We start from the raw sequence: 60,948 nt of genomic DNA on the forward strand, positions 1-60,948 counted from the left end.
TCACATGACACTGCCATTGCCCAGAATGCTCATCCCTGCACGGTCCCCGAACTCCCCTCATCTTTCACTTCTCTGCTTAAAGGTCACTTTCTCAGGGAAATCTTCCCCACACTCAGCCTAGCTCAGAACTCCCTGTCACGCATTCTCCTTGCTCCGGTGCTTCTCCTCTGAAGCATAGATATTGTAGTTAAATAACTAGGGAGGCCGGGCGCGGTGGCTCATGCCTGTAATCCCAGCACTTTGGTAGGCGGAGGCGGGTGGACCACTTGAAGTGAGGAGTTTGAGAACAGCCTGACCAACATGGCGAAACCCTGTCTCTACTAAAAATACAAAAATTAGCTGGGAGTCGTGGCGGGAGCCTGTAATCCCAGCTACTCGGGAGGCTGAGGCAGGAGAATCGCTTGAACCTGGGAGGCGGAGGTTACAGTGAGCCGAGATGGCGCCACTGCACTCCAGCCTGGGCGGCAGAGCGAGACTCCGTCTCAAAAAAAAAAAAAAAAAAGGGAATGAATTAATGTTTTTTTTTTTGTTGTTGTTCTACTGCTATACTATGCCTGGTACATTGTAGGGACTCAAATCAAGATTGTTTGTGGAATGAAGGGGCTTTAGGAGAAAGGTTGGGCTTCAGGAGTGGAAGCGGATGATGGAGGTGAGGAATGTGCGTGGAGTGATGCTGACTCCCTCCAGCCCAGCCTGGGGCTTCGGTCAAGCCTCAGGGAGTCCCTGATGAACATCCCATGAGCAGCACTAGGATGTGGTCCCTAGGACAAGGGCCCACGGCAGCATGACGTTCTTGCTGCCCAAGCCTCAGCTTCTGTGTTAGAATGTAGGTACCAGACTCCACAGAGACGTCCTGTGGCTTGTCTGGTGAGGCCTGAGGTTGTGGCCCCACCGAGCCACAGGAGCAGACTGCTTGAGCAACCGTAAGGAGCAGTGGAAATGAACACAACTCGGTCACAACAGGTCACAGGTGGTCATGCGCGTCAGCCGCAACAGGGAAGAGCCTGCCCTGCCTAGCTCCTGTGAGCGTCTGTCTGCAGGCAAGTTAGTTTAGTTATTATGACCTCTATAAATGACTAAGTTTACTTTGTGGCCTTATCAAGCCTCACCCTCGAGTTTGGACTAAGTCAAGTTTTGATGTTTACCTTGGAACACGGCCACAGCACAGTCATCCAATAAACATTTACTGATAGCCTCTGTGTCAGGTGCCTTTTGGGTGCAGAAGAGAGACTGGGTCCTCCCCCACAAGCTAACAGAATCATGGATAAGCACACTATACACTCCCTAAACACTACAGAGAAAACACACTCATGCTTAGTAAAAGATTTATTTTCTTATTTATGCTCAGAAACAAAGAAACGGCCTTGTCCCCGAAGGGTCTCCTCTTGAAGGAATGGGGACAGAGAGAGTGGTAATGGGAGGTGTTGGTGTGAGGTTGAGAGTGGGAGTTTTATCTCCCCCTTTCCCTCCTGTCACTCTTCTTTTCACTGTCCCCTTCCAGAAAATTTAGGTATGAACACAGCTTGCCACCCACTGCGGGGCTGGAGAAGCAGAGCTGCAGTCAAGAAATTAATGCCCACATTCAGCAAGAGAGGGTCCAGTGCGTATCTTGGGGGGTTGGGGGAGGGAGAGTGAAGGGATTGGATGAAGCAGCTTCCAGGTGAGGGGAAGGGAAGAGCGGCTGGGACAGTTCCCCAGTGACAGTGGGGATCTCGATCCTGCCCTCACCTCTCCCAACCCCATCCCCTCCCTTCTTCCTGCCCCGCTTCCTAGCAGAGTTGATCATCATAGTCATCATCCTTCATCCCCTTCAGCCGAAGCCGGGCAAAGTCCTCAAACACAATGTCATCATCTGTGGCATAGCTTGGTGGTGGGAAAGAGGGCTGTGAGGTGAGGGCTTCCGACTCTTTTCCCAGCCTCCCACTCCCTGCCCTCCCCGAAGCTAGGCCTCTGGGACAGAGGCATTCGAACAGCAGTGGGACCAGAGGTGTTTACAGGAAAGGACAAAGAAAACGCAGCAAGAGGCAGCCTCACAAGGCTAAGGCATCTTGATTTGATGCTACAATCCCCTTCTCCCCCCAGAAAGCAAGGAAGAGGTATGAGGGCAGATTTGAATGTTACAGGAATCTTTGTCCCAAGGGGGTCAAGTAGGGGAATGAGTTTCTTACTTGGTATCAAATTCAATGAGGTTGGTGTCCACAGGGACGTCTGTCTCTGGAGCGGCTGGGGGGACGGGAAGAGGGGGTGTGGGGGTGGGTGCTTGAAGGGCCAGTTTTCCTCCACTGGCCCTGCTTCAGGTCCTCCCTCTGAGGGCTGGGGTGGGTAGTGTGCTCACCTGACTGGGGTCTGGGGAGGGGGATGTGGTCGTGGGGCTTGGGGTGCATAAGAACAAAAGGCAGCTCCACAGAGACATCCCTGGGGAAGGGGAGAGGCACCGTGAAGAGGACGACGACACGGGACTAGGGAGAGCCAGTGTGACCCCCACCAGGGCTCCCCCATGGCACTCACCCGCCTCGAGACACCACCAGCTTCACCTTGACCCTGTAGGACACCAGGATTCCCAGCACCTCCTTGTTGGCACCCTCCTTCACGCTGCAATTGAGGGTGGTGGAGTCAGACCAGGGCCTATCACCCTGTCACCTGGCCCACCGTGGGGTTCCCACGGGGACTCTGGGCAGGACCACAAACTCACACAGGCCCCCGGGGCCCCAGCAGCCCAGGCTGTGTGGTTATGGTACGGTGCGCACTGCAGTCCCTGCTCAGAGCCTCCTGTGGCTGCGCTCCAGTAACGGCTGATGCCCTTCTCCGCTAACAGCCCTGCACCGTCCGGCTCTCCATTAGCCCCTGACTTCACCTCCTCCTCCTCTCCTGGTACTTTGTTCTCGCTAAGTTGCCCTCCGGGCCTGCTGTGTGTGGCTGTGCAGTGAGAACCCTGAACAAAGGCACAGGGAGAGATGAAATCCAGCCCTTTGTGAAGCTGAGGACCTTCAGGGCTGCTGCTGCCCGAGGGCACGATGGCACCTCCCCATTCCTCCAACACCCCAGGCTGCCCCACCTCTGGGTCTTTGTTTTCTCTCTGCCCAGAACCCTCCTCTCCTGCTCGCCCACGTTGCTTACTTCCGCTGGGTCCTTACTCCGAATTCACCTTCGCACCTCACTGTCCCCCATCTCTCCTTCTCTGCCTGGCTTTTTCTCCTTCGTACTCGTCACTAAACCTGCTATACAGTGACCACTGATTGGATTTGTCTCTCTTCCCTCCCCTAGAATGTAAGAGTTCTTTTTGTCTCTTCTGTTCACTGATACATCCCTGGCACCTAGGATAGAGCCTGGCACATAGTTAGCACTGAACCGACGTCTGGCCCCTGGCCTGCAGGGGACCCGCCCCAGCCCCACCCTCACATGGTGCTGGAAGCCAGGTTGGTGTCCTCGTGCTTGAGTTTCCCATCCAGGGCGAGACCCCGCTTCTCCCGGTTGTCGCTGAGCAGCGGGGTTATGGTGTACACCTTACAGAACGTGGAGCTGGGAGATACCTGGTCACTGGGGGTGGGGACAAGAGAACAAGACGCTTGGGGACACTGGGCTGGGCAAGGGGTGGCCTATCACCTCCAAGCAGCATCTCCCCCTCACTGGTCCCTTGTTTCTTTGGGCACAGGTCACAAGGGAGTAGGTTTTGGCTCAAAGTGCTCAAGAAAATTAACAGCCCAGAGCCTGGCTGTGGAGGGAATACCCTTTTAAGTGAAGATGGTGGCCAGTCACGGCGGCTCACGCCTGTAATCCCAGCACTTTGAGAGGCAGCGGCAGGTGGGTCATTTGAGGTCAGGGGTTCGCAACTAGCCTGGCCAACATGGTGAAACCTCGTCTCTATTAAAAATAAGCCAGGTATGGTGGTGCATGCCTGTAGTCCCAGCTACTTGGGAGGCTGAGGCAGGAGAATCGCTTGAACCCAGGAGGTGGAGGTTGCAGTGAGCAGAGGCGGCCCCACTGCACTCCAGGCTGGGCAACAAGAGCAAAAACTCCATCTCAAAAAAAAAAAAAAAAGTGGAGATGGTTCAGGAAGAATTCTTCCTCCACCCTCACATTCTCCTGATCCTGCTCTTCTCCCCTAGATTGGGACCTGGGTCTCTCCCGATACTCACTCTTGTTCAAGTTGCGCCACAGGACACTTGTACTGGGCGGTGCTGAAGAGGCAGATGTCGGCGTACTGTCTCACTGTGGGGTGGGACGGGGTCAGGCAGCTCTGGATGGAGCACAAGCCACCACCACACCACAACTCCAGACCCCGTGGCGTGGCCCCCCATGCTGCCCCCTGAAGCAGTAAACACCGAGGTTCCCTGTATCATTCTGGAACAACCTAAGTTTTTTGAGCCCTGGTGGGTCTCCCGCACTGGGAAATGGCCTGGGCTGAGGTCACACCAGGGGCCACCTGTGCAGTAACGCCCTCCCCAAAGATGCCCTTCCAAACCCCACCTCCTACCAGAGACTTTGATCTTCTTGACGGTCTTGGTGGAGTTGTTGGTGACGTGGACATTTACATTGAGGGGCTCCCCATGGTAGTACAGCTTTAGGGGGAGGGGGTCATGTGAATTGGATCTGGTTTTCACTGTTCCCATCATCAGTGTGTCCCCAAACACAGACACATTGTTCTGGCCCCCTCCCCTCAAACCCAAGCCCACGGCAACTCTCCACACCCAGCCAAGGCAACCTCCTTTACAAATGTCATCTTGACGTGTGGCTTCGCCCCTCCCCCAGGGCCTAAACTGCACCGTGGCATCCGCATCACCCTCTCACACCCCACCTCCTTGTCCAGGGAAGCCTCGAGGTGCAGGGACCGGTCAGACATGAGGAAGTGGCGTGTGGTTTCGGCTGAAGGCTGGGGGCCGGGTTTCTCTGGAGCGAACTGCACCTTTCGGATCACCAGCCGCACAGAGTTCCTGGGATGGGGATGAGGGCAGGATGGGTCGGTCCTCAGACACCCCAACCCCTACTCCTCCCCCGCATGGGGCCTGGGCTCCTGGAAGTGGGGAGGAAAGCCTCCTCTTACACCACAGAGGAGGTCGCTTCCCTTACCTTTTGTGGCTTTTCTCTTCTAGTGATTTAGCACAGAAGGCTCGAATCTCAAAGTCTACGCCGCAGGCCTCGGGAGGGGGAGAAAAGGCCACATCTTACCGAAGGCTCCCGCCACCATCACTCCCCTTTCTTCCTCCCCCTTCCCTCCTCTCGGGCAGGGACTCTTGCCCCATTGTGGTCTCACGACCCTGGGGACTAAGTCTTCTTCCTCTCCAAAGCCCAGAACCTGGCAGAGGCTTGGCCATGGTAGTGCAAGGGGAGCCCCCATCCCCAGATCCACGCGGGGCCGGAGAACAGGAGGCAGTGTCACGCATGCACAATGACCACCATATACATCCCACTTCCACGGGGGACACTGGCCTACCCTCGGCCCCACCCTGGCATCTCGACAGTTCACCCTGTGGCCCAGCTGTGCCTCCAGGCTCCTGCTGGCCCCTGTCCTGCCCTAGGAGCCCTCAGAGCTGTTCCTCCCATACCTTCCCTGTATCCTCTGGGCCTGGCTGCAGCGTGACAGAGCATGGAAGATTCTGGGGTATCTGTGGCGGAGGAAAGAGAAGACTTCAGTTCTTCCAGAAAGCCCCCAGATCTTCCTCCAGATCTCAACCTAAGAGGCTGGAGAGGCTGGGTGTGGTGGCTCACGTCTGTAATCCCAACACTTTGGAAGGCCGAGGTGGGCGGATCACCTGAGGTCAGGGGTTCCAGACCAGCCTGACCAACGTGGCAAAACTCCATCACTACTAAAAATACACAATTAGTCGTGTGTGGTGGTGCATGCCTGTAATCCCAGCTACTCGGGAGGCTGAGGCATGAGAATCACTTGAACCTGGGAGGCGGGGGTTGCAGTGAACCAAGATTGTGCCACTGCACTCCAGCCTGGGCGACAGAGCGAGACTTTGTCTCAGCCAAAAAAAAAAAAAAAAAAAAGGCTGGAGAAAGGACTCCTGGGGATGAGAAAGGAAGAAGGAAGGGGCTCCAGAGAGGAGGCAGATAATCAAGGGCTTCCTGAATGCACTGGGACCCTGAAGGGAAGTGGATCTAGGGTCCCTGCCTCACTGTTTCTTCCAGATCTGCCCATAGCAGATGCCTCACCCCCACCCCAGACACAGTCCCAGCCCCCGCCTTCTGGCCCTCGGAGGGCAGGGGCATCCTCACTGTGAAGAAGAAGGGGTGGGCATGCTGGCCCAGCTTCCTCAGCAGCCGGTCCTGCAGGCGGGTGGGGGGCCGGGGCGGGTTGGGCACTGGGGGGAAGGCCTGGTAGGTGGCAATGAACAGGTCTTTGCGGAAGGACAAGCCCAGCACATCCAGGTCTTCACGGCCATAGCGGAAGGCGCAGGTGAGGGTCACAAACACTGGCAAGGGAGGGTAAGATGAGTGGTCAGGAGCCCCACTTCCCCAGTCCCCCGGCACCTAGCAGCCGCTGCTCCTCCCTCAGCAGCATAAGACTTGCCTGAACCCTACTCCTGGCTTCCACCTCCAGCCTCCATCTCTCTGGGGCGCCCTTCCAAGGCCAGCCCATTTCACTTCCCTAGCCCCCACTTTCCCTGGGCCCCCTGGACTTGGGGCCAGTACCTTTGCGGTCCTTCAGGTAGTCAGGGTCCACAAGCACCACGCCATCTAGGAGGGGGACACACCAGCTCACTTCCTGAAAGGGCCGCTCCCCCCTTTCCTGGGCCCGGGAACTTCTTTCCCTCTTGGGGAACGAGCTGTCCCTTTCTGGGAAAACTTACCTACAGGGTCCACTTTGTCCAGGTGATCTACGAAGTCCCGCTTGCCCAAGTACACGGTGAGCTGAGGATGTCAAGGGGTCACAAGGGAGATTGGGGAGGATGGTGACAGGGCATCGGAGCCCTCAAAACTGGCTGCCCTGCCCGGGGATCTCCAGGCTGGGCTATCAGGAAGGAGTTTCTCCAGGTTTCCTCCCAGTAGTGTTGGAAAGTGAGGGTGCTGGCGTTTCTCAGACTAGTGGAGCTTTAGGCTTTTGAGCTGCTCCCTTATCTCTGCACACCTCTGCCCACCAGCCCAGTGTGTGTGTGTGTGTGTGTGTGTGCGTGTGTGTGTGTCCTCAGCCAACCAGTCAGGTGTGTGTGTGTGAACATGTATGTGCATGTGTGTCCGTGTGTGTGTGTCCTCAGGGAGGACTCAGCCCAACCAGCCAGGTGTGTGTGTGTGTGTGTCTGTGTGTGTGTGTGTCTGTGTGTGTGTGTGTGTCTGTGTGTGTGTCTGTGTGTGTGTGTGTGTGTGTCTGTGTGTGTGTGTGTCTGTGTGTGTGTCTGTGTGTGTGTGTGTTTGGATCCTCAGGGAGGACTCAGCCCAACCAGCCAGGTGTGTGTGTGTGTGTGTGTGTCTGTGTGTGTGTGTATCTGTGTGTGTGTGTGTGTCTGTGTGTGTGTGTGTGTGTGTGTGTGTGTGTGTGTGTGTTTGGATCCTCAGGGAGAACTCAGCCCAACCAGCCAGCTAGAGAGCAGCTGCCACCCTCACTAGGTCCCCTCAAGGGGCTCTAGGATAAATAGGCCATAGCCCGGGGGCTGTTAACTTTTCCCAGCCCCACGCACCTTGGGTTGGCCCCTAGGAGGGCTACAGGCACATGGCTTGCTTCTGGCCTCCTCCTCTGTGGTCTTGCTTGGGGACCCAAGCCTGCCCCACCCAGCCCCGTGGCTGGCTCAGGCTGAGCAGCCTCTGCGGCAAGGGGCTTCAGGAGGGAAGGAAGTCGGCACTTAGCTGTCACAGGAAGTGGGGAGCTAGGGGTTGGGGATCATCTTTGGGCAGGTTGGGGATCGTCTAGGGGAAGGCTGGGCTTTGTTGGGGCCCAGGGAGGGTCAAAAGGGTAAGTGCTGTGGAGACTCACCTTGCAGTTAGGGCTTGACTTCTTGAAGACCCTAACAAAACAGAAAGGGAAACCCCACTGCCTCCCTCAGACTCAGCAGGGACCCCACACCAGGACCCTCTCCCTCCCAGGCCTGAGAGGCAGAGCTCACCCAGGCCTCCTGTCTGAGGCTGCGGGGCTTTGCCCAGCTCTGCCCCTTTCCCCTTCTTCCCGGAAGGCCCTTCCTATTTCTAACGTGGTGGCAAGGGGAAATGCCCCTTGTCTTGTCCACCCTCCTTCGTCCCCTTCCGTCCCTAGTAATGGCCACTGGTTGCCCTAGGAACCACCCAGGCTCTTCCCAGAGGACCTGAATGGGCAGGTAGCCGCAGTGTCTGGGTAAGACCTAACCATCTTTCCATCTGGTCTACAGCTCTGACAGCTGGAGCATATAGGAGAGCAATGACCCTGGCCTTTGGCCCTCAGATAGTTTCTACCACAGGCCCTACCCCAGTTCGACTCTACTCACCTCCAACTGTCCCCAACTCCGACCTCAACAGCTTAAAAGCCTATTTGTCTTTTAAGGCCCAGCCTTTAGGAAGCTGACCCAGCCCAGACCCTGGTCACTCCTTGTTTTGGGTTCCTGTCACACCTTGTTTATGTTTTACTTGTGGTGTGGTAGCACACAAGGACAGTTAGCTCCCTCCCTCCTCAGACTGTGAGCCTCAGAGGCCTTATTCATTTAGGCATCTCCAGCACAATGCCAGCCATATTATGAAAATGATAATGCTGCTAACATTTCAGAGTGACTACTCCATGCCCAGCACTGTTCCAAGTGTTTCAAATGTGTCATCTCTTGTAATACTCTGTTTTTTGAGATGGAGTCTCACTCTGTCGCCCAGGCTGGAGTGCAGTGGTGCGATCTCAGCTCACTGCAACCTCCGCCTCCCAGGTTTAAGCGATTCTCCTGCTTCAGCCTCTCGAGTAGCTGGGATTACAGGCGTGAGCCACCATGCCTGGCTATGTTTTGTATTTTTTTTTTTTTGGAGACGGAGTCTCACTCTATCACCAAGGCTGGAGTGCAATGGCGTGCTGTCAGCTCACTGCAACCTCCACCTCCTGGGTTCAAGCAATTCTCGTGCCTCGGCCTCCTGAGTAGCTGGGATTAGAGGTGCCCACCATCATGCCTGGCTAATTTTTTTTTTGAGACGGAGTCTCACTCTGTCATCCAGGCTGGAGTGCAGTGGTGCGATCTTGGCTCACTGTGAACTCTGCCTCGTGGGTTCATGCCATTCTCCTGCCTCAGCCTCCCGAGTAGCTGGGACTACAGGCACCCGCCACCATGCCCGGCTAGTTTTTTGTATTTCTAGTAGAGATGGCGTTTCACCGTGTTAGTCAGGATGGTCTCGATATCCTGACCTCATGATCCACCTGTCTCAGCCTCCCAAAGTGCTGGGATTACAGGTGTGAGCCACCACGCCCGGCCGCTAATTTTTATATTTTTAGTATAGATGGGGTTTCCCCATGTTGGCCAGGCTGATCTCAAACTCCTGACCTCAAGTAATCTGCCCACCTCAGCCTCCCAAAGGGCTGGGATTACAGGCTTGAGCCACTGTGTCTGGCCTGTATTTTGTATTTTTTTAGTAGAGACGAGGTTTCCCCATGTTAGCCAGGCTGATCTCCAACTCCTGACCTCAGGTGATCCACCCGCCTCAGCCTCCCCAAATGCTGGGATTACAGGTGTGAGCCACCGTGCCTGGCCTTAGGTTGCAGTGAGCCGAGATTGAGCCACTGCACTCCAGCCTGGGTGACAGAGCAAGACTCTGTCCCAAATAAATAAATAAATAAATAAATAAATAAATAAAATAAATAAAATAAAACCACCCAGTGATGGAGGTCCTAATATCTCTATTTTACAGGTGAGGAAACTGAGGCAGAGAGAGGTCAAGTGTTTTAAGGTCACAGAGACAGTAAATGGTGGGAATTAATAGAAACCAAGGCAGTCTGGCTCCGAGTCCGTTCTCTCAATCAATATTACACTATCTGTCTCTGCAGTTGGCATAAATAGTTTGTTGAATTGAAGGTTATTCGCTTTCCAGTTGCTGAAACAATTTAAACCTGGACTCCACCCATTGCTGGGAGGGTAAGGAAGTGTTTGGCAACCCCAGTGATCTGGCCAATTGTGGGCCTGTTCTTTGAAGCACCACCTTACTCCTTCCAATCCACTCTGCCTCAGCAGTGATCCCTGGAAAGGATCCTCAGATAGATAGCAGAACGTGAAATCCTGCCAACTAGCCCATCCCTCCTCCAACTCCACCACCCCATTCCCAGAGGACCCCAATGGGTAGGTTACCGCAGTGTCTGGGTAAGACCTAACCATCTTTCCATCTGGTCTCCAGCTCTGACAGCTGGAGCATATAGGAGAGCAATGACCCTGGCCTTTGGCCCTAAATGGTTTCTACCATAGGCCCAGTTTCTGCTACAACTTCACTTGCCCCTTCTTCCCAGAAAGCCAAGCTGTCCAAAGGTTGTAAGGCAAAGGGTATGGAGGCCCCCAGGTATTCCTAACCAATAAAAGAGAATACACATGGATATGGTGGCCGCTAGAATAAACACCCTATCTGTCGTCCCGTCCCAACTTGGGGGCTGAGTGCCATGGCATCATCCAGACTCTCCCTCCCCTTTGCTTCTGGTTTTCCTCTGTCCTCCCATTAGGAGCCCTGGCACAGGGCTGTGACAGCCACAATCAGTGGGCCAACTGGAGTGTGGTTCTGGGGCAATTGCCCTGGAGCAGCTGCAAGGCACCTGCCCTTTGGATCCTAACCCAGCCACCTCCTGCCAGGCTGGGGAGGAGCAGCGTCCATATACTAGGCTGGCCAAGGAGGCAGAGTGTGGGGATGACGAGGGAGGTGCCCAGTGGGAGCAGAGGTAGCTGAAGCAGATGTCCTTTCACACTTCCTGCTATTCTCTCCATTTCCTGTGGCCCAGAATTTGATGGGGGTGAGGGAAATTGTGCCAAGTTAGCAGTCCCCTTTGGTCCATCTGTCCCACTCCCTGAACCACATAACGGAAATCAGGGGCCTCCCACAAGTCAGCAACTTCCCCTTTCTCTGGGATGTTTAAACCCTGATCCAGGACACCGATCATCTCTCTGATGATCTCTTTCTGATGCTCATCTACTTGATGCTCAGAAACCCGGGTTCTCATACCCTATAGGTTGGAAGTGGGGTTGATATGATGTTTTGCAGAGCAAGCTAGAGCTCAGGACCAATTCCCTATTCCTGATACCCTCTGGGTTGAGACCTACAGCCCCAACCTTTTCGTCTTTTGCTCCTGCTCCCCTGGGACGCAGGCATTCACCCCTTGCCCCTTGGGGGTGTTGAGTCACAACAGGAAGTGGATTTTGCTAGAGACCAAAAAAGAGAACTCAGGGTATCAGTGGAAGGAAAGAGCCTCGATTGCACAGAAAACATCCGGGGAGTGGACGCGCGCCCAAGGTGAATACTGCCTCCCCCACCCCCAGGGAGAGGGATACGATCTAGCTTCAGGGAGGGTCGCCACGCACTCGGCTCCCCCAAGATGAAGCTGTTGCTCCTGGCAACCCAAGGGAAGGTAGAAGTTTGGGTGAGGAGCCACCCGGCCCTCGGGACAGGTGTGGGCAGCGCGACTACCTGGGGGATATTGGACAGGAGGCTTTCCATTGGCTTGGCGCGAGTCTGGAGTGGATCCCCCCCTCCCGGCATCCAGCCTCCCCGTACACGACCCCTTGGGGCCAGCCACCTGCTCCTCCTTCCTCCGTCCCTGCATCGCAGCCTGCACGGGAGAGCCCAGTAGTCTGGCCCCACTTCCCTGCGAGAACCCCGACACCGGTTTTTCTGATCCCCCTCAGGCCTCGTTTTCTGCAGGGGCCCGGACATTTCCCCCCCACCCTCATTATCCTCGAGGACCTGCGCGTGCGGCCCCGGATGGCTGTCCCTAGGGACCCAGGCGTCCGGCCCCCAGATACTCTCCGCTGCGCCCTCGTCTGGGACCGTCCCAGCCCCCGCCCCGAGCCGCCGCCCATGCCCCGCCGCGTGGCCCCACCTCCCTTACCTGGTCCCGGGTTTCTCCCCCATGGTGCGCGCGCCCGCCGCCCGCTCGGTTCGCGGCTTGCTCGCAGCCTCCTCGCCCGCTGCCAAGATCCCTGCTCCTCCCCGCGCCAATGCGCACGCGCGCCCTCCGCGCTCTCGCCTCTTCCCCCTCCCTCCCGGCCCCGATCTGGTCTTGGGGAACAGGGGCCAGATGCGTCAGCCGGATCGCGCGCGCCGCGGCGCTGCCCGCCCTCTCCTAGCAGACACACGGGGCCATTGGCTCCGCCCCCAGCCCTTCGCGCTCCATCCCAGCTGGGTAGCCCTCCCCCGCGCGCGGGGCCCGCTCCCGCTCCTCCCGCCCATCTCCCCGCCCCGCTGCAACCCCTTGAAACCGATTGGACCCCCCTAAACCAAGGCGCCCGCCTTCCAGGGGATCTAAGTCTTTCGATTGGCCCTCGGCATCCAGAACCTGCAGGGGTCTCCTCCCCTTTGTTTGCTTTCTCAGTGGCGGTGGGGGCGACCGGGCTGTTGGGGGCGGTGGAATGAGCTGAAGCGCCGTCTGGGAAGGAGGATGGTGGGGGGGAACACGTGGGTGAGCGGTTCAATTGCGTGATGCTTGCTTCAGTGCTCGCCGTTCACCTGCTCCACTCGGAGCGTGCCGCCTTCTGTGGCCAGCCCTCCCGCTTCTTCACTGCAGCGTGTCAGCTCCTCCTGGTGTTACATTTGATCTTCGCAGGGTTCCCTTTTCCAATGTCTCTGACTATCCATCTCCTTCACCCACCCATCCCAGCTAACATCCACTCACTCACCCGCTCCCACCCATCGGTCCAACTATCTACCCATCCATCCGTGCCTATGTTATGCTATTCACTATGCCAATCGATGGGGACACATATGAATTACCATGGCCCCTGCCTTCCTAGAATAGTTGAGGAGACACATACACGGGTATTACCCAGGAATGCTATTACAGAGGTCTGAGTCAGAAGACACAGCCGCTAACAGCGCTTGGCCCAGGCGGGGGTGGAGGGAGTGCCGGCTGTCCAGAGCGGGGAACAGATGAGGACAGTCTTTCTGAAGGATGCGCAGAGTTTTTTTTTTCTTTTTTTTTTTTTGAGAAAGAGTCTCACTCTGTCGCTGAGGCTGGAGTGCAGTGGTGAGAGGTGACAGCGTGCTGGCAGCCCTCACAGTCCTCGCTTGCTCTTGGCGCCTCCTTGGCCTTGGCGCCCACTCTGGCCGTGCTTGCGGAGCCCTTCAGCCTGCCGCTGCACTGTGGGAGGCCCTTTCTGGGCTGGCCAAGGCCGGAGCCGGTTCCCTCAGCTTGCGGGGAGGTGTGGAGGGAGAGGCGCGGGCGGGAACCGGGGCTGCGCGCAGTGCTTGCGGGCCAGCGCGAGTTCCAGGTGGGCTTGGGTTCGGCAGGCCCCGTACTCGGAGTGGCCGGCCAGCCCGGGGCAATGAGGGGCTTAGCACCTGGGCCATCAGCTGCTGAATTTCTCAGCAGGCCTTAGCTGCCTTCTGGAGGGGCAGGGCTTAGGAGTTGCAGCCCGCCATGCCTGAGCCTCCCCCGCCCCGTGGGCTCCTGTGTGGCCCGAGCCTCCCTGCTCCATGGCACCCAGTCCCATCGACCACCCAAGGGCTGAGGAGTGCGGGCGCACAGCGAGGGACTGGCAGGCAGCTCCACCTGAGGCCCCCATGTGGGATCCACTGGGTGAAGCCAGCTGGGCTCCTGAGTCTGGTGGGGACTTGGAGAACCTTTACGTCTAGCTAAGGGATTGTAAATACACCAATCGGCATTCTGTTTCTAGCTCAAGGTTTGTAAACACACCAATCAGCACCCTGTGTCTAGCTCAGGGTTTGTGAATGCACCAATTGACACTCTGTATCTAGCTACTCTGGTGGGGACTTGGAGAACCTTTGTGTCTATACTCTGTATCTAGCTAATCTAGTGGGGACTGTGGAGAACTTTTCTGTCTAGCTCAGGGATTGTAAACGCACCAATCAGCACCCTGTCAAAACGGACCAATCAGCTCTCTGTAAAATGGACCAATCGGCTCTCTGTAAAACGGACCAATCAGCAGGATGTGGGTGGGGCCAGATAAGAGAATAAAAGCAGGCTGCCTGAACTCTACTGGCAACCCGGTCGGGTCCTCTTCTAGATCGTTTTTGTGACAAATGTTGCTGTTGTTCACTCTTTGGGTCCACACTGCCTTTATGAGCTGTAACATTCACTGTGAAGGTCTACAGGTTCACTCCTGACGCCAGCAAGACCTTGAACCCACCAGCAAGAATGAACAACTCCAGATGTGCTGCCTTAAAAGCTGTAACACTCACCGTGAAGGTCTGCAGCTTCACTCCTGAGCTAGCAAGACCACCAACCCACCAGAAGGAAGAAACTCCGGACATGCCTCCTTTAAAAGCTGCCTCACGGGGAGTGAGGGTCCACGGCTTCATTCTTGAAGTCCTGAGCTAGCAAGACCACCAACCCACCAGAAGGAAGAAACTCCAGACATGCCTCCTTTAAGAACATGCCTCACGGGGAGTGAGGGTCCACGGTTTCATTCTTGAAGTCAGTGAGACCAAGAACCCCACCAGTTCCGGACACGGTGGACCTGTGTCTGCTTGCTGCAACTTCCGTCTCCTGGGTTCAAGCAGTTCTGCCTCAGCCTCTCAGGTAGCTGGGATTACAGGCATCCACTACCCCGCTCGGCTAGTTTTTATATATATGTTTTTTTAGTAGAGATGGGGTTTCACCATGTTGGCCAGGCTGGTCTTGAACTCCTGACCTCAGATGATCTGCCTGCTTGGGCCTCCCAAAGTGCCGGGATTACAGGCGTGAGCCACTGCGCCCAGCCTTTTTTTCTTTTTTTTGAGATGGAGTCTCACTCTGTCACCCTGGCTGGAGTGCAGTGGTGTGATCTCAGCTCACCGCAACCTCTGCCTCCTGGGTTCAAGCAATTCTCTGCCTCAGCCTTGCGAGAAGCTGGGATTACAAGCATCTGCAATGCATGGCTACTTTTCATATTTTTAATAGAAATGGGGTTTCACCATGTTGGCCAAGCTGGTCTCGAATGCCTGACCTTGTGTTCCACGTGCCTCAGCCTCCCAAAGTGCTGGGATTACAGGTGTGAGCCACTGCGCCCGGCCAGGCAGACGTTGAGAAAGGGCATTTCAAAGAGAAAGAAGGCACATCCTGTTGCGTAGTGTTGGTGGGGAAGCCTGGAACAAGCTGTGGAAGATTTTGTATAGCAGATGGAGTGAGATTGAGGGCCCCACAGAAGGACACGTGGAACCAATAGTGGTTTTTAAAGCAGAGGGGGTTGGGCGCGGTGGCTCAGGCCTGTAATCTCAGTACTTTGGGAGGCCGAGTGGGGCGGATCACCTGAGGTCAGGAGTTCCAGACCAGTCTGGCCAACATGGTGAAATTTAACCTATAATCCCAGCTACTCGTGAGGCTGAGGCAGGAGAATTGCTTGAACCTGGGAGACAGGTTGCAGTGAGCTGAGATCATGCTGTTACACTCCAGCCTGAGTGACAATAGGGAAACTTCGTCTCAAAAACAAAGGGGCCGGGCGTGGTGGCTCACGCCTGTAATCTCAGCACTTTGGGAGGCCGAGGCGGGCGGATTACGAGGTCAGGAGATCGAGATCATCCTGGCTAACATGGTGAAACCCTGTCTCTATTAAAAAAATACAAAAAATTAGCCGGGCATGGTGGCAGGTGCCTGTAGTCCCAGCTACTTGGGATGCTGAGGCAGGAGAACGGCCTGAACCTCGGAGGCAGAGCTTGCAGTGAGCCGAGATCGTGCCACTGCACTCCAGCCTGGGTGACGGTGTGAAACTCCGTCTCGAGGAAGAAAAAAAGAAAAAAACAAAACAAAAAACCTCCAAAACCCCAAAAATGAGCCAAGTATAGTGGCTAGTGCCTAGAGTCCCAGGTACTAGGGAGGCTGAGGTGGGAGGATTGCTTCAGCTGGGAGGTCAAGGCTGCAGTGAGCTGTGATCATGCCACTGCACTCCAGCGTGGGGAAATATTTTTTCAGCACCTTTTATGTACCAGGCACTGTTCTAGGTGATGGGAATAGCATAGTGTAGGAGACAAGAGCCCTTTCATGGAGTTTGTATTTTAGAAAAGAGATAGTTAATAAATAACAAAGCAAATTTCTGGTAATGACATGAATTATAAGCAGGCAAATGTGATGGAGGCTGATGGGGGTTGGAGTGGGAGCTACCTAGAAAGAAGTCCTCTCAGGATGGCAAGATGGTGTCAGTTACACAGAATCAGAGGACAGTTTCTCCAGCAGAATCAGCAACATGCGCAAAGGTTCGGATGTGGGAATGGGCTTTGCTGGAGAATAGAAAGAAGGCTAGTGTGGCTCAAAAGTAGGAAGAGAGAAGGAAAGTGGTACTTGTATGTGTTGAGGTCAGGGAGGTGGGTATGTGTCAGATTGGGTGGATTCTTGTAGGCCTCAGTGAGGAGATGGGATTTCATTCTCATCACATTTGGAAGCCACAGAGAGGTTTAAGGAGTGACAAGAACTGGTTTACATTTGAAAAGACCACTTTGGTTGCTGTGTGAAGGGACTGCAAGTGTGCCAAAAGGGAAGCAGAGAGCAAAGAAGGCTTTGTAGGAGGCTATTGTAAGAGACTAGGTGAGAGTGAATGGTAATTTGGACCCGAGCAGCAGTGGAGATGGAGAAAAATTAACGCTATTGGGTTAATGTATTTTGGAGGCAGAATGCCAGGACTTGAAGGATTGGATAGGAGGCAATAAGAGGAAAAATGGGCTAGGCAGGGTGGCTCACATCTGTAATCCCAGGACTTTGGGAGCCTGATGCCGGCGGATCACTTAAGGTCAGGAGTTTGAGACCAGCCTGGCCAACATGGTGAAGCCCCGTCTCTACTAAAAATACAAAAATTAGCCGGGCATGGTGGCAGGTGCCTGTACTTCCAGCTACTTGGGAGGCTGAGGCAGGAGAATCATTTGAACTTGGGAGGCGGAGGTTGCAGTGAGTCGAGATCACGCCATTGCACTGTAGCCTGGGTGATAGAGACTCCTCCAAAAAAAAAAAAAAAAAATTGATGACTTGGATTTGAATCTAACAATCACAAAAGTACACAAACATAGCGGTATTAGCGTGTTCACTACAGTGTTTGCATTAGCAAAAAGCTGGAGCAGCCTTTAAGTATTAATTCAGCAATAGAATTATTAAATCAGGGCGCACCCATTTCATTCATACCACACAGTTTAAAAAACAGCATAAAGAAGGCCATGCGTGAAAAAAAGTCACACGCAGACCCCAATCTTGTAAAATATTCATTTATGTGCTTGTGCATAGACTAATATTAGGAAAGTATACACGCTGCTGGGGCAGGGCTTTGCGGGGAGGGGCAGTTTTTCTTCTTACTTTATGTCCTTCTATATTGTTTGAATTGGCTTTTGCAAGGCGCACATCTTGTATCATTTCTGAAGTTGCAAATGTAGTTAAAAATGTCTGTGATTTCAGGTTACCTAGATAGTTATTGATTCCTTCTCTTTCCCTGCCGCCGCCAAGTTGCGCAGAGGTGGAGACTTGGGTACGTTCAAGATTCAGCTTCACCCGTAACCCACCGCCATGGCTGAGGAAGGCATTGCTGCTGGAGGTGTAATGGACGTTAGTACTGCTTTACAAGAGGTGCTGAAGACCGCCCTCATCCACCATGGCCTAGCACGTGGAATTCGCGAAGCTGCCAAAGCCTTAGACAAACGCCAAGCCCATCTTTGTGTGCTTGCATCCAACTGTGATGAGCCTACTATGTATGTCAAGTTGATGGAGGCCCTTTGTGCTGAACACCAAATCAACCTAATTAAGGTTGATGACAACAAGAAACTAGGAGAATGGGTAGGGCTCTATAAAATTGACAGAGAGGGGAAACCCCGTAAAGTGGTTGGTTGCAGTTGTGTAATAGTTAAGGGCTATGGCGAAGAGTCTCAGGCCAAGGATGTCATCGAAGAGTACTTCAAATGCAAGAAACACACACACACACACACACACGAGTTATTGATTCCTGGGCCGGGCGCGGTGGCTCATGCCTGTAATCCCAGCACTTTGGGAGGCCGAGGCGGGCGGTACACCTGAGTTCAGGAGTTCAAGAACAGCCTGGCCAACATGGTGAAACTCCATCTCTACAAAAATACAAAAAAATTAGCCAGGCGTGGTGGCGCGCGACTGTAATCCCAGCTACTCGGGAGGCTGAGGTAGGGAAATCGCTTGAACCCGGGAGGTGGAGGTTGCGGTGAGCCGAGATCGCGCCACTGCACTCCAGCCTGGGCCACAGAGCGAGACTCCGTCTCAAAAAAAAAAAAAGTTATTGATTCCTACAGCGAAGATGTCCGAGACTCCGTCCGCTAAATGGAAATCGTTCGGACTTTGGCGCCTTTTGTCCGGACCACGTGTACTTTAAACATCACAGGACCGCCTCGGACACGCTCACAGGCAGCCTCACCCGCCATCACTCCGAGAACCGAGAACCCCGTTGCCTTGGCGCCCAGGCTGCTCTCCCCGCGCATGCTCCTTTTCAGCCTGAGCCCGAGAGTCCAGCCTGCCTTCACCCAGTGCGCAGGACCGCAGCCCCCTCCCCACGCCCCCTCCCCAGTAGGCGGCCGTCGCGGTGTGTTTGCGTCATCGCGCCACGCCACCACTGGAGCCCGGGGGAAGATGGCGGCAGCCGTTCTGAGTGGGCCGTCTGCGGGCTCCGCGGCTGGGGTTCCTGGCGGGACCGGGGGTCTCTCGGCAGTAAGCTCGGGCCCGCGGCTCCGCCTGCTGCTGCTGGAGAGTGTTTCTGGTTTGCTGCAACCTCGAACGGGGTCTGCCGTTGCTCCGGTGCATCCCCCAAACCGCTCCGCCCCACATTTGCCCGGGCTCATGTGCCTATTGCGGCTGCATGGGTCGGTGGGCGGGGCCCAGGTGAGTCCGTGGCCCGCGTGCCCGCGGCCCTGTGGGGAGGTTGGCGCGGCACCTGTGCGCCGGAATTACGGTGCAGTGCAAGTGCGATAGGGAGGTTGAGGGAAGGAGAGCTGCGGGCAGAAAGGGGATTCAGGTATCAGTCCGGACGGGATGCACGTATTTCTCCTTTATCGGCCATGAGTTTCTCCAGGGGAAAAATGGGCCTTATTTTTCTGTTGTTAGGCTATTGGTCGGCACACAGGAATCGATTAGGTTTCAGGCCCGGTCACTCACTAGTTGTATAATCGAAAAGCCTCTTTTTCCTCTGCCAATATCTGTTTCGGGGATTGTTTCGACTGACTTAATGATGCATTCAACGATAAACATTTACCGAGCTCTTATTGAGGGTCAGATACTGTACTAGGCGCCCCGGTTACAGACGTGGTGGCGATACACAAAATGCTGTGAAACAAGATGAGAATTGAGTATCAGGGGTCTCTAACCTTATCTGAAGACTGGCAGAGATTTTCCAAAGAAACAGGAGTTTAAGCTGAGACCCTAAGGATGAATAGGGGTTGGGTAGGGAAAAAAGATGGGAGGGGCTGTGTCAGTCAGAGGAGAGCTCATGTGGGAAGGCCCTGTGGTAGGAAGGAACTGGAAAGAAGGGCATCGTTCCTGGGGCTCAGGTGTGGAGGGGAAGAGAGTGGGTACATATGAGACTGGTGAGATGGGTAGGCAGTGGTCGGGTCATGCAGAGCTTTTTAGGCCGGGTTAGGAGCCTTTGGACTTCTATAAGAATGGAATCTAATAACCATTCAGTTCTGCAAGCTAGACACTCAAGTAATTCTAAACTCTTCTTCATACACCTCCATAAGCAATCTATCAAGTCCTGTTGATTTTATCCTTTGAGTAGTTTTCAGCTCTGTCCACTCTTTTCCATCTTTCTCATTGCCCCCATTCTAGCTTGAACCCCCACCATCTTGTCCAGGTGAAGGCACTGATTCTAAGAAGGCATATTTCTAGCCCGTAATAGCTGCTCCTTTAACAATCTCCTATCCTCCCTTCTCTCCCACCAAACCTCCTGCAAATTCTACCCATCCTTCAAGACCCATATACACGAGATCTTCTGTGTCCACCCTTCATTCCTGGGACCTTCCCAGCTCTATGCTACCTTCCAGGAAGATGGTTGTCACAATCTGCTGGGTGTTTCAATAACTTTAGCCTCAGATTTATCACATATAACCCTATCTGTTTGTCTTTAACATTACTCTGCATAATTGAGGGTGACAAAACTATATCTCTGCTATCTCAGCCCAGTATGAGAGGGTGGAGCTGATTATGTATTTTCTCTTCTCTCTAAATTCCCCTCTTCTAATTTATGTGGTTTTCATCAGTCAGTTATATTACAGTGGGTTTTTTTTCTGTTTTCTTTATCTCACAATAGTCCCAGAATTATTATTATTATTTTTGAGACAAGGTCTTACTCTGTCACCCAGGTTGGAGTGCAGTGGCATGATCTTGGCTCACTGCAACCTCCATTTCCCAGCCTCAAGGGATCCTCCCACCTCAGCCTCCAGAGTGGCTGGGACCACAGGCATGTGCCACCATGCCCAGCTAATTTGTATTTTTGGTAGAGAGGAGGTTTTGCCATGTTGCCCAGGCTGGTTTCAAACTCCGAAGCTCAGGCGATTCACTTGCCTTGGCTTCCCAAAGTGTTGGGATTACAGGCACGGGCCACCATGCCTAGCCCCCCAGAAATTTTTTTTATAAGTATTTGTGAAATATTACCTATCCTGCCTATAAATGTGTGATTTCTTTCATCTCTTTCAGGACTTCCTCTCCTCCCTCAAAGTCAACTACATGAACTTAACGTCTTGCTTATTTTTCTTAAATGTCTGAAGTCTAGTAGAATTTTGAGTAAAGAAGCTAAAAGTGATGTGGGAAACTAGGGCCACCCTTTAATATTTCCTGTGCTACATTTTTAGATACATCCTGCCTTGAATTTTTTTTCTACTTGTGTCCTTTGATTTGGATCCTCAGTACATGGGATTATGTGGAGGGTTTCCTTTCCTTCCCCAAAGGTTTCATTCAACAAACATTTATTGAGTATCTGTTATAACAATAGATAGTTATAACAATCTCAAACATTTATTGTTTGAGTATAACAATCTCAAACATTTATTGTTTGAGTATAACAATACTCAAACATTTATTGAGTATCTGTTATAACAAATCAAACATTTATTGAGTATCTGTTATATTTAGGTACTGTTCCTCGTCTCTAGGTAGATAAATAAGACATGGTCCTTTCCCTCAGAGAATTTCTAGTCTAGTTAAGATGAGAAATGAAAGTCAGCAATAGACCTGGAGCTTGCGAGCAAGGGGGATCCACTGTTTGATCATCCACCTACCAACATGGCTTTTCCGCAGGTACTGCAAGCTCAGTAGTTCCAAAATGGAATGATCCTAGCACAGTGCTCCATATCTAGCTTGGAGTATATTATAGCAACAATCTTCTAATGAGTCTCCTTGCCTTCAGTCTTGCTCTGTTTAATCCGTTCCCCACACAGTAGCTGGAGTGAGCTTTCTAAAGTAAAATTCTGGTCCTGTTTGCAGCTTTTAAAAATCCTTCAGCCTCTGGGTATTCTTTCCTCAGAGCCTTTGTACTTACTGTTCTCCTCTTGGAATCCCTCCCTGTGCAGCGCCCCCACCCCCCCAACTCTCATCCTCCTTCCCAGTCTTCTCAATTCTTTGCTTATTTGTCACTGCCTTTGGGATATATTTCTTGGCCGCCTATGATTGACTGCTCTTTATCCTACTGTCTATTTATTTCACGTATACTTACAACCTCTCTCCCCTACACTCAATAAGTCTTTGATTTGTTTTTGTATGTAATTAATAAAACTTATGTAAAATTTCAGACATAAATAATATTTTCACCACCCCACCCTATGCTGCCCCATCACTCAAATTTAACAGTGAACGTTTGCCAATGTTATTTCATTCCTCCCATAGCTTGGCTTTTTTTTTTTTAAGTGGAACTTTGCTTTTTCTTTCTTTTTTCTTTTCTTTTTCTTCTTTTTTTTTTGAGATAGGGTCTTACTCTAACTTTGGCTGGAGTGCAGTGGCCAGATTATGGCTCACTGCGGCCTTGGCCTCAACCTCCCAGGCTCAAGTAATCCTTCCACCTCAGCCTCCCGAGGAGCTGGGACTACAGGTGTGCCACCACCCCTGGCTAATTAAAAAAATTTATTTGTAGACATGGGGGCTCTCTATGTTGTCCAGGCTGGTCTTGAACTCCTGGACTCAAGTGATCCTCCCACCTTGGCCCCCCAAAATCCTGGGATTATAGAGGTGAACCACCGTGTTCAGCTTGGTGGACCATTTTAAAGCAAATCCCAAATGTCATTTATCTTGTATATTCTTTTGAAGGGCAGAGACAGTGTCTTGTTCTGTCTTCTACGTACACCTCAGCCTCCTGAGTAACTGAGATTACAGGAGCCTGCCACCATACCCAGCTAATTTTGTATTTTTAGTAGAGACGGAGTTTGACCATGTTGGTCAGGCTGGTCTCGAACTTCTGACCTCAAGTGATCCTCCCCCTTCGACCTCCCAAAGTGCTGAGAATACAGGTGTGAGCCACCACATCCGGCCACTTTCTGTCATATTTTAGAGTGTACTCCTACTTAAATAAAAAAATCTTCCTGCCTCAGCCTCCCAAAATGTTGGGATTACAGGGATGAGCCACTGCACTGGCCTCTCTTTTTGTTGGATCATTTTCATCAGCATACAGCTCAAAACTTCACCCTCGGCCAGGTGTGGTGGCTGACGCCTGTAATCCCAGCACTTTGGGAGGCCAAGGCGGGTGGATCACAAGGTCAGGAGTTCAAGACCAGCCTGGCCAAGATGGTGAAACTCTGTCTGTATTAAAAATACAAAAATTAGCCGGGCGCGGTGGCAGGCATCTGTAATCCTGTAATCCCAGCTACTCAGGAGGCTGAGGCAGGAGAATTGCTTGAACTCAGGGGGCAGAGGTTGCAGTGAGCCGAGATCACGTCTCTGCATTCTAGCCTGGGTGACAGAGTGAAACTCTGTCTCAAAAAAAAAAAAAAAAAATCACCCTCTAGGGCTGGGTGAAGTGACTCACATCTGTAATCCCAGCACTTTGGGAGGCTGAGATGAGTAGATCATTTGAGGCCAGGAGTTCGAGACCAGCCTGACCAACATGGCGAAACCTCATCTCTACTAAAGATACAAAAATTAGCTGGGCGTGGTGGCACAAGCCTGTAATCCCAGCTACTCAGGAGGCTGAGGCAGGAGAATTGCTTGAGCCTGGGAGGCAGACGTTGCAGTGAGCCCAGATTGTGCCTGTGAACTCTGGCCTGGGCAACAGAGGGAGACTTTGTCTCAAAAAACAAACAAATCACCCTCTAGCTACTGCCCTATTTGCCATTTGTGCACTTCCTTTTATGGCAAAAACTCCTTAAAAGTGTTAACTGTACTTTTTCTCTCTCATTCTTCTTTTAGCATTACTTTGAAATAACTGAAAATTTACAGGAAAGTTGGAAAAATATTTGAGAGAATTTCAATATATACCCTTCTCCTAGAGTCTCCTTTTTTTTTTTTTTTTTTTTTTTTTTTTTTTTTTTTGAGACGGAGTCTTTCTCTGTCCCCCAGGCTGGAGTGCAGTGGCGCGATCTCGGCTCACTGCAAGCTCCGCCTCCCGGGTTCACGCCATTCTCCTGCCTCAGCCTCTCCGAGTAGCTGGGACTACAGGCGCCCGCCACCACGCCCGGCTAATTTTTTGTATTTTTAGTAGAGATGGGGTTTCACCATGGTCTCGATCTCCTGACCTCGTGATCCGCCCGCCTCGGCCTCCCAAAGTGCTGGGATTACAGGCATGAGCCACCGCGCCCGGCCGCCTTTTTTTTTTTTTTTAATTTTTTTTTTTGAGACGAAGTCTCACTTTGTCCCCCAGGCTGGAGTGCAGTGGCGTGATTTTGGCTCACTGCAAGCTCTGTCTCCTGGGTTCACGTCATTCTCCTGCCTCAGCCTCCCAAAGTAGCTGGGACTACAGGCACCCGCCACTACGCCCGGCTATTTTTTTGTATTTTTGGTGGAGACGGGGTTTCACCGTGTTAGCCAGGACGATCTCCTGACCTTGTGATCCGCCCACTTTGGCCTCCCAAAGTGCTGGGATTATAGGCGTGAGCCACTGCGCCCGGACTTTTTTTTTTTTTTTTTTTTTTTTTTTTTTTTGAGAAGGAGTCTCAGCTTACTGCAACTTCTGCCTGCCGGATTCAAATGATTCTCCTGCCTCATCCTCCCAAGTAGCTGGGATTACAGGCCAGCGCCATACACCTGGCTAATTTTTATATTTTTAGTAGAGACGGGATTTCGCCTTTTGGCCAGGCTGGTCTTGAACTCTTGACCTCAAGTGATCCACCTGCCTTGGCCTCTCAAAGTGCTGGGATTACAGACCTGAGCCACCGCACCTGGCCGGATTCTCCAGTTTTTAAATGCATATTTATGTTATTCTGATAATGACAGATCTCCTAAACTATCATTCTGAGAATAACATAAATGCACATTTGAAAATTGGAGAATTCTGGGTGAAGAGGATACAGGAATTCTTTCAGATATTTTTTCAGGATCCATTTAGGAGTAAGTTGCAGATATGATGTCCTTTTACTTTAACATATTTTAGTGTGTTTTTCCTTAAAAACAAGGACATTCTCTTACATAACCATACTCTATCATCACGATCAAATAATTAATATTGGTACAGTAAATTATTTAACCTACAGATCTTTTTTAAGTTTTGCCATCAGTTCTCCTAAAGGCATCCATTATAACAACAACAACAACAACAAAATTTCTAGTCCAGGATTTAATGCAGGATCACACGTTGCATTTAGTTGTTTTTTGTTGTTGTTGTTTTGCTTTTTTTTTTTTTTGAGACAGAGTCTCACTCTGTCACCTAGGCTGGAGTGCAGTGGCGTGATCTTGGCTCACTGGAACCTCCGCCCACTGGGTTTAAGTGATTCTCCTGCCTCAGCCTCCCAAGTAGCTGGGATTACAAGCGCCTGCTACCACGCCTGGCTAATTTTTTTTTTTTTTTTTTTAATAGAGATGGGGTTTTGCCATACTGGCCAGGCTGGCCTCGAACTCCTGACCTCAGATGATCCACCCGCCTTGTCCTCCCGAAGTGCTGGCGTGAGCCACCGTGCCCAGCTTGCTTTTAGTTTTTTTTTTTTTCTTTTGAGACAGAGTCTCGCTCTGTCGCCCAGGCTGGAGTGCAGTGGTGCAATCTCGGCTCACTGCAAGCTCCGCCTCCCGGGTTCACGCCATTCTCCTGCCTCAGCCTTTGGAGTAGCTGGGATTACAGGCGCCCGCCACCACGCCCGGCTAATTTTTTGTATTTTTAGTAGAGATGGGGTTTCACTGTGTTAGCCAGGATGGTCTTGATCTCCTGACCTCGTGATCCTCCCGCCTCTGCCTCCCAAAGTGCTGGAATTACAGGCGTGAGCCAGTGCGCCCGGCCTGCTTTTAGTTATAATGTCTCTTTAGTCTTCTTTAATCTGAAATAGTTCTTCAGCCTTTGTCTTACGATCTTGATATTTTTAAAGAGTACAGGGTAGTTATTTTGTAGGATGCCCCTCAGATTAGAATGTAATCATGAGGAAACAGCAGAGAAATTAAACTGGAGATTTGTGCGTTTTCAGCAAGAATACTGCAGAAGTTGTCCAGGTGCAGTGGCTCATGCCTGTTATCTCAGCATGAGATTCAGAGGCTTAGTGGGAGGCCGAAGTGGGAGGATCACTGAGCTCAGGAGTTCAAGACTAGCTTGGGCAACATGGCAAGACCCCATCTCTACAAAAAAAAAAAAAAAAACTGCAGAAATGATGTGTCATTCTTGGTGCATCATATCAGGAACACGTATTCTAGGTTAAGCAGGTCTCTGCCAGGTTTCTTCACTGTTATAAAGGTATGTTTTTTTTTTCATTTGTAATTAAGTGTCTTGGGGGGAGATAATGTGAATGTCTTAGGTCTTGTCAACCTTTCACCCACTCATTTTAACATGTATTAAAGGTTCTTCCCTGAATGAATTATTACCATGATGGTTGTTCCATTGAACTCATTACATTCAGGCTTTACACTAAATGCTGCCGAAACAACCCTTTGCTGGGTGAAATGGTAACTCTTGAAGATCACTGGTGTCCATCAAGACATTAAGTTCAAAGGTCAATTTGGGTCATCATATTTGACTTATTGGTACCATTTGATACAGTTAATTATACCTTCCTATTTAAAAAACTGTCTTCACTTGACTTCTGGGATATCTCTCACCTTTTTTTTGTTTGTTTGTTTCATTGAGACAGGGTCTCGCTGTGTTGCCCAGGCTGGAGTGCGGTGGTGTGATCATAGCTCACTGCAGCCTTGGTCTTCCAGGCTGAGGCAGTCCTCCCTCCTCAGCCTTCTGGGTAGCTGGGACCACAGGTGTGTGCCCCCACACCCAGCTAATTTGTTTGATTTTTAGTAGAAACAAGGTCTCCCTGTGTTGCTCAGGCTGGTCTTGAACTCTTGAACTCAAGCAGTCTTCCCACTTTAGCCTCCTAAAGTGCTGGGATTATAGGCGTGAGTCACCCTCCCAGCCCCTCTCCTCTCCTCTCGATTCTCCTGTTACCACACTGATTACTCCTTTCCAGTAAAGACTTGATCCCTCCTCACCTCTGTGACCTCTGAAGGTTTGAGTGCCTACAACCCAGGCCTTGCACTGTTTCTCTTCTCTCTTTACTCTTATTCCCTTGGTGACCTGATCCAGTCTCAAGGGCAACAACTCCTGAGTTTACATCTCCAGTCAGAAGTTCTCTTCACACTTGTCTACCTGGTGCCTATTTGGCATCTCCATTTTCATGTTAAATACACATCACAGATTGAACAGATCTGAAACTGAATTCCTGATTGTCACTCCAAAACCTGCTCCTCCTGCATTAGTTCCCTTCTCGGTGAATGGCAGCTTCATCTTTCTAGTTGTTCAGCAAAAAACCTTGGCGTTCTCTTGGACCCTTCTTTTTATTTTCCACCCATTTCCAGTTTGATGGCACATCCCGTTGGCTCCACCTTCACAGTACTTCCTGACTTTGACTGCTTCGTATCTCCACAGTTACCACATTCTTCAGGCTGCATCATCATTTGTCCGGAATATTACAGTAACCTTCTACCTCATCTGTTTGCTTCTGCCTTTTCAACAAGACAACACAAATGCTGTTGATTTAAAAAAAAAAAAAAAAAAAGAAAACCAGAAGTCAGATATTGTCACTCCTCTGCGCAGTTTCTCTCTCCCCCTCGTGGCTTTTATCTTATTCAGGGTGAAAGTCGGTAATCACCTATATGGCTCTGCACATTCTGGCCCCACTCCCTTAACCTTCATCACTGGTTACTCCTCTCCACCTTGCTCACTTTTCTCCATCAACAATTTGCCTCCTTGTTGTTCTTCAGAAATACGAAGTGTGCTCTCATCTCAGTCTTTGCTCTTTTTATTTTTCTTTTTTGAGACCGGATCTTGCTTTGCCGTTCAGGCTGTAGTGTAGTGGTGGCGATCATGGCTCACTGCAGTCTTGACTTCCTGGGGTCAAGCAACCCTCCCACCTTAGCCTCCCAAGTAGCTGTGACCACAGGTGCCCTCCACCATGTCCGGCTAGTTTTTAAAAATTCTTTGTGGAGATGGGGTCTCCCTCGGTTGCACAGGCTGATCTTGACCTCCTGGGCTCAAGTGGTCCTCCTGCCTTGGCCTCCCAATGTTGGGATTACAGTCATGAGCCCCTTGCCCAGCCTTTGTGTTTTTTTTTCTTTTCCTGGAACACTCTTTTTTTATGGTTATCAGTATGCCTTTTTATAAAAACAGCTTCATTGGGCGGCTCAGGGTGGTTCACTCCTGTAATCCCAGCACTTTCGGAGGCCAAGGCGGGCGGATCACCTGAGGTCAGGAGTTGGAGACCAGCCTGACCAATATGGCGAAACCACACCACCACGTCTGGCTAATTTTTGTATTTTTAGTAGATTTTTAGATTTTTAGTTTCACCACGTTGGCCAGGCTGTTCTCAAACTCCTAACCTCAAGTGATCCACTCACCTTGGCCTCCCCAAGTGCCGGGATTACAGGTGTGAATCATTGCCCCCGGCCAGATTTTTTTTTTTTTTTTTTTTTTTTAAGAGAGAGGGTCTCACTCTTTCGCCCAGGCTGGAGTGTAGTAGTGTGTTCATAGCTCGCTACAGCCTTGAACAACTGGATTCAAGCGATCCTTCTGCCTCAGCCTCCCGAGTAGCTGGGACTGCAGGTGCATGCCATTGTACCTGGCTAATTTTTAAAAATTTTTTGTAGAGATGGGGTCTCTCTGTGTTGCCCAGGCTGGTCTGGAACTCCTGGCCTCAAGTGATTCGCCTGCCTTGGTTTCCCAGAATTTTGGGATTACAGGCCACCATGCCTGGCCAAAACAGCTTTATTGAGATATAATTCACAAACCTTACAATTTTAGCCATTTTATTTATTTATTTATTTATTTATTTATTTATTTATTTTTCCTGATGGAGTCTTACCTTGTTGCCCAGGCTGGAGTGCAGTGGTGTGATCTCGGCTCACTGCAACCTCTGCCTCCCAGGTTCAAGTGATTCTCCTGCCTCAGCCTCCCTAGTAGTTGGGATTACGGGCACCCGCCACCATGTCCGGCTAATTTTTGTATTTTTTAGTAGAGACGGGTTTTCATCATGTTGGCCACGCTGGTCTCAAACTCCTGACCTCGTGATCCACCCGCCTCGGCTGCCCAAAGTGTTGGGATTACAGGCGTAAGCCACGGTGCCTGGCCTTTTATTTTTTTCGAAATGGAGTCTCGCATTGTCCCCCAGGCTGGAGTACGGTGGCGCAATCTTGGCAAACTGCAATTTCTACATCCCAGGTTCAAGCGATTCTCCCAGGTTCAAGCGATTCTCCTGCCTTAGCCTCCCAAGTAGCTGGGATTACAGGCGCCCACCACCACACCTGGCTAATTTTTGTATTTTTAGTAGAGCTGGGGTTTCACCATGTTGGCCAGGCTGGTCTTGAACTGCTGACCTCATGATCCACCTGCCTCGGCCCCCCCAAAGTGCTGGCATTACAGGCATAAGCCACCGCGCCTGGCCCATTTTATTTTTATTTTATTTTATTTTATTTTTTTTGAGTTGGAGTCTCATTCTGTCACCAGGCTGGAGTGCAGTGGCATGATCTTGGCTCACTGCAACCTCCGCCTCCCATTCTGAAGCAGTTCTCCTGCCTCAGCCTTTGGAGTAGCTGGGATTACAGGCGCCTGCCACCACGCCTGGCTGATTTTTTTTTTTTTTTTTTTGTATTTTTGGTAGAGATGGTGTTTCACCATGTTGGCCAGGCTGGTCTCAAACCCCTGACCTCAGGTGGTCTGCCCACCTTGGCCTCCCAAAGTACTGGGATTATAGGCATGAGCCACTGCGCCCGGCCACAGTTCACTCACTTAGAGTATACAATTCCCTGGATTTAGTATATTTGCAGAGTTGTGCAGTCATTGCCGTGTTCAGTTTTGGAACATTTTCATCACTCCATAAAGGAATTCTGTACCCACTTACAGTCATTCCCATTGCCCACCAAGCCCTCCCTGGCTGCCTCCAGCTTTAGGCAAACACTAATCTACTTTTTTTCTTTAGAGATTTGCCTATTCTGGCCATTTGATAGAAATGAATTGTATAATATGTAGCCTTTGGGTTTGGCTTCTTTCACTTAGCAGTCAGTTTTCAAGGTTCATCCATGTATCAAGACTTTATTACTCTTTTCTGTTTTGCTGTGTTGGGTCTTGCTGTGTTGCCTAGGCTGGATTCAAACTCTTAGGATTAGTCAAGTGATTCTTATGCCTCAGCCTCCCAAGTAGCTGGGACTACAGGCGGGTGCCATTGTGCCCGGCTAAAACTTCATGCGTATTTATGGCCTTTTATCCAGTAATCCCCTCTTACCTGTGCTTTCCCTTTCTGTGGTTTTACTTACCTGTGGTCGACCATGGTCTGAAAATATTAGGTGGAAAATTCCAGAAATAAGTAATTCATAAGTTTTAAACTACATGCCATTCTGAGCAGCGTGATGGACTCTCGAGCAGTTCTGCTTCATCCTACCTGGGACGTGAATCGGACATAAATCATCCTTTTGTCCAGTGTATCCATGTTGCACACGCTCCCTGCCTAAGGGTCACTTAGTAACCATCTCGGTGATCAGATCCACTGTGGCGGTATTGCAGTGCTCGTGTTCACGTCACCTTTGTTTTACTTCATAATGGCCCAAAGCGTAAGAGTAGAGATGCTGGCATATTATTATAGTTGCTGTACTGTATTATTAGTGGTTTTTTTTGTGTGTGTGTGTGTGTGTCAAATGATCCTTTATTTAAATATTTTCCTTTGTGCTTAACTGGCTGGGCATTCCACAGCACCACTGTTGATACCATCTATGATGTCATGAGGGTGGCGGCCATCAACATTACAGCCCACAGACTGGGCAGTCCCCAAGATCTCTTTAATGGTTCCAGAGAGTTCTCTGGCTAAGGATCGGTGCCGCATCTGTCGAGCAATGTTGACGATCTCATCAAAAGTGATATTCCCACTGTGTTTAATGTTTTTCTGTTTCTTTCTGTCTCTTGGTGGTTCCTTGAGGGCTTTGATGATCAGGGCAGAGGCAGAAGGCACCACCTCAGTCTGGGCCTGTCTGTTCTGAATGGTCAGTTTCACTGTAATCCTCAGGCCCTTCCAGTCACCCGTTGCCTTGGCAGTGTCATCACCAACCTTTTTTGGAGACAGACCCAGGGGGCCGATCTTGGGGGCCAGGGCAGAAGTGGCACCGACTTCACCTTTGGTGCACCTCAGGTATACGACTTTGATCTCATTGGGGTCGAACTTCGGCGGCATGGTGGAGGCGGCTGGTGTCGGATGAACCCGGATTCGGGACGACCGAAGAAAGTTGCACCTTGGCCTCCTCCGAGCCGAAAGCCGAGAGCTATTAGTGGTTGTTAATCTCTTACTGTGCCTAACTGATAAAATCTTTCATCGGCTTGTATGTATAGGAAAAAAAAATAGTTTATGTAGGGTTTGGTAGTATCCGAAGTTTCTGAGGTTTCAGGCACCTGCCTGGGGTTTTGGAAGCACCCCCTGCAGATAAGGGGGCGCTGCTGCAGTACATTTGATCTGTTCACCAATGGGTGGACGTTTGGGTTGTTTTCCCTTTTTGGTTATTATGAATGATGCTGCTGTGAACGTCCATGTACAAGTTATGGTGGGGATGTAGGTTTTCATTTCTCTTGGGTATATACGTAGGATGGAATAGCTGGGTCATGTGTTCACTCTATGTATAACTTTTTGAGGAGCTGCCAGATTGCTTTCCAAAGTGGCTGTGCCATTTTATATTTGTGATAAATGTATGAGAGTATCAATACATCTTATTCTCACTTTCCTTTAGGTCTCTGCTAAATGGCTTTATTTTTTTTGAGATGGAGTTTTGCTCTTGTTGCCCAGGCTGGAGTGCAATGGTGTGATCTCAGCTCACTGCAACCTTTGCCTCCCGGGTTCAAGCGAGTCTCCTGCCTCAGCTTCCTGAGTAGCTGGGATGACAGGCGCGTGTCACCGTAACTAGCTAATTTTTGTATTTTTAGTAGAGACAGGGTTTCACCATGTTGGCCAGGCTGGTCTCGAACTCCTGACCTCAGGTGACCCACCTGCCTTGGCATCCCAAAGTGCTGGGATTACAGGTGTGAGCCACCGTGCCCAGCCATGTCAAGTAAATACTTATTGAACAAATGAATAAACATTTCCCTCCACAAAAGGGAGAGACCTTATTAATTTTATTCAGCTCTGTATTCCTTCACCTAACCTCATGCATAGTGTGTGTGTTGGAAGAAGGAGTGATGCATGCCGTTAGGGAGATGAGGGTGCCGTGAGAGGAGGCTGGCCACTGGGGGCATGGAGAGGTTACCTGGGGGGGCTGATGAGGAAACATCTTTCGTGGGCTTCCAGAATGTGAGAGAAGGGGAGAACTGGAAGGAGGGTTCTGGTTGACTCGGTCTACGTTGGCATTTTTACAGCTGTAAGGAAGCCAGGAATAGGAGGAGGAGGATTTGTTTGAGGGTGAAGGAAGGATAAGGGATGAGTTCAGTGTCCATTCAGCAAGCATTTATGGATGTCTCCTATTAGGTGCTGTCCAGACATACAGAGGTGAAGCAAACCCATCTTTGAAGTCTGGTAGTGGGATTAGTTGGGGTGTCCTCTGTTTGGCACTACTTGGGTGGGGCATGGGGGGAAGGATCAGGCAAAATATAACTCGAGGAAAGGCCGAGAAACAGCCTTTCCCACAGGAAAAAAGGGGAAAAGCTCAAGGCTTCTAGTGGGATGGCCTTTTGGCCTCAGAGGAGGTGCGACTTCAGAAAGGCTTCATAGGTGCTGGGACAGAGAAGGGCTTGAAGAATCTTCTGCATTTTTAACATCCCGTTTCTGACTTGCTTCCCTGTTTTCTTTCCTCCAGAACCTTTCAGCTCTTGGGGCATTGGTGAGTCTCAGTAATGCACGTCTCAGTTCCATCAAAACTCGGTAAGTCTTTGGCCCTTTTTTTTCTCCAGGGGCATGTTCCCTTAGGAAGTGGGCATATGTACATCTTTCCTTTCATTGTCACCGTCCCCAGGATTCAAGACCTCTCTCTATTCCCAAGAGTGTGGAGAGTTACATTTCTTTTGTGAGCTCACTTGATTTGAACCCTACCTTTTCTAGCTCCCAGATGTCCTATTCCCCCCTGGGATTACCTCTGCTCCCTTCTTTCTTTGCTTCTTCCACCTCATTCCAAGTATTTCAGGAGTTGGAAACCACAGTGGATCTGGGGGTGAAGTCTTGCTATAGCCTAGTGAGAATAAAAGAGCAGTCAGTCACTTTCTCTGAAGTCTAGCCGCTGCTCACTTATCATGACTCTCTTCTTTCTTTGAAGGTTCGAGGGCCTGTGTCTGCTGTCCCTGCTGGTAGGGGAGAGCCCCACAGAGCTATTCCAGCAGCACTGTGTGTCTTGGCTTCGGAGCATTCAGCAGGTGTTACAGGTGAGGATTCAGCTGCTGCCCTACTTCCTCCTCCTCCCCCACCTTATTCCCCATTGGATGTGGCATGTTCTTTTCAACTTGGACATGTAGTTCTGAGAATAATTGGAAACAGTTCCGTGATGTGGAGAGGATAAGCTTCAAATAGAAACTTTTTTTTGAGATGGAATCTCTCTTTGTCACCCAGGCTAGAGTGCAATGGCATGATCTTGGCTCACTGCAACCTCTGCCTCCTGGGTTCAAGTGATTCTCCTGCCTCAGCCTCCCGAGTAGCTGGGATTACGGGCCTCTGCCACCACGCCTGGCTAATTTTTGTATTTTTAGTAGAAACGAGGTTTTAACATGTTGGCCAGGCTGGTCTCAAATGCGTGACTTCAAGTGATCCGCCTGCCTCAGCCTCCCAAAGTGCTGGGATTACAGGTGTGAGCCACTGCACCCAGCCTATATATATATATATATTTATTTCAGTAGTTTTGGGGGAACAGGTGGTGTTTGGTTACATGGATAATTTCTTTAGTGGTAATTTCTGAGATTTTGGTGCACCCATCACCTGAGCAGTGTACATTGTACTCAGTATGTAGTTTTTTATCCCCCACCCATCTCCCACCCTTCCCCCTGAGTCCTCAGAGTTCATTATATCATTTTTATGCCTTTGCGTCCTCATAGCTTAACTCTCAGTTGTGAGAACATATGATGTTTTGTTTTTCATTCTTGAGTTACTTCACTTAGATTAATGGTCACTAACGCCATCCAGGTTGCTGCGAATGCCATTATTTTGTTCCTTTTTATGGCTGAGTAGTATTCTATGGTATACATACACCACATTTTCTCTCTCTCTCTCTCTCTCTCTGTCTCTCTCTCTCTCTCTGAGACAGAGTTTCGCTCTGTCACCCAGGCTGGCGTGCAGTGGCGCGATCTTAGCTCACTGCAACCTCTGCCTTCTGGGTTCAAGCAATTCTCTTGCCTCAGCCTCCTGAGTAGCTAGGATTACAAGCGTGTACCACCACGCCTGGCTAATTTTTAAAATTTTAGTAGAGACGAGGTTTCACCATGTTGGCTAGGCTGGTCTCCAACTCCTGACCTCGTGATCCGCCTGCCTTGGCCTCCCAAAGTGCTGGGATTACAGGCATGAGCCGCCACTCCTGGCCTACACCACATTTTCTTTATCCACTTGTTGGTTGATGGGTATTTAGGCTGGTTCCATATTTTTGCAATTGTGAAGTGTGCTGCTATTAAATATTGTGCGCAAGGGTCTTTTTCATATAATGGCATCTTTTCCTCTGGGTAGATGTCCAGTAGTGGGATTGCTGGATCAAATGGTAGTGATGTTTCATGTTTGTTGGCCATTTGTATGTCTTCTTTTGAGAATTGCCTATTCATATCCTTAGCTCACTTTTTGATGTGATTATTTGTTTTTTTCTGGCTGATCTGTTTGAATTCTTTGTAAATTCTGGATGTTAGTCCTTTGTCAGATGCACAGTTTGTGAAGATTTTCTCCCGCTCTGTGGGTTGTTTACCGATTATTTGTTTTGCTGTGCAGAGGCTTTTTAGTTAAGTCCCATCTATTTATCTTTGTTTTTGTTGCTTTTGGGTTCTTGGTTATGAACTCTTTAACTAAGCCAATGTCTAAAAGGGTTTTTCTGATATTATCTTCTAGAATTGTTATGGTTTCAGGTCTTAGATTTAAGTCCTTGATCCATCTTGAGCTGATTTTTGTGTAAGGTGAGAGATGAGGATCCAGTTTCATTCTTCTATGTGTGGCTAGCTAATTATCCCAGAACCATTTGTTGAGAAGGGTGTCCTTTCCCCACTTTATGTTTTTGTTTGCTTTGTCGAAGATCAATTGGCTGTATTTGGCTTTATATCTGGGTTCTCCCTTCTGTTCCATTGGTCTATGTGCCTATTTTTATATCAGTATCATGCTGTTTTGGTAACTGTAGCCTTGTAGTGTATTTTGAAGTCAGGTAATGTGATGCCTCCAGATTTGTTCTTTTTGCTTAGCCTTGCTTTGGCTTTGTGGGATCTTTTTTGGTTCCATATGAATTTTTGGATTCTTTTTTCTAGTTCTGTGAAGAATGATGGTGGTATTTTGGTGGGAATTGCATTGACTTCGTAGATTGCTTTTGGCAGTATTGGCCATTTTCACAATATTCTACCTATCCATGAGCATGGGATGTGTTTCTGTTTGTGTCGTCTGTGATTTCTTTCAGCAGTGTTTTGTAGTTTTTCCTTGTAGAGGTCTTTCACCTCCTTGGTTAGGTATATTCCTAAGTATTTTATTTTTTTTTGTTGTAGCTGTTGTAAAAGTGGTTGAGTTCTTGATTTTATTCTCAGCTTGGTTGCTGATGGTGTATAGCAGTGCTGCTGATGTGTATACATTGATTTTGTATCCTGAAACTTTACTGGCTTCATTTATTAGATCTGGGGGCTTTCTGGATGAGTCTTTAGGGTTTTCTAGGTATATGATCATATCACTGGTGAATAGGGACAGTTTGACTTCCCCTTTACTGTTTAGATGTCCTTTATTTCTTCCTTTTTTTTTTAGATGGAGTCTCTCATTTTGTTGCCCAGGCTGTAATGCAGTGGTGCAGTCTTGGCTCACTGCAACCTCCACCTTCTGGGTTCAAGCAATTCTTCTTCCTCAGCCTCCCAGGTAGCCGGGATTACAGGCGCCTGCCACCCCGCCCGGCTAATTTTTGTATTTTTAGTAGAGATAGGGTTTTGCCATGTTGGCTAGGCTGGTCTCGAACTCCTGACCCCAGGTGATCTGACTGCCTTGGCCTCCCTAAGTGCTAGGATTACAGGTGTGAGCCACTGCGCCTGGCCTAGATGCCGTTTATTTCTTTCTCTTGTCTGCTCTGGCTAGGACTTCTAGTACTAAGTTGAATAGAAGTGGTGAAAATGGGCATCTTTGTCTTGTTCTTGTTCTCAAGGGGAATGCTTTCAACTTTTCCTGTTCAGTATAAGGTTGGTTGTGGGTTTGTCATACTTTGTTACTCTTTTTTTTTTTTTTTTTTTTTTTTTTTTGAGATAGAGTCTCGCTCTGTCGCCCAGGCTGGAGTGCAGTGGCGCGATCTCAGCTCACTGCAAGCTCCGCCTCCTGGGTTCATGCCATTCTCCTGCCTCAGCCTCTCCGAGTAGCTGGGACTACAGGCGCCTGCCACCACACCCGGCTAATTTTTTGTATTTTTAGTAGAGACGGGGTTTCACCATGGTCTCGATCTCCTGACCTCGTGATCCGCCCGCCTCGGCCTCCCAAAGTGCTGGGATTACAAGCGTGAGCCACCGCGCCCGGCCATACTTTGTTACTCTTTTGACGTTTTAATTTTTTCCCCTACTTTTACATCCTTTGATAACATCTCCACTTAGTTATTTAACAAGAATTTTCTGAGCACATATGGCAGGCAGTGTACCAAGCTCTGGGGAGACAGTGAGATGTACGTGGACCCTGCTTTCATGGTGCTCAGAGTCTAGCACTTTTTCTATGAAGTAAATGTTTACAAATAGGAAATGTTTATACTTTGTGAACCACATATAGTTTCTATTGTATATTGTTTGTTTTCCAATCCTTTAAAAGGTAAAAGCCATTCTTAGTTTGTGGGCCATGCAAAAACAGGCACCCATAGACCATCATTTACTGATTCCTGTTGAAGATACTTTTTTTTTTTTTTTTTGAGATAGAGTCTTGCTGTGTCGCCTAGGCTGGAGTGCAGTGGTGTGATTGGCTCACTGCAACCTCTGCCTCCCAGGTTCAAGCAATTCTCCTGCCTCAGCCTCCCAAGTAGCTAGGACTACAGGCACGTGCCACCACACTTGGCTAATTTTTTGTATTTTTAGTAGAGATGGGGTTTCACCATGTTAGCCAGGATGATCTCGGTCTCCTGACCTTGTGATCCACCCACCTTGGCCTCCCAAAGTGCTGGGATTACAGGCGTGAGCCACCACACCCAGTGAAGATACTTTAATTGAATAATTATGTAAATGAATGTGAAATGATAAACTGAGGTAGGTGCTGTGGAGGTAAAGACTATAGTTCTCAGAAAACACGTAACAGGAGAATCTGACTTCAGCTGGGGTGGTGTGGGTAGTTGTGATCAGGGCCAGCCGTCCAGGGAGAGCTTTTCTGAACTGATCAATAGGAGTTAATTGGGTTAAAAGACTGTTCTATTGTGCCAAAGCTGTGAGAGAAGAGGAGTGTGGCCTGTTTGAAGAATTCCAGCATGTGGCTAGAATTGATGAGATGTGGCTGGGGTGATAAGAAGACTGGGGACCAAGTTGTGTATGGCCTTATAGACCATGCTAAGGATTTTGGCTTTTATTCTTGGAGTAGTGGCAACTCATGGAAGGTTTTAAGCAGGGATGAGGAGGTGGTGGTGGTGATTGAAAGTATCTCTCTGTGGCCGGATGTGGTGGCTCACGCCTGTAATCCCAGCACTTTGGGAGTCCGAGGTGGGCGGATCACCTGAGGTCAGGAGTTCGAGACCAGCCTGGCCAACATGGTGAAACCCTGTTTCTACTAAAAATACAAAAATTAGCCAGGCATAGTGGCGGGCGCCTGTAATCCCAGCTACTTGGGAGGCCGAGGTGGGAGAATTGCTTGAACCCGGGGGGTGGAGGTTGCAGTGAGCCGAGATCGCGCCACTGCACTCCAGCCTGGGTGACAGTGAGACTCCATCTCAAAAAAAAAAAAAAAAAAAAAATCAATCTATCTATCTATCTATCTATCTATCTATCTATCTATCTATCTCTGGCTGCCTGTGGATAATGGATTAGAAAGGAACAGATTGGAAGCAGAAAGACTATGTAGATGGCTACTAAAGTAATCTAGGAGAACATTCACCGTAGCTTGGACTAGGGTTGTGGCAGTAGAACTGATGAGAATGATATAGGTTTGAGAGAGATTTAGTGTCAGAGTGGCAGATGCTGAGGAGAGGTTAGCATCAAGTAGAACACATGTCCAGGGTGACTCCTGGATTCCTGAACATTGGAAGACAGGTTTGGAGGTGTGGGAAGAAAATCCCATGGCTGTGGCCTTGAACATTCAGTAGAAGCACCATTAGTAACTATCCCCCTGATCTGGCATCAGTGGAAGTGGCCAGGCATCTTGGTGTAGCCCCGATGGTTCAGTGGGTGGAGGCTTTAGTTGGCTTTTTTTTTTTTTTCCGAGGTGGAGTCTAGCTCTGTGGCCCAGGCTGGAGTGCAATGGCGCAGTCTCCGCTCACTGCAACCTCCACCTCCCGGGTTCAAGCGATTTTTCTGCCTCAGCCTCCTGAGTAGCTGGGATTACAGGCGCCCATCACCACACCTGGCTAATTTTTGTATTTTTAGTAGAGATGGGGTTTCACCATGTTGGCAAGGCTGGTCTTGAACTCCTGGCCTCATGTGATCTGCCCACCTCGGCCTTCCAAAGTGCTGGGATTACAGGTGTGAGCCACCAAGCCCAGCCCTTTTTTTGTTTTTTTTAAAGACATGGTTTCATTTTGTCACTTGGGCTGAAATATAGTGGTGTGATCATGGTTCACTGCAGCCTTGACCTCTGGTGCTCACATCAGTACCCCCCACCGCCCCCACCAATACTGGGACTACAGGCGTGCACCACCACCCCCTGCTAATTAAAAAAATTGTTTTGTACAGATGGGTTCTTGCTGTGTTGTCCAGGCTGGTCTCGAACTCCTGGGCTCAAGCAGTCCTCCCACCTTGGCCTCCCAAAGTGTTGGGATTACAGGCGTGTGCCACTGTGCCTGGCCTGGCATCTTTTACTAGGGGAAGCGTCTTCAGTGTTTAGATGGCAGTTGAAGCTGAGGATGAGATGATCAAAATGAGCCCTTTCATGGACTGGATTTTAAAGCACACCACACTTAATGGTCAGGTAGAGGAAGATGGACTGACGAAGGAGACTGAGACAGGCCAACAGAAAGAAGAAGATAACCAGGATTGCGGGCTGGAGGGGGCCAAGCGAAGACTACTTGAGGGATGAGGGAGGAGTTATTTCTGTGTGTGCCTCCTGAGGTGGGACAAGACGCAGACTGAGAATTGCTGACCAGATTAGCAGCATGGGTGGTAAGACCACAGTGAGAGTGGTTTTGCTGGAGCAGTGGATGCTGAAGCCAGACTGGCATGGGATACGAAGCAAATGGGAGAAGGGAAATGGAAGGAGGGAAGATGGGAAATTTTTGAGATGCTGGGCTCTAACGATGAGGGAGAGAAATTGGGTGATTACTGGGATTTGGCAAGTGAAGTATGGGCTCAAGAAAAGACTTTTTCGGTGGCTCACACCTGTAATCCCAGCACTCTGGGAGGCTGAGGCAGGCAGATAATGAGGTCAGGAGTTCAAGACCAGTCTGGCCAACATGGTGAAATCCTGTCTCTACTAAAAATACAAAAATTAACTGGGCATGGTGGCGTGTAATCCCAGCTATGAGGGAGGCTGAGGCAGGAGAATCCCTTGAACCAGGACCCGGGAGGCGGAGGTTGCAGTGAGCCAAGATCACACCACTGCACTCCAGCCTGGGCTACAGAAGGAAACTCCGTCTCTAAATAAATAAATAAATAAAATAAAAAAGACAAGATTTTTTTAAGATGGGAGAGACTTGAGCAGTATAAATGTCAGTGGGAAGAGTCCATGTGATGGGGACTGGTTAGAAATTCAAGGGAGATAAAGCGAGTGACAGTGTAAGGTTTTGAGAGGAGGGAAGGGGATAGTATTGAAAGCACAGTGGAGGGACTGTCTTTGGGTAGGAAGAGGGCAGGAGAGGGCAGGTAGGATGAGGATGAAATTTTGAGGTTTGGGAGTGGGAAGCAAAGGCTGTTTTATTGGATTGGTGCAAAACTAATTGCTGTTTTTATAGTTACTTGTAATTATCTCTGGGCTTCAGTTTTTTCTGTGAAGTTATGGGCAAGGTTAAACAGAGGTGACCGTGGTGGGAGAAATAGCGATTTGGAAGTTGGAGGAGAAAACTTAAGTAGCAGAGTTAACCAGAGAAATGCGGTAGGATTACTGGACAGTGATGAGGGCCTATGTGTCGTTGGTAGGCCTGCTTGTTTTTGCTTCATAAGTATTCTCTTTTTTTGACACATGGCCTCCTCTCATCTAGCAGGAGATATATGCCGGATGTTTTTTCCTTAGATACATATTAATTTTCTAAGGAAGTCCTTTTAAATTCAAATTGTTTTTTCTCCATGGGTTCCAGGGTAGGTTTGAGCCAGCTAGCAGCAACCTCAAAGAAATGGCGCAGTTTTGTTGTGGCTGAGGCCTATTTTTCAGTCTGAAAAGTGCTCTTCTCCCTTTCTAGCAGGGAACATTAGTATGAGATCATTGGAAAATCTTTCCAGGGCTGCGGTGAGCCGAGATTGCGCCACTGCACTCCAGCCTGGATGACAGACTAAGACCCTGTCTCAAAAAAAAAAAAAAAAAAAAAAAAAAGGCTGGGCATCTTGGCTCTCACGCCTGTAATCCTAGCACTTTGGGAGTCTGAGGTAGGTGGATCACTTGACTCCCAGAGTTCAAGACCAGCCTGGCTGGCCGGGCGCGGTTGCTCACGCCTGTAATCCCAGCACTTTGGGAGGCCGAGGCGGGCGGATCACGAGGTCAGGAGATCGAGACCATCCTGGCTAATATGGTGAAACCCCGTCTCTACTAAAAAATAAAAAAAAAATTAGCCGGGCAAGGTGGCGGGCGCCTGTAGTCCTAGCTACGCGGGAGGCTGAGGCAGGAGAATGGCGTGAACCCCGGGGGACGGAGTCTGCAGTGAGCCGAGATCGCGCCACTGCACTCCAGCCTGGGTGAAAGAGCGAGACTCCTTCTCAAAAAAAAAAAAAAAAAAAAAAAAAATCAGCCTGGTCAATGTGGCAAAACCCCATCTCTACTAAAAATACAAAAATTAGCCAGGCATGATGGTCCATACCTGTAATCCCAGCTACTCAGGAGGCTGAGGCATGAGAATCGCTTGAACCCAGGAGTCAGAGGTTGCAGTGAGCTGAGATTGGGCCAGTGCATTCCACCCTGGGGGACAGAGCAAGACTCTGTCTCAAAAAAAAAAAAAGAGAAAACTCGACCGGGCACGGTGGCTCTCGCTTGTAATCCAGCACTTTGGGAGGCCGAGGCGGGCAGATCACGAGGTCAGGAGATCGAGACCATCCTGGCTAACATGGTGAAATTTCGTCTCTACTAAAAATACAAAAAATTAGCCGGGCGTGGTGGCAGGCGCTTGTAGTCTCAGCTACTCGGGAGGCTGAGGCAGGAGAATGGTGTGAACCCGGGAGGCGGAGCTTGGAGTGAGCCAAGATCATGCCATTGGCACTCCAGCCCGGGTGACAGAGCAAGACTCCGTCTCAAAAAAAAAAAAAAGAAAAAGTTAATCAGGTCTTTAAAGTAGAGCTTTGTTTCTCTTTTTTTCCCCCACACAAATTCCTAGGACCCCAGATACCCTTAATAGTAAAATGTAAACACATGTCCTTTCTGTAGACAGAGGCGTTACTCTTGGATACTCCATGTCTCCTTGCCGTCTTTTCTACCAGGTAGTGGCTTGGATGGTCATACTGACATTAACCGTGGCATTTCTCAGAATGCTTGTATTTTCTCCTGCTGCTCTTTGGTGACAATCCAGGTGAGGCTGGAAGCACGGGACATTATTTTTTCTTTAGACCCAGGACCCGCCTGCCACAATGGAGCTGGCCGTGGCTGTCCTGAGGGACCTTCTCCGATATGCAGCCCAGCTGCCTGCACTGTTCCGGGACATCTCCATGAACCACCTCCCAGGCCTACTCACCTCCCTGCTGGGCCTCAGGCCAGAGGTGAGATGTCTCCCTGGGCCCTTCCCCATGGCGCCCCACAGTCCTCACCTTCACACACTGTTTAATTGTTTGATGGAAGTGACTGGGGAATAGGACTGAAGAAGTGAGAAGAGGGAGGGGCCAAGAAAAAGTGATTTCTGGAGGAGGGCCCTTGTTGGGTGCCTGGGGGAGATGGAATATGATGACATGGTGCTCTCAGCCTCTCGTTTCTCCCTTTGTTTTTCCTGCAGTGTGAGCAGTCAGCATTGGAAGGAATGAAGGCTTGTATGACCTATTTCCCTCGGGCTTGTGGTTCTCTCAAAGTAAGTATTTATGCACTCTTCTCCCCACCAGTGTAAGCCTTGAGAGCTCTTACCTCAGATTCCTGTCCTGAGATTCCTAAGCACCTATCTTCTGATTATCCTTTAAAGTTACCTATCTCCACAAGTACACTTCTACCACTTTGTAGCACTTGCCTCATTTAATCCTCATTTTTCCAAAGAAATTGGAATCGAGAACTTGCTAAGAACAGCAGGCACGGGAACCTGTATCTGTTTGATGCCTAAGTCAGACTCTGAACCATGGGCTCCTTCCCTTTTCTGCCTTGCCTTTTCTGTGTCTCTTAAAATGCCCTGCCCACTTTTCTACCACCTTGTCTTTTCTTTGAGACAGGGTCTTACTCTGTTGTCCAGGCTGGGGTGCAGTGGCACACACTTGGCTCACTGTAGCCTTGGCCTCCTGGGCTCAAGCAATTCTCCCACCTCAGCCTCCGAAGTAGCTGGGACTAAGGTGTGTGCCACCACGCCCAGCTAATTATTAAATTTTTTGTAGGGGGTCTTGCCATGTTACCCAGGCTGGTCTTGAACTCTTGACCTCAAATGATCCTCCTGCCTCAGCTTCTCAAAGTGCTGGGATTACAGGTGTGAGCCACTGTGCCTGGCCCCCTTTCCATCTTACTTTATTTTTTTTTATTTTTTATTTTTTTTAATTTTTAACCTTCAACCAATTCACATCATATTTTATTGATTTTTTTTGAGACAGAGTCTCACTGTGTTGCCAGGCTGGAGTGCAGTGGCGTGATCTTGGCTCACTGCAACCTCCACCTCCCGGGTTCAAGCAATTGTCCTGCCTCAGCCTCCCGAGTAGCTGGGACTACAGGTGCATACCACCACGCCCAGCTAATTTTTGTATTTTTAGTAGGGATGGGGTTTCACCATGTTGGCCAGGATAGTCTCGATCTCTTGACCTCGTGATCCGCCTGCCTTGGCCTCCCAAAGAGCTGGGATTACAGGCATTAGCTACTGCGCCTGGCCATTTTATTTTTTTGAGAGAGTCTCTGTCGCCCAGACTGGAGTGCAGTGGCGTGATATCGTCTCATTGCAAGCTCCACCTCCCAGGTTCCAAGTGATTCTCATGCCTTAGCCTCCGAATAGCTGGGATTACAGACGTATGCCACCATGCCCAGCTAATTTTTATATTTTTAGTAGAGACAAGGTATCACCATGTTGGCCAGGCTGGTCTTGAACTCCTGGCCCCATGTGATCCTCCCGCCTCAGCCTCCCAAAGTGTTGGGATTACAGGCATGAGCCACCTGCGCACCCAGCCTTTACTTTATTCTTGAAGGTCTTGTAATTTTCTCTGGGAATGCTTCCTGACACATCACTTCCCTAGGACAATTGCCCCAACACTTCTTACTGCGTATATTCCTGTTTAAACTCCCTCTGTCGCTTCCTGACCCCTTCCTCCCAGTTGTCATGACACATACAAGGTGACTACAAAAGAGCCTTAGTAGGTCAGACAGGCAGGTCAGGGTGTATGTGGGTCAGCCGATGGAGGAGGTCAGGAGAAGAATTACAGTTTTGTTTTTAAGGAGATACAATAACAAACATGAATGGTTTACAAATTCTACCTAAGCAGTCACAGTTAAAGGGCCATTTGTAATTGGCACATTTGTTGTTTGCAGTATAATTGGATGCCAACTGTACCTAAGAACAAGTAGGTGTTCCCCTGTGGATTAAATGTTCTCTTATTTTGTTATATTCACCATTGGTTTGACAAATGATTGGACACTTGCTTAATCAGATGGAAACACAAATCTCTAGAGAGCTGGAATTTGTGGCAAATTAGTAATTTTTTTGTTTAACTGGTGGAGTTAACTGTATTTGCCATTAGTATTGTTAGTCAAGGGGGAGTTTGCTATTCAGGTTGTCTTGAAAGTGAGATTATGAGGCCTGTAATGCCAGCACTTTGGGAGGCCAAGGCGGGCGGATTGCATGAGCTCAGGAGTTTGAGACCAGCCTGGGCAGCACAGTGAAACCTCGCCTCTACTAAAATACAAAAAATTAGCTGGCTGTGGCGGTGTGTGCCTGTATTCCCAGCTACTTGGGAGGCTGAGGCAGGAGAATTGCTTGGACCCAGGAGGCGGAGGTTGCAGTGAGCCAAGATTGCGCCACTGTACTCCAGCCTGGGTGACAGAATGAGACTCCGTCTCCAAAAAAAAAAAAAGAAAGTGAGATTAATGTGGTTCTGTGACCAAAGCAAGAAAGTAAGCTCTTGGAGGGAAAGGGAACTGGTCTTTAGTGGGTGCCCACTGTGCCATTCACTCTACTGAGTGTCTAAGATGTGTTGTCTCATTTTATCATTGTAATTATTCTGTGGAATTTGTGTCATTGCATTTTACAGAGGAGAAAACCAGCTGAGAGGGACTTAAGTGACGTAACCAAAGGTTATATTATCTGGTAATTGTAAAACCGGGGCAGATAGCAGCTCTAGTCAATTGTTAGTGGCTGTGTAGCTCGCTGGCCTGGGAAGGACTGTGAGTCAGAGTTCCATCGGCCTGAGCGCTGTGATCAGGGAGTGGTGCCAGCAGTGTTGTTAGTAACTGGTTACTCGCAGTATCTGAAAAGTGCCTGAGCAGATGCTAGTTCTGAATGAGCGTGGGGTTGTGTCCTTGCTGGTTCCTTCTTTTCATGCGAATGCCACTAATCACAGCTAATAGAATCTTTGGGTAGGCAGGGCAGGACTTTTTCTCAAGAAGGTATTTGGAGTGACTCATTGATTTTATTAAAGATTAGCAGAGGTTATTTACTGAGGTTTTACTAAGTTTAGTAAAAACTGGTTATCTTGTCAAATGTTCTGTAAGTTAACCTCTCAAATGACACAGGCCAGCAGTTTGTCCCTGAACAAAGGTTTGGTTTTACTGCAAAAGTGTATTTTGATTCAGCTCTGTTAGGTATTATCTTTATCTACCTGCATCCCCCATGAAAGTGGAGAGGAAATTGAGTGTTACTTAACAGAGTAAAAGTGTGAATAGTAAGAGTTAAGGAGACTAGAATGCTAAGTGTTCTTCTGCTGTTGCTTTTTTATTTTCAGTGTGAGTAGTCAGGAGAATTTATCTATAATTCACAACCTTTTGTCAGACAGTTGAACTTAAGGGCCTGCATTTTGAGTACCCTTTCCAAACTAACAAATGTTCCTGTGTCTTTCCAGGGAGTGTCTACCATTATTTCCCTAAGAATCAAGTGTCATCTGCCAGGAGTTTGAGATCAGCCTGGCCAACATGGTGAAACCCTACCTCTACCAAAAATACAAAAAAATTAGCTAGGTGTGGTGGTGTGTGCCTGTGGTTCCAGCTACTTGGAACATTGAGGCAGGAGATCCCCTGAAGCTGGGAGGCAGAGGTTGCAGTGAGCTGAGATAGTGGCACTGCACTCTAGCCTGGGTAATAGAGTGAGACCCTGTCTCAAAAAAAAAAAAAGGTTCATCTGGAGAACTTCCCTCTGTTGAGGGTGTTGAGGGTTTTGGCTTTGTTGGTTGCCAGCACTTCAGATAAGAATCTGTTATGCAGAGTCTCCAGGGGCAATTTGCACTTGGAAAATCTCGCAGACTAGTACTTAGGAAAACTGGTAATTGCCATTTTGAAGTGTCTGTGTTTTCTGTTACATTCCCTGGATATGCTCAGGGTAATTGTAGACTCCAAGCTCAGGATTACTCCTCCCGAGTAATGTGAATCAAGCATTCTGAGTCCATGAGTTCAATTCCTGCAGAGACTTGAACTCACTTCTTCCTCCTTGCCATATTGTTGAGCAGTTCCTCGGAATGGGTGGGAAGACTGACCCACTCTTGAGAGAGCCCCAGGACATGGTATGTGTGTGTGCGCGTTTTGAGTGAACTGTTCCAAGTGAGTCATCGCTTTGGTTTGCTTTGTGGGTCAGCCAGGGTAACCTGTGGTTAGAACCATGTCGCTTCACCGTACACTGCTTTACTGCAGTCACATAAGCAGACTTCTGTTGGCCTCAGCCCAGCTTTTTGAGCCGTTTTTGGAGATAGGGTCTCGCTCTGTTACACGGGAGTGCAGTGTTAAGATTGTAGCTCACTGTAAGCTTGAATTCCTGGGCTCAAGTGATCGTCCCACGTCAGTCTCCCAAGTAGCTAGGACTACAGGTGTGCACCACTAGGATGTCTCGGGGAAAGCGTGAGCCTGCTCTTTCCCCTTCTCTCTATGTTGCCAGTGTTGGCTCCAGATTCTTGTTTTTCCATATGCTTGTCTTGTTGTCCTTACTAATTCTTTTTTTTTTCTGAGACAGTCTTGCTCTGTCACCCAGGCTAGAGTGCAGTGGCGTGATCTCGGCTCATTGCAACCTCCACCTCCTGGGTTCAAGCAGTTCTCCTGCCTCAGCCTCCCAAGTAGCTGGGATTACAGGTGCCCGTCACTGTGCCCAGCTAATTTTTGTATTTTTAGTAGAGACGGGGTTTCACCATGTTGGCCAGGCTGGTCTTGAACTCCTGACCTCGTGATCTGCTCATCTCAGCCTCCCTAAGTGCTGGGATTACAGGTGTGAGCCACCGTGCCTGGCCTTTTTTTTTTTCTTTTTGATACAGGGTCTCACTCTCGTCACCCAGGCTGGAGTACACTGACTGGCGTGATCTCGGTTCTGGGCTCGGGTGGTCCTCCCAGCTCAGCCTCCCAAGTAGCTGGGACTACAGGCATGCGCCACCACACCCGGCTAAGTTTTTGTATTTTTAGTAGAGATAGGGTTTCTCCATGTTGCCCAGACTGGTCTCAAACTCCTTGGCTCCAGTGATCCGCCTGCCTTGACCTCCCAAAGTGCCCGGATTACAGGCGTGAGCTGCTGCACCCAGCCTGTGCTTTTTTATTGACATGTTAAGTAAGAAGATCTAGAAGCAGGTCTTACAACAACTATAATTGCAAATTAGTGATGCATGTGAATGATATTTCAGGATGTGTTACAATTATAATGTGACATGAAAATGATTCTATTAGTGACAGTCATAGGTACTACTGACACTACTGCGGCTATTTGCATTTATAAGTGAAGGAAACACTACATTTTGCAAATAGGCTAGTGGGAGTAATTTTTTTCCCCATCCATGTTCACAGGCCCCTTTGATTATATACCCGACTAAATTGTGGTTCTCAGGTTAAACACTCCTGTCCTAGCACCTTCACACAGCAGGCAGAGAAAGTGCTGAATGACAGATTGCTACTCCGAGACTTGCTGCCTTACTTCTGCTCTAGCAGCCCTCTTTTTTGACCTTGTCCTGCCCTCATACCTCTGGTTAGTGTCTTAACTTCCAGCTTGGACCCTCGTTTTTGTGTGTGAGCTGGTAGAGAGTTGGAGTGTGGAGATTGTTTTTTAGTACTATGTCCTTTTGGCTTGAGGGAAAAATTTTGCAAAAACTGTCAAGGAGGAAGCCCAGCTGTCTGTGGGACAAGGCCAGGCCCTTTTCGCCCCCAAGCAGGAAGCCGAGGACCAGAGCTGGCGTTGAGGAGTCTTTTACCATGAAAGCATGTCCATGCCTGGTGTTGATGCCCCATAGAGGGCTTTGCTTCTTGTGTCTACAGGAAAAAAAAAGACCTGGGCTTAGAGTCTGCTGCTGGGAATGGATGGGGTGTACATCTCTGGCTCTCAGAGCTGGCTCACCTGCCTCTTCCTTTTTTCCTCCACATCCAGGGCAAGCTGGCCTCATTTTTTCTGTCTAGGGTGGATGCCTTGAGCCCTCAGCTCCAACAGGTAAAGGGCAGGGAGGGAGAGGGAGAGCCCGGGGAACTGAGCCTGGAGTGTCTCTTGCTGCTCCTCCTCAACTTTTTTGTCCTGCCTTCATATGCCCATCTGGGTCCTTCAGCCTCATTGTCCCATCTCAGGTTTCCCTCAGAGCTGTCTCTGATCTCCATCTCTTTTGGGCGTTAGTGGGGCTGGGGGTTCTGTGGCTGGGCTGGATGCCCATCTGACCAGGTTCCTGTCCTTTCTCCCACAGTTGGCCTGTGAGTGTTATTCCCGGCTGCCCTCTTTAGGGGCTGGCTTTTCCCAAGGCCTGAAGCACACCGAGAGCTGGGAGCAGGAGCTACACAGTCTGCTGGCCTCACTGCACACCCTGCTGGGGGCCCTGTACGAGGGAGCAGAGACCGGTAGGGACCAGGGCTGCTAGTTAGTGGAACAAGGGTGAAGAAGCGTGGCAGGAAGGAAGAGGAGGGGAGCCCAGAGACATGGGGCAGTTGGTTTTGGGGAAAATGGGTTAGAATACAGGCAGGTCGTCCACTAGAAATGACAGAGGGGATGGAGAAAGACAGGGTACAGGGCAGTTGTGCTTCTGCCAGCTCCTGTGCAGAATGAAGGCCCCGGGGTAGAGATGCTGCTGTCCTCAGAAGATGGTGATGCCCATGTCCTTCTCCAGCTTCGGCAGAGGTTTTCGGGACTGGCCCGCTGCCTAGGGCTCATGCTCAGGTGTGTGTGGGTCTTGGAGGGAGTGGAGGCGTGGAGCAGGAGGGATTGATGAGGGAGTGTCGCCTTCATCAGGAGAAAGGAGATGAAGGTGGGTGTGGGAGTTACGCCAGGGAGCCTGCTCTGAGGGTCTCCTTGCTCTGATTCTCTTTAGCTCTGAGTTTGGAGCTCCCGTGTCCGTCCCTGTGCAGGAAATCCTGGATTTCATCTGCCGGACCCTCAGCGTCAGTAGCAAGAATATTGTAAGTGGGATTTGTCATCTCTTCACGGCCCTTGCTCAGGACACCAGGCAGCCAGGAAAGTACTGGGGACCTGAGTCTCCCTAAACAGTGTCATCTTGGAGTCATCCCAGACAGCTTCCTACTTTCATCCAAATACCATTACTTTCTGTGTGTCCTGACACAGGAGCACACTGTCAGAGTGTAGCAAATGCTTCCTTGGGGGAGGGTGAATTTGGGGATCAGCTGAGTCATTGCTGAGAGGCCCAGCCATCCTTCTTACCTTCCATCCAGGGTCTGTTTTAGAGGCTAGGGGTTTGATTTTGTTGGGAGAGCTGAGATCAGGGGTTGGGTTTCTTACCTGTGTGTACATATGTAAATAGTCTGTCCCTGTTTCTGTCTCTCTCTGGCTCTCACTTTCTTCCCCCACTCTATCTCTGCCACTTTTTTCTCCAGAGCTTGCATGGAGATGGTCCCCTGCGGCTGCTGCTGCTGCCCTCTATCCACCTTGAGGCCTTGGACCTGCTCTCTGCGCTCATCCTCGCGTGAGTGGGATTGGGCTGGCTGTGGTGAAGGGAGAGGGCGTGCCAGAAACGAGGGTCATCATTCCTTCTCTGCCCCAGGTGTGGAAGCCGGCTCTTGCGCTTTGGGATCCTGATCAGCCGCCTGCTTCCCCAGGTCCTCAATTCCTGGAGCATCGGTAGAGATTCCCTCTCTCCAGGCCAGGAGAGGCCTTACAGGTGACCATCCAGGAAGGGAATAAAGAGGAGAGGGGGATGAGTGGGTGCAGGTGGGCTGGGGCTTCTGGCATGTTGACCCCCCATTCATAACTGCCATCTTTGCTCATGACACAGCACGGTTCGGACCAAGGTGTATGCGATATTAGAGCTGTGGGTGCAGGTTTGTGGGTCCTCGGCGGGAATGCTTCAGGGAGGAGCCTCTGGAGAGGCCCTGCTCACCCACCTGCTCAGTGACATCTCCCCGCCAGCTGATGCCCTTAAGGTGAGGAGGCCTCGGCTCCGTCTTAGGACTCATCCTGTGCCCTTTGACCAAGTATGCCTGCTCAGGAAACACTGTCTGCTGTGGCTGTCCTGCCTTCTTGTTTGCCTGTGGATGTGATTTATGTTTCCTCTGCTACCAGCTGCGTAGCCCGCGGGGGAGCCCTGATGGGAGTTTGCAAACTGGGAAGCCCAGCGCCCCCAAGAAGCTAAAGCTGGATGTGGGGGAAGCTATGGCCCCGCCAAGCCACCGGAAAGGGGATAGCAATGCCAACAGCGACGTGTGTGCGGCTGCACTCAGAGGTGGGTGAGGCCTGTGCCCTGGACCACTGGGGCTCAAATGGGACCCCATCCCTTCCCTCAGTGGGACTCCCCTACCTACTATACCCTTAGATGAAACTTGTGGCGAGAGTGCCCAGACCAGCCTTTGTCCACAGTGATAAGTGATCCCCCAAACAGCGGGTGAAGGGGAAGGTGCCTGTGAAATGCAGAGCCAGGTGGAAGCCCCCAGAGAGGCCAGGAGGAGGCGCCCAAGCAGCTGCCCCGTTGCTACGGCTGCAGGCGGCCTCGGGTCCTCCGGTTAGACCAGGAACTGTGGTAGCTGACACTGCCCCTCCAAGGCCTCCGCTTCCTCCTGCATTCAGCACTTCCTTGGCGTATCCACTTTCTATCAGGCAGAGTTCTAGCACACGGGGAAGGCTCCTCCCTGTGAAGTTGACATTCTCCCCAGGGCAGGCTGCCTGGGGGAGCTCCCTGCTCTCACCGTAACCACTGGCCTGTCCACAGAGGTTGCTAATTGGATACTGTGCAGTTAGTTAATGGATGCCTTTCCTCTGGGTCCCATATATTTCACTGCCTGCCACCCCATCCCATGGGAAGGGGAGAGCTGATTGTCCCCAAATATATAAATGCAAAATTACAAAATTTATAATTTTTTACTTACATTGTCTCAATTAAATACTGTCAGTGGCCCTATACAGTAGAGGTACTTTTATGATCCCCATTTTCTAGTTGAGAAGTTTCTAGTTGGCCAAGATAGGCAGTGGCAGAGTTGATGCCCATTTTGGGCTGTGTGCTTCAGAAGCCCTTGCTGTCAGTCCTGTTGGGAGCCTGCCCTTTACACACCGTTCTTCTTCCCCAGGCCTCAGCCGGACCATCCTCATGTGTGGGCCTCTCATCAAGGAGGAGACTCACAGGGTTAGTGGAGCCTCGTCTCCGTGGAGATAGGGGAAGGGGCCCCTGCTCTGTACACACTGGGGGGTGTGGCCCAGAGGTGGGTCCATTCAGACCTGGGAGTAGGCTCTGGAGAAGGGTTGGGTGGTCTTGGGGATGTTTCTAGGTGTGCTCTGTCCTTTTCAGAGACTGCATGACCTGGTCCTCCCCCTGGTCATGGGTGTACAGCAGGGTGAGGTCCTAGGCAGCTCCCCGTACACGAGCTCCCGCTGCCGCCGTGAACTCTACTGCCTGCTGCTGGCGCTGCTGCTAGCCCCTTCTCCCCGCTGCCCACCTCCTCTTGCCTGTGCCCTGCAAGCCTTCTCCCTCGGCCAGCGAGAAGATAGCCTTGAGGTAACTGCGACGGGCCAAGCCCCTCTTCGGTTCCTGGAGTCTCTTGTTTCTAAGACCCGGTATTTCTGGCGCTCACACTTGCACATTCTTCTTTCCTCAGGTCTCCTCTTTCTGCTCAGAAGCACTGGTGACCTGTGCTGCTCTGACCCACCCCCGGGTTCCTGCCTTGCAGCCCATGGGCCCCACCTGCCCCACACCTGCTCCAGTTCCCCCTCCTGAGGCCCCATCGCCCTTCAGGGCCCCACCCTTCCATCCTCCGGGCCCCATGCCCTCAGTGGGCTCCATGCCCTCAGCAGGCCCCATGCCTTCAGCAGGCCCTATGCCCTCAGCAGGCCCTGTGCCCTCGGCACGCCCTGGACCTCCCACCACAGCCAACCACCTAGGCCTTTCTGTCCCAGGCCTAGTGTCTGTTCCTCCCCGGCTTCTTCCTGGCCCTGAGAACCACCGGGCAGGCTCAAATGAGGACCCCATCCTTGCCCCTAGTGGGACTCCCCCACCTACTATACCCCCTGATGAAACTTTTGGGGGGAGAGTGCCCAGACCAGCCTTTGTCCACTATGATAAGGAGGAGGCATCTGATGTGGAGATCTCCTTGGAAAGTGACTCTGATGACAGCGTGGTGATCGTGCCCGAGGGTCTTCCCCCCCTGCCACCCCCACCACCCTCAGGTGCCACACCACCCCCTATAGCCCCCACTGGGCCACCAACAGCCTCCCCTCCTGTGCCAGCCAAGGAGGAGCCTGAAGAACTTCCTGCAGCCCCAGGGCCTCTCCCTCCACCCCCACCTCCGCCCCCGCCTGTTCCTGGTCCTGTGACGCTCCCTCCACCCCAGTTGGTCCCTGAAGGGACTCCTGGTGGGGGAGGACCCCCAGCCCTGGAAGAGGATTTGACAGTTATTAATATCAACAGCAGTGATGAAGAGGAGGAGGAAGAGGAAGAAGAGGAAGAAGAAGAAGAGGAAGAAGAGGAAGAAGAAGAAGACTTTGAGGAAGAGGAAGAGGATGAAGAGGAATATTTTGAAGAGGAAGAAGAGGAGGAGGAAGAGTTTGAGGAAGAATTTGAGGAGGAAGAAGGTGAGTTAGAGGAAGAAGAAGAAGAGGATGAGGAGGAGGAAGAAGAATTGGAAGAGGTGGAAGAGCTGGAGTTTGGCACAGCAGGAGGGGAGGTAGAAGAAGGTGGACCTCCACCCCCAACCCTGCCTCCAGCTCTGCCTCCCCCTGAGTCTCCCCCAAAGGTGCAGCCTGAGCCAGAACCAGAACCCGGGCTGCTTTTGGAAGTGGAGGAGCCAGGGACAGAGGAGGAGCATGGGGCTGACACAGCTCCCACCCTGGCCCCTGAAGTGCTCCCCTCCCAGGGAGAGGTGGAGAGGGAAGGGGGAAGCCCGGCGGCAGGGCCCCCTCCCCAGGAGCTTGTTGAAGAAGAACCTTCTGCTCCCCCAACCCTGTTGGAAGAGGAGACTGAGGATGGGAGTGACAAGGTACAGCCCCCACCAGAGACACCTGCAGAAGAAGAGATGGAGACAGAGACAGAGGCCGAAGCTCTCCAGGAAAAGGTGAGAGGGCCAGGCAGGGAAGGCTCCTTGGGTGAGAAGGTGGGGCTGGCGGGACAAGGGGTGGCAGGTGCTTATCTTAGGAGAGGTTTGTCCAGCCTGAACCATTCTTCTGTGTATGTGTGTGTGACTATTCTGAATCTTGTATCTTTGTGCCTAAAAGGAGCAGGATGACACAGCTGCCATGCTGGCCGACTTCATCGATTGTCCCCCTGATGATGAGAAGCCACCGCCTCCCACAGAGCCTGACTCCTAGCCATCTTCTGCACCCCACTCTTTGTTTCCAATAAAGTTATGTCCTTAGATAGTGACTGCTGCTTCTGCCTTTTGCCACACCTGGGTCCCCAGCCAGAAGCTCAAGTGTCTGCTGGGCTTTTCAGGGTGTCCATAGTATTCCCCAGATGTCTCCATAGCTGTCCTCTTGTTGACGATCCAGAGAGGAACCATTGACATACGGGGGTAATGGACTGTCCCATCACTCAGCACGATGGTGTCAGAATTGTAGGATTTTGGCTGGATGCTAAACGTGCAGAATTGTGTGTAGGGTTAAGAATGAGGAGTTATAGAGACACAGCCCTGCTTTCGCGTTTGTATTCGGGGTAGGAAATGTGTGGAGAATGTATCCTAGTGAGTGGACCTGTGTCAACACGCACATATCCACACGCATGCCTGCTCAAACATACGGCCCCTTGGTCTGAAAGGGCAGGCTGAGTGATTGCTCAGTCTATGGAAGTTTAGAAAATTAGGAAAAGGTGTGGAGCAGTTTAGTCCTTGAATTCTGGGAAATTTGGATCTAGGGCATCCATAGTGGGTACGTTGGGAATGAGCTCTGTTTTGGGGCTGGTCCTCCTAATGACGCTTCCCCTACAGCTCCCTGGCAGGAGTTTGATAAGCTCACCCCAGGCCTTCCTGCTCACTCTTGAGGTGTGGATATTTCCCACCCCGTGTGTGTTTTTTTCTTTTTTTTTTTTGAGATAGACTCCTGCTCTGTCACCCAGGCTGGAGTGCAGTGGCATGGTCTCGGCTCACTGCGCCTCTGCCTCCCGGGTTCAAGCAATTCTCTGCCTAGCCTCCTGAGTAGCTGGGATTACAGGGGCCCGCCACTGCCCGGCTAATTTTTGTGTTTTTAGTAGAGATAGGGTTTCACCATGTTGGCCAGGCTGGTCTTGAACTCCTGAGCTCATGATCCACCTGCCTCGGACTCCCAAAGTGCTGGGAGACAAATAAGTAAGACATATGTTTCACGGTGAGCACAGTGGGAAAATAAAGCAAGGAAAGGGATAGGTTTGTGTGGGTGTATTGTTTTCAGTATTTTGAATTTTTTAATTTTAATTTATTTATTTTTCAAGATGGAGTCTTGCCCTAGGCTGGAGTGCAGCGGCATGATCTCGGCTCACTGCACCTCTGCCTCCCGGGTTCAAGCACTTCTCCTGCCTCAGCCTCCTGAGTAGCTGAGTAGCTGGGCGTGCACCACCACGCCTGGTTAATTTTTGTATTTTTAGTAGAAACGAGGTTTCATCATGTTGGCCAGGTTGGTCTTGAACTCCTGACCTCGTGATCTGCTTGCCTCAGCCTCCCAAAGTGCTGGGATTATAGGCGTGAGCCACCGCGCCCAGCCTGTTTTCAATATTTTATAATGAAAATTTTTGAACATTCAGAGAAGTTGAAAGGATTACACTTAGAACACCCATGTCTACCATGTTACTACATTTGTGTGTGTGTGTGTTTGTGCAATTTTAATTACAATGGTCAAGGAAACTTGCTGAGAAGGTGGCATTGAATAAAGACTCTACAGACCCTAAAGAGTTGGGAGACAGCTATGTGGAGTTCTGGGGACCAGGCACAGCAAGTACAAAGATCCTGAAGCAGGAGCATTCTTGGAGTGTTCAAGGAAAGCAAGGAGGCCAGTGAGGTTGGAAAAGGGAGTGAGGTCAGAGTAATAATAGGGTGAAAGAGGATGGCTGGGGGATGGGGGGGGCAGTGAGGTAGGGCCTATGGTTTCTACTCAGTGAGGTGGGAAGCCACTGGAGGGGTTTAAGCCGATAATTGATGTCACATAATCTATGTTTTAATAGTACCCATGTGACTGCTCCTGGGAAATGGACAAAAGAAAGGGTAGTAGAGACACCAGCTAGGAAGCAGATTCAGCTAGAAGAGATGATACCTTCCACTAAGGTGTTGGAGAAGTGGTTGGATTCTAGATAATTTTTGAAGGTGGAGTTAGAATTTGAAGATCATTCCATGTCTGTTCATACAGAGCTTCCTCACTCTCTTCTGACAGCTGCCTAGAATCTCATTATATCATCATGTTTTCAACTAGTCCCTGATGATGAATATTTAGGTTGATGCTCTATCTCTTGCTGCCATGAAACAGACATATATTTGTATAAAATGCCATGTGGACATGTCATTCTTCACATAAGTGCATATTTGTAGAATACATGCCAAGAGGCAGAAATGCTGAGTTCTTTCGTGAATGTTGGATCAATTTTCGCTCCCACCAGGAGCATGGGCGTTTCCCTGAACCTTTGCCAAAGTGTGTTCACAGTTAACTTTGTGATCTTTGCCGGTACGTTAAATGGAAATTGGCACATCAATGTGTTTTAATTTACATTTTTCTTGTGAGAGAGTTTGAGCCTCTTTTTATATGTTTAAGATCTCTTTGCCATCCTGGCCAACATGGTGAAACCCTGTCTCTACAAAAATTAGCCAGGCATGATGGTGGGTGCCTGTAATCCCAGCTACTGGAGAGGCTGAGGCAGGAGAATCGCTTGAACACGGGAGGCAGAGGTTGCAGTGAGCCGAGATCGCGCCACTGCACTCCAGCCTGGGTGACAGAGTGAGACTCCATAAAAAACAAAAAACAACTCTTTGAATTTCCTTTTTTTGTGAAATGTTCATATCCTTTGCCTATTGAGTTAATTTTCTCAGTTCATAGCTCTGTATATTAGGAACATTAGCCCTTTGTAATAAGAGTTGCATTTTTTTAAGCAGTTCGTTTTTCTTTCTTGACTTTTAGTGGGTTTGTTTTTTTGCCACGCTGAAAATTTAATTTTCATTTGTTGAATTTATTCTTTAAAAGCTCCTGGATTTTGGACAGTATTTTTTTAAAGGGCTTTGAAGATTATTGGAATATTCTCACATTTTTTCCTGATGTCTTATTGATGCTAATAAGCATTTACAATGCATGAATGCTTTCACAATCCTAATACTTTTATGGTTTTAGTATTCCCATGCAAAGCTTTCATCATTTGGAATTTGTTTATCTTAGCGTAAGGCATGGGGTACAAATCTAACTTTACAGTTTTGTACTAATGTCATTTAGTAAACAAAACACCCTTTCATGATTTGAAACACCTCTCTTATTATATTCTAAATTCCTATGTGTATTTGGATTTATTTTCCGCCTTGTGTTTTATTCCATCAATCTGCCTGTGCGCACATATTTATTGTGGTTTCATGATATGTTCCAATATCTGGGAGGAAGAGCAGGTTATTAAGGTGTGTTTTGGCTTGATCTAGGGAAAAAAACAATTGGTAGGGGCCAGAATGGGTCTGCAGTTCCAAACAGGGCCTGTCAGACTAGTCCTGGGTTTTGGAATTGCTAGTTGGGGAAATACGGGCAGGATACTGACTTCCACAGGTTCTTCAAGAGTCTATCACAAGCACAGCCCTGTGCTTAAGGACAGGGCTGGCTGAATGTTAGGATAGTTAACTAAATTATTCAAACAGTTAATGATCATACTGAGAGGAAAATAGATCAGGGTTATCCTGGAGAAGGTTTCTTGGGTGCAGTGGCGCACGCCTGAAGTCCCAGACCCTTGGGAGGCTGAGGCAGGAGGATCGCTTGAGCCCAGGAATTTGAGGCCAACATGCACAACACCAGGAGACCCATTCAAAACCAAAATCCACTGCAACCACTGTAAGCAGCTTGGATGCAGATCTGTTTATTAAATTTGCATGGGTGCATGGGACACCATTGGATGGCTAGCGTCTATTTGGAATTGTCTGACAAGGATTTTCAAAAAGTTGCATGGTGAAATTTCACAGGGTTTAGACTATGGCTCTGTCTTTGAGCACCTCAGTTGTGTAAGTGCAGGAGAAAGATAATGGCTTAGCAGAAATAGGGGGGTTCAGAGATGGGTGGAGACCTTCAGGGCACCTTGCTGCTTTAGTTCGCTGGAGCAGGTGATGCAGGAAGGGAGGCATGAGGATGTGGCTGGACAGGTTTTTGGGGGTCAGGTGGTGAGGGCCTCAAAAGCTGTGCTCAGGAACTTGCGCTGTGTTCTAAGTAGCAGGCACTCCTTTACAGTTCATCCTTGAGGGAAGTGACTCCTATTTTTGATCAGCTTTGGCAGGCTGTGGAGGAGAGTTGGACCTGGGAGAGCAGAGAGGAGATGTACCCAGGTCCAGGTGGAGGCTGGTGAAGTCTGGCTTTGGTTGGGACCCAGGGGCAGGGATGGGGAGGTGGCGCTGCCCTGTCAGAGCGCCCTTTGGCCTGTCGTCCTGGGCTTGGCTGCCACATAGGAGTGCTTCAGTTTCTGGTAGTCTTGCCAAAGGCTGGCAGGACTGAACAGTCTCTCAGTCTTCATGCTTTTCCCCTGAAAGAACCGGCTGCCTAGCCCAGGCCTTTAGGCTTCTCTTGTCACACTCAGTATCCTTGTTGCTTCTACTTCCCTAGAGACAGGGCTTTGGGAGAGTAGGTAGCTGGAAACTAAAGATCATCCCCCAAATGAAGGGCCTGTAGCCAAGATAGGAGTAGTTTGAGGTTGGGAAAGGGAAAGGAAGAAAGATTTAAACAAGCATTTATTGAATACTTATGGTGCACAAGCCAGGGCACCAGGCACTGGGGAAATGGTATATTATCCAAGATGCCGCTCCAGAGGAATTCACAATCTGACAATAATGTAGAACATTTGAATGAGCAGTACCTCTGGGGTAAGAAGCAGCTGGATATGTGAAGTGTGTCATTGAGGAGAGGGTTCAGGGCTGGAGAAGATTTGGGAGGGGGCAGGTCACCCAGGGAGGATGATTGGAGTGGAAAGAGACGTGGGCTTAAGTGGAACCACATCACACCACATTTAAGGGGCAAGAGGAGCCCCTTTAAGGAGCATGAAGAGGACTCGGAGAGGGCCATGTCCCAGAAAAGAACTTCAAACAGGAGGCAGAAAACACAGAAAATGTCGTGCTGTTGAGAAATGTCCATTGGATCTGGGGAAGAGTAAGACTGCGTGAAGGAAGGAGAGAAGATGGTGCGGTGAGGTGCTGGCCCTGCTCCGCCACCACTCGCACCTCAGCACAGGGACTGTGGTGACCCAGGCGCCTGCCCTACTTGGTTCCTGAATGGTATGTTCTTTGAATGGCTTCTGTCCGCCAGGGAGCAGCTGCTCCTCAGCCTCTCTATGGTTCCTTCTCAGTCTGCAGGGACAAAGAGGCAGAGCTCCAAGATCTCAGGCTTCTGGGCCCTGGCCACCCCAACAGAGGCGGAGGTTTGATGCTTTCTCCTTAGAGGCCTTAACTGGCCATCCTGTCTAAAACCCCCCTCTTGCTTCCATCTCCCCTCATTAGCTCCTGCTTCCCCCACCCCCCACCTGATATATATGACATGTATTTTCGAATGTTTAGTTTGTCTCCTCGCAATAGAATGTAAGCGCCATTAGAGCAGAGACATTCTTGTTTGTCTGTTGCTGCATCCCCAGTTCCAAATTCCTGTTATGTAGTAGGGGCTCAGTAACGAATGAATGAATGAACCAATGAACAAACGAATGTCTAATTGTGGTTCCTCCTCAGTTCCTTGAGCTGAACGTGGGAGATAAGCAAACCATCACCTGCAGTAGGATAAGCTCTGCAAGAACCCGGGGAGGCTCCCTCTCCAGCGGGGTGGATGTGCATTGCTGGAGCGGATTGAGAAACTGAGTTCTGATGGGAGCTTAGCTGCTCAGGTTCCTCTCACACAGTCTGTTGCAGCCTGCTCCCTCTTGACTGAATGCAACAACACAAAAGAATGGGCTGGGGTGGTAGGGCACCCCTAGCAAGGCACACCCTCCCCCCACTTCACCCCTTGCAAGCCAAGGAGACTTTGAGGGGCAGCTCTCAGGGCACAGATCCTAGGGAGCCCACAGGGTGCCATTCTTAGGCCTTTGTCGCTGCGGGGTCTCATGGACCCTCAGTCCCGGGGCCTGGGTCACTCTTCCACTTCCAGTCTTGACCTGTCTGGGTCCATTGCAAATCTGTTTTCAAATACTGGATGAGTGATCTCCCTACAAACTGCCCAGTGGATTTCCCTAAATAGCAACTCATCTGTAGACCCTCTGGACAAGGGTTGTGTGTTAGGCCTTCTTTTCTCCATGTGGTTCCTGGCAAGACTCGGCATAGATAACTTGTGCACACGACGTCAATGAAATGCTCCCGCAGGAGATCCAGAGCTCAAGAGGTTTCTTCTCATTTTCAGTCCTTTGCAAAGACCCTTGGTCTGCCTTATCTCACGCTGTTCTAACGTTTCCCAACACTTGAACTCAGTGTTGCCCCAGATTTCTTCACCTTTCGAACCCCTAACTCCCTGAAGTCTCCCACGTCTTCCGTTTCTCAGCCTCTCCTGTGAAACATGGTGCTGAAGCCACACTTTTGGGTCTTGAACACTAAGAACGTGCACTCATTTACACTCTGACCATTTCAGTTCCTGCCAACCAGCCCTGCTTTCATTTGTCTTTTTTTTTTGAGACGGAGTCTGGCTCTGTCGCCCAGGCTGGAGTGCAGTGGTGCCATCTCGGCTCACTGCAAGCTCTGCCTCCCGGGTTCATGCCATTCTCCTGCCTCATCCTCTCCGAGTAGCTGGGACTACAGGTGCCCACCACCAGGCCCAGCTAATTTTTTTGTATTTTTAGTGGAGACGGGGTTTCACCATGGTCTCAATCTCCTGACCTCGTGATCCGCCCGCCTCGGCCTCCCAAAGTGCTGGGATTACAAGCGTGAGCCACTGCGCCCGGCCCTTTTTTTTTTTTTTTTTTTGAGATGGAGTTTTGCTCTGTCGCCCCGGCTGGAGTGCAGTGGTGGGATCTCGGCTCACTGCAACCTCCACCTCCCAGGTTCAAGTGATTCTCCTGCCTCAGCCGCCCGAGTAGCTGGGAGTACAGGTTCACCTCACCACACCTGGCTAATTTTTGTATTTTTAGTAGAGATGGGGTTTCATCAGCTTGGCCAGGCTGGTCTCGAACTCTTGACCTCAGGTGATCCGCCCGCCTCGGCCTCCCAAAGTGCTAGGATTACAAGCATGAGCCCCGCGCCCGGGCCCAGCCAAAAGGCCCTTATATTTTTGTGGAATAAATGAAACAAATAAGGGAATGGATTTGGAAGCCAGGAATGGACTACATAGCAAGTAGCAGGAAAAGACAGTTTGGGATTGGTTTTAGCCATGTCATTATTACTTGGCATTGTAGGTGAGCATAGGAGAAAACAGTAAGTTCTTTAAACTCTGGAGCAGAGAGTATTTAAGGGGAAATGTGTATACCCTGTACCTTATCTTTTGTTGTGACCTCTCTACAATAGCTTTAAAAATATATCTGCGTCTTTCTTTTTTTTTTTTTTTTTTGAGTCGGAGTCTCTCTCTGTGGCCCAGGCTGGAGTGCAGTGGCGCGATCTCAGCTCACTGCAAGCTCCATCTCCTGGTTCATGCCATTCTCCTGCCTCAGCCTCCTGAGTAGCTGGGACTACAGGCGCCCACCACTATGCCCGGCTAATTTTTTGTATTTTTAGTAGAGACGGGGTTTCAGCGTGTTAGCCAGGATGATCTTGATCTCCTGACCTGGTGATCCACCTGTCTTGGCCTCCCAAAGTGCTGGGATTACAGGCGTGAGCCACCGCGCCTGGCCTTGCATCTTATTATAATTTATATTTAATCAAAGTAAGATTCATTCGTTCATTTATTCTTGGAGATATGCTTCCTGCTGCACTCTGGACTGACTGTTCCTATTTTATTCTGAACTTCTCTTCCTCATCCTTGGGAATTCCCTTTTGCCTTTCTGTTTCCTGGATCCCATACCTTCCTCTTTCTTGGCTTATTTCTTTATTTCAGTGGACCACATCCTCCAACAGCTTCTTAAGAACGGGTGTGTAGGAGGTAAAATGGTT

The 60,948-nt window shown here is 50.0% G+C and overlaps 4 protein-coding genes across 11 annotated transcripts; 2 read left to right on the forward strand and 2 right to left on the reverse strand.

The window, feature by feature from the left end:
- Window positions 1–1,311: 1,311 nt before the first annotated feature.
- On the reverse strand, window positions 1,312–12,216 carry ARRB2 (arrestin beta 2). 7 transcript variants are annotated; one of them, XM_055257925.2, is made up of 15 exons: window positions 11,960–12,216; window positions 7,913–7,943; window positions 6,795–6,855; window positions 6,637–6,681; window positions 6,220–6,416; window positions 5,544–5,603; window positions 5,068–5,135; window positions 4,796–4,931; window positions 4,475–4,559; window positions 4,137–4,209; window positions 3,400–3,537; window positions 2,509–2,592; window positions 2,336–2,415; window positions 2,169–2,223; window positions 1,312–1,863 (listed from the first exon to the last, which is right to left on the reverse strand). In XM_055257925.2, exons 1-15 carry the CDS (start codon window positions 11,980–11,982, stop codon window positions 1,770–1,772), a joined length of 1,230 nt encoding a protein of 409 aa, XP_055113900.1. In that variant the 5' UTR covers window positions 11,983–12,216; the 3' UTR covers window positions 1,312–1,769. The 7 variants fall into 7 exon arrangements, with proteins under 7 accessions (XP_055113900.1, XP_055113899.1, XP_055113898.1 ...); XM_055257924.2 differs by having other exon boundaries at window positions 2,169–2,259; window positions 11,960–12,190; XM_055257923.2 differs by having other exon boundaries at window positions 6,157–6,416; window positions 11,960–12,190.
- A 5,283-nt stretch (window positions 12,217–17,499) lies between these two features.
- Window positions 17,500–17,956, forward strand: LOC129469683 (small ribosomal subunit protein eS12-like; the record flags this gene model as incomplete). Its single annotated transcript, XM_055256461.2, has 1 exon — window positions 17,500–17,956. A coding segment is annotated over exon 1 (408 nt), but the record flags the coding sequence as incomplete, so codon positions are not given.
- A 429-nt stretch (window positions 17,957–18,385) lies between these two features.
- On the forward strand, window positions 18,386–53,132 carry PELP1 (proline, glutamate and leucine rich protein 1). 2 transcript variants are annotated; one of them, XM_055257887.2, is made up of 17 exons: window positions 18,386–18,880; window positions 32,420–32,484; window positions 32,873–32,978; window positions 41,619–41,768; window positions 41,999–42,070; window positions 47,723–47,782; window positions 48,027–48,177; window positions 48,367–48,493; window positions 48,645–48,732; window positions 49,165–49,253; window positions 49,332–49,448; window positions 49,563–49,710; window positions 49,850–50,009; window positions 50,848–50,903; window positions 51,066–51,272; window positions 51,373–52,824; window positions 52,985–53,132. In XM_055257887.2, exons 1-17 carry the CDS (start codon window positions 18,482–18,484, stop codon window positions 53,075–53,077), a joined length of 3,540 nt encoding a protein of 1,179 aa, XP_055113862.2. In that variant the 5' UTR covers window positions 18,386–18,481; the 3' UTR covers window positions 53,078–53,132. The 2 variants fall into 2 exon arrangements, with proteins under 2 accessions (XP_055113862.2, XP_055113863.2); XM_055257888.2 differs by lacking the exon at window positions 18,386–18,880 and adding an exon at window positions 30,637–30,771.
- LOC129470287 (large ribosomal subunit protein uL11-like) lies at window positions 30,285–30,899 on the reverse strand. The gene has a single exon (XM_055257956.2). It carries the CDS (start codon window positions 30,811–30,813, stop codon window positions 30,316–30,318), a length of 498 nt encoding a protein of 165 aa, XP_055113931.2. The 5' UTR covers window positions 30,814–30,899; the 3' UTR covers window positions 30,285–30,315.
- Window positions 53,133–60,948: the final 7,816 nt, after the last annotated feature.

Source organism: Symphalangus syndactylus, chromosome 20 (assembly GCF_028878055.3).
Source record: "Symphalangus syndactylus isolate Jambi chromosome 20, NHGRI_mSymSyn1-v2.1_pri, whole genome shotgun sequence".
Taxonomy (NCBI): domain Eukaryota; kingdom Metazoa; phylum Chordata; class Mammalia; order Primates; family Hylobatidae; genus Symphalangus; species Symphalangus syndactylus.

Bases quoted from the DNA above. Each gene is read 5' to 3' on its own strand.
- ARRB2 (XM_055257923.2), bottom strand. From the start codon at position 11,982: ATGGGGGAGAAACCCGGGACCAG. The intron at 5,136-5,543 runs GTATGGGAGGAA...CCCCCTCCCGAG, and splicing joins GCCCAGAGGATACAGGGAAG to GCCTGCGGCGTAGACTTTGA. The intron at 1,864-2,168 runs GTAAGAAACTCA...CCCACCACCAAG, and splicing joins CTCATTGAATTTGATACCAA to CTATGCCACAGATGATGACA.
- PELP1 (XM_055257887.2), top strand. From the start codon at position 18,482: ATGCTCCTTTTCAGCCTGAGCCCGAGAGTCCAGCCTGCCTTCACCCAG. The intron at 48,178-48,366 runs GTAGGGACCAGG...TGCTTCTGCCAG, and splicing joins GTACGAGGGAGCAGAGACCG to CTCCTGTGCAGAATGAAGGC. The intron at 48,494-48,644 runs GTGTGTGTGGGT...GATTCTCTTTAG, and splicing joins TGCCTAGGGCTCATGCTCAG to CTCTGAGTTTGGAGCTCCCG.
- LOC129470287 (XM_055257956.2), bottom strand. From the start codon at position 30,813: ATGCCGCCGAAGTTCGACCCCAATGAGATCAAAGTCGTATACCTGAGG.